Source organism: Seriola aureovittata, chromosome 15 (assembly GCF_021018895.1).
Source record: "Seriola aureovittata isolate HTS-2021-v1 ecotype China chromosome 15, ASM2101889v1, whole genome shotgun sequence".
NCBI classification, from domain to species: domain Eukaryota; kingdom Metazoa; phylum Chordata; class Actinopteri; order Carangiformes; family Carangidae; genus Seriola; species Seriola aureovittata.
The window spans coordinates 13,036,108-13,107,945 of record NC_079378.1 but is presented as its reverse complement, the minus strand read 5'-3'; the positions used below and the strand labels follow the sequence as shown (position 1 = coordinate 13,107,945).

Below are 71,838 nucleotides of genomic sequence, written 5' to 3'. Positions count from 1 at the left end.
AAATCATAATCAGTAGGCTTCATCCTCCGGGGAACATTAAAGTTTGTACAAAATTGAATGGCAATCCATCCAATAGTTGCAGAGATATTTCAGTCTGGACCAAAGTGGTGTACTAGGACTAGTGGAGTAGGGTCAAGTAGAGCAGAGAGAGTTAGTGAACCAGAGTAGATTGAAGTGGAGCTGAGAAGTCTACTTCATGCTCTACAGTAGGCTACACTACAGCAGAGGCCTTCCCATGCTTAGAGACTGTATCAGAGCGTCCAGCTGACTGCGCTGTGGATCCACCTGTTCCTTGTGCTCAGAGCTGCTTCCTGGTCCGGATGTGGGAACATGAGAATATGGATGACTCCACAAGCAAAACAAGTGAAGTTTTTTTTAAATCGGAAGAGGTCGGTCTTATTATCCTCCGGATGGGTTTTGTAGTGGAATGTGGCAGAGCTGAAATTTTGAAAAAGTTTTGATCTGCCTCAAATATCCCGGAACAAGGGACGTGCTCACTTCTTGTGTTTTTGTTGGCTTCTTTTTCTTGTGTTTTGCTGTTAAATGTGGTTTCAGGTTTAGAGCTTGGTGGGTGAAAAAAACCCAAAAAAACAGAGACAGAGAAACATTCAACAAACAATTCCTTTCCTCTGCTGCTGCACAACTGTAAGTGCTTTGGTCTGTTAATATTACAGTAACAGTAACATCTCTTTTTCCAGTAATTCTGCTCAGTCATTGTTTTAACAGCAGACAACACAAACACAGGCGGGCTGCTTCATTTGACTTGTTTCTGTTGCATGAAGAGCTACAGTGAAACTTTCCAATGATAATTTCCTATTCGCATAGATCTAGGGGATCTGTAATGGCACTGAGATACATTATGCAATTTTATGGCATTATAACCTGGGAACATTTTAAACACATTGAATTACATTGTGTATTGTTAGATTATTTGTGTATTTATAGGTGAACAATGCACATTAATCAACACTGATATTTAACGTCAGCAGTGTGCTGGGGTTAGCTCAACAGCTAATCCGCGCCCATAGTCCCAACACTGACATTAGAAACTGATAAATGATAATAAAAACAGCATTTGTCGGAGCAATGAAAACAGGGGAGGAAAAAACTTAGTTAATCTATAAGAAATCAGATCATTCATGAGAACATGCTGCATGTAGTGCAGCTCTGTATTTCCTTTGCTCTGTGTAGATTTACCTTTTCTCAAAGGATAATTCTAGTTCCATCAGAGCTCAGGTCTGATCTGGGAAACACCATCTCTAAAAAGACGTCTGATGGGGTAAAAAAAAGAAGAGCAGTCAGACAGTGAAACAGGTTGTAAATAAAACCCCGGGTTAGTTCAACTTTCTGTCTGATACAAACGTCCATGACAGTTTGCAAATCGACTTCCTGGTCCAACTTCGACCGTACAACCACCAAGATTTAGTTGTGCCTTCAGACAGTTTACCTGTGCAATATTGCAGACATTTCAGGTGTACTCACTTTTGCTTATCAGCAAATAAAGTGGTTTAGATGATCCATATAAACTGTTGGCTTCTTTACAACCAGTGTAATTATTGTTGTCCGTTCAGATGTTCCCAAATCTCAGTAATTACTTTGGTGAGTACAGTGTTATCGCAACTGATAGAAATGATGGGCAAAGAAAATAAGAACCGTGCTTTAAAGGACTACACAGTTCTGCATGTCAAGTATGTGTCAGGCCAGATGTTGCAGCGCCTTCAGACTGAGGGACAAAGAGGGACGGACAGATAAAGAGGGAGCGAGAGAGACAGAGAGAGAGAGAGAGAGGGATGGACTGGTGTTAGTTTTTTCTACACTGGGGTTGGGGGGTGGGGGGAACAGATTATGCAGAAAGCCACTTCCAGAGGAAGTGTGTTTTAATGCTGACAGGGTTCCTGCGGAGGCTGTTATGCTAATCTGCCCCCCTTGTTAAACACTGCAGAACGTCCGCGGTGGAAGAGGGGAAATGCACCATGAAAACCTATGAGTCCGGTGAGGGAGAGAGGGAGAGAGAGAAAGAGAGGGAGAGAGAGAGAGAGAGAGAGAAAGAGAGAGGGAGAGAGAGAGAGAGAAAGAGAGAGGGAGAGAGAGGATACAGTGCAGGGGAAGCACACAGGAAGCAAACACGGCAGGTTTTTTATCCCTCCAATGCCAACGCTGCTGCACTCTTACCCTGCTCTGACCCATCTGAGAGGGTAGGGGGGTGGGGGTGGGGGGGACGAGGGGGGGGGGGGTGACATCTTGTTTTGAGAGTGGACTGCATCCGCCCCCACAACCCCCACACCACCTCCACACACACACACACACACACACACACACACACACACACACACACAAACACATACACACTTCACCACCCCACCAGATTTTACAGCTGGATGAAGAGCATCAATGGGAGCAGTGAGCGAGCGGCCAGACAATGGACACGGCGTCCAGGCCCGCACGCCAACCCAGGATTTCCTGGCTTACACCACAAAAAAAAAAAAAAGTTAGACCCTTCCGGCTGCACAATAAAGAATGAAACTCTTGTATGTACCACAGAAAACAGCATGTTGGGTAATCTCACAATTCAGACAAGTGGTGTTGGTATCAGTTTGCGGGTTGAAACGGGCAGTTAGTGGGCAGATATCAGGTCGTTTGTTTTTTGACTGCCACTGTGAATTTACTGGAAGGCTCTGGCCGCCGCAGCGCCGGGCAGCTCGGCCAGTCTGACACAACAGGGCTTAAAAAAGCAAACAGAGGCGAAATAAGCGGTGCCTTCAAACACGGGTGCCACCCCGACATCAAACACTCTGAATCTAACCCGATCCTCCCTTTCACTGTCGCATGAGCCTGCATGGAAGCTGTCAGGCCTCGTTAAGGGAGAGACGCCCACCGCCAGCTTGTCTGCCGTCCCAACTGTCGGCTGGTCTGTGCAGCTTTCTGTCTGACATCTCAACCCCTTCCGTCTGACTGTCTGTCGCCGGCTTTCTGTTTGTCTGCCCCTCGACACACAACCTGTCCCCGAGGTTTTTTTTTCGGAAGAGTGGGGTGAAGGGAGCGTGAAGGTCAGCACAACAGTGAGAGCCGAAGGGCAGAATGTAGGGGTGAGAGGAAGTGGGGAGGATGGAGGGGAACTACGTAACCAACACAAGGTTAAAGGTGCTGCCTGAAGTTTTTTTCAGTTTGTAGAAATACAGTACATCAAGCTTGATCTGGGACGGCTGTTGGTGCAACCGTTAATCAACAATATCTATATTAGATTTTGAATTTGCAACATGCAAATGTCTGGGTTCATCGGTTCTTGAAGAATTAGCTACAGCCTCACTGTAGTTTGCTTTATTGCATCAGGATGATTTCGCACTCATCTTGAACATCTGAACAAGACTTAAACTGGGCAGACGCTGTTCGGATTAAATCTGATTGGTCACCACCAGATCAGTTCTGCCAGATCAGTTGGTGTTGGACAAGCAGTTTGAGGAGGAGATACCTGCCTTGATGATACCAGAGTCCAACTTCTCTCACGGTTCCTGCCAAAAGATCCACCTCCACTTCACTTGCAGGAGAGACAAACCATATTGTCTGCATCTTCCAACCATTTGCAGCTCCATATTCTTCTTTTTTTTCTTCTTCTTTCTTTCCTTTCATAGTGTAATTACACAAGTTACGCTTGTTTTATTTTTGTTTTTTTGTTTTTGTTTGAGTAAGATTTATTAGAAATGTCACAACCAACCGTACGTTCGAAAAGAAGTGACGTGCTAACATGTTGATCTTAGCCAGGTATCACGTTTACCATATAAGCATTCAAAAAAAAAATGCTAATTAGCAGTAGACACAAAGTGCAGCTGAGGCTGATGGGAAAGTCGTTCATTTTGCAAAGGGAAGGTCAAATATAAATCTTGACCTGACGATGGCGCTAAATGAAAAGCCTGAGGATCAATATATATATTAATACATCCAAATGTCATGACAATCCATCCAATAGTAGATAGAGATATTTCAGCTTGGAACAACGTGGCGGAGCGACCGACTGACAAAACAACATTGCCATCCATAGAGCCATGCTGCTAGCATGGCCAATAAAAACATATTTCTTTGTAAGAGGGGTTTGTGCACATTTCTCTGCGTTCTGAACGTCAGCACAACCCATTCAAATATTGCTCTCTCAGCGTGGCTCCGTGACGTATAGCCTCGTACAAAAACTCACTTAAGTGGGAGTCACTGTTCCACTCACCTTTGATTTCCTGTAAACCCATTCGGAGTCCTGTGATCTCCTGAGGAGCAGAGCATCAGGGTTTCCCTCATCCTTCCTGCCCTCCCTTCCTCTCTCCATCCCCTCATCCTTCACTTCCTCCTCCTCTTTGCAGGGGGACATAAGCCTCTTATCGACAGGCTTCAGGGAAGCTGAGTGGCTCACAAACTGTTTAAAATGTATTGCTTTCACACATCTGGCTTTGAAGGGAGGGGGCTGCTTTTTGGTTCCGTACACAAGATTAATTTGGATGCGAATTTACATCTGGTGTGTGGAAACTTCAAAATCCAGAATTCTATCCCCAAAATTTGGAGCCATAAAAATCCAAACAGGTATTATTTAAGATCAGTGATAAAGAAACAGAGCAGTTTCTTCCTCCTGGAGCATAAACCCAGCCTTACAGGTGGCTCAGTCTCACCCCAGGGCGGTGAAACCTCTCCCTCGGATGGTAATGGAGGCAGACAGAGGAGGTTTTTGTGCTGAAGGGAAATGAGAGAAGCTGCCGATTATCAGCACCAAAAGCCAAGAGATCCCTTCATTCTTAAAACCCCCGAGCAAGTCTCTGAAGCCTAACATGCTCTTTTATCCCTCCTGATTTGAAACACAAAAGCTCCTCATGAGCGTGACACTGAAGGAGAGGCCGAGATGTGGAGTAAGTTGTGAAAAAAAAATCTCTCCTTTAATTAGTCAGAGTACAAAAAAAATACACGAAAGCAGTGCCAACAATACAAGACGTCATTCTTTGTGAAAGACGAGCAAGTTAGAGACATTTTGGGGTGAACGTGAAGAAAGCACGATGCAAAACACATTCCTCGTTTCCTACGTTCAGAGAAACTTGCTTTTGAGGAAATGTCAAGACCAAAAACAAGATGAATACAAAAACACAAAATGAGTTCTTATTCTGGTTTTGATAAACTTAGGACATGTTCACATGGAGCATAAACGGATGATAAAATGTTATGACTGAAAAAAGTCTGTCTGCAGACTCCTCTCAGAATCAGCTGTATGTGTGAGCAGTGAAATGTGATTATTGGAAACAAACTTTCAGGCCATCTGAGGTGAAAGAAGAAAGAATCCTCTTCAATTTGTACCAGTGTTATGTTGAAGTCTGTTTCCCCATCGATTGCATTTCCCTTGAAACGCTGAGCCCAACTTATCCATAACACTGTTTTAGTTTTAGGCTTTATGTTTAATCCAAACTCAGCCCTATCTTAACCTCAGCCATGTATCTATAGAACAGCTCAGCATAACAGCTGTAACCCCAGCCGTGGTCAGCAATATGAAAAACACCCAGTGAAGGAAGGGAATGGAAACACAGTTTGAGGCGGAAACAGACATGGACAAAAATGTATTCTTACAGATGTGAAAGAAGATCAATGGAAATGTCAGCACTACTTCTTCTACTGTCCCACGGCTGCATACTTCACCCACCTACCAAACACAGAACCTTTATAATAGCCTAAAGCTGAAACATCCTGCTTTGTAACAGACAGTAAAAGTGCAATAGTAAACTGAGCCAAAGCATCAAAAGGTTCTCAAAATGTCAGGTTATGAGCAGCCCCAAGTTACAGGCGGAAAAGGGCAACGTGTGGCTGGAAGAGACCGGAGACCACCAGCAGGCTCCCGAGTAAGCAAATTGCAAATTATTGGTGCTGGGTAAAACCCACATGTGACTTCACATTTTCAGGAACCAAGAAAAACATCCTGTCTTATTTGGGCTTACTGTGCTTTTATTGAATAATTGTCATCAAAATGGTTTTGAAACTATTTTATGACCCTACACTTAGTCTCAACCCATGGAGAAATATGTCATCCTTCCATATACTTAAAAGCATGAACAATGCCCCAAATTAGATTAAACATGGTTTTCCAATGACCAACTTTAAAGTCTGGTATTTTGTTTGTCTTTTTTTTCCACTTACCAGGTTTTGAAAAAAGCAGGATTTTCTTTAACCTAATAATAAACCTGGATGTTTTGTTTCCTCAGTGTTTTCTCCAGGTATTTGGTAAACTGTGTAATCCTTCTTCCTGTATCCTTGTACCCTCCCACCCTCAGGTGAAGGAGAGATGCCCAGCACAGCGAGCGGACATCCGCAGACTATCATCCTGCGAGGGGGGAGGGCGGTGACCCGTTTCTCCTTAAACGCCCAGAGGTCAGCCAAAACAGAGGTGTTGGATTTAGATGGGGGTTCATTTCAACACGGTGTTTTCAGGGCTCCACTGAGCTCTGACCTGCAGCCTCCTGAAAGGAAGCCATTGTACTGGAGGACTCTGGAAATCTCCCTGTCTGTCTCACTGTTTTCACTTTCATTTGAGGCTACTTGTCTTCTGAGGAAAAGAAATTAAAAAAGCTGCAGAGCTGCCTCTTGCAGATCAGTCGGTGTCCCTCCAAGTAATTAAAGAAAACTGTGAAACTACATTCCTGCTGCAAATACTATTATCTGTTTAATTCTGGAATTTCATATTATTGATTTTATAATTTTTACACAGGTTTTGAGACATTAAAATGGACCCCTGCTTAAAAGCCGTGGGCAGACAGTTTTAAAACGTAAGGAACCGTTTTTATTCTGTTTGATGCACTGCAGGTGACTTTAGCTAATTAGCTATCGATCCTGCAAACTGACATTAACAGTGCAGTTTTTTTTCCAGTGAATGTTAGTTTGGTCGCTCATTTGGTAACCAAGTCTATACAGGACAACACGTTTCCATGTTTGAAAGTGGACTTCAAGTAAAGGTAGCAAAATACTCCATTACAAGTAAAAATGTTGAACCAAAATTAAGAGTACTCACTGTGCAGAGTGTTATAATATTATATACAGTGTAATTAGACTATTGGATTATCATTTGTAAGCAGCTTTTTAATGTAGCCGATTAAGTGGAGCTCATTTCAACTAACTCTGTTGGCAGTTTTTTGGGTTCAAAACCAACACAGTCTAATCTAATAGTCCTGCAATTAATCCTCTTCCATGAAGATTATAATGTTCAGAGAGAGGCTGAATCAACATCATGTTCATTTTGGAGACTGCAGTTTGTGCTGCCATCGAATTGTATTGCGTTGTATGGACTGGTGTTTTCTATTATTTTGCGCACCCATTTATATCAATGAGGGTAGGCTAAATAACAGAAAGACCTCCTCCGTTACCTACCCTTATTGATGTAATCACAGTAGTTGAGTAAATGTAATTAGCTTGTTTCCACCACTGCTCACTTAACTGTTTTTATTGACTATTTTCTATTGAATTGTGGCGTATACTAAAAAAAAAAAAAAAAACAGTCAGCAACAGAGACCTCAAAATAAAATTATAAACAATAAATGAAAACTAGCTGCATGACTAGGTATCCTGAGGAAAAGGGGAAAGTAAGAAAAATCTTTTTTTATTATTTGGGTGAACTGACCCTTTAAAATTAAACACATGTTGATTAAGCTGGCACTTCCACTCACTCTCAAACTTCCACAGATAGCTTCACATATCTCTCCTGTGAGCCACGCCAGTCGTATTAACTGCCGTCCAGCCTCGCCTGAGATCTGCTTCACATTGAGAGGATCAAAGCCTGGAGGGGCGAGCTATAAGGCAGTAATGTGTTTCCACAGGGGAGTCCTCTCCCTGGGAAAGTGCAATAGGTTAGAATATCAATGAGACGTGCCTGAGAGCGTAACCGCTCACCTGTTGTCTGACTGCGGCTTTGGCACTGCTTCTCTGCGGTCAGGAGGCCGCCTCTTGCTTCCCCTGAACTCCGTCTGTCCCGTGTTTCCCAGCAAACATTTTGACACTGAATAAATCATGAAAACGACCTGCACCAACACTAAAGACCAGAGTACAGAGTTCATCTGCCTGTCTGGGGGTCTCCAATGAAGCTCTGACATATTACCATGTTCCACTAAACAGTGACTGCATACAGACTCCACTAAACAGCTCACAAACTAGAGAGATTACAACATTTGGTTCAGAAAATACTGACTGGAGTCTGGCCAATAGTGGATGTTTTAAGCTGACATGGATAATTGAGAATCAAAAAATGGGCTGTAGGGCTGTAACATCTAGTCCATTAAAAGGAGTTTTCTTTTCCATATGTGACAGTAAACTGAATACCTTTGGGTTTGGACTGTTAGTCAGACAAAACAAGCAACTTGAAGATGTGACCGTGTTGTTTAGGGAACGTTGATGGGTATTTATCAGTATTTTCTGACATTTTGTTGACAAAACCATTAGTCATTTAATTGAGCATACCATCACCACATTAAATGATCATGAAAATAATTAGTGGTAGCCCTGGTAGTCTCATTTACATAAACATATGACATAAACAAATTTGTGAAGACATTTTTGAAATGGCCTTTTAAATTGAAATTGTTTTAAATAATAACAGCAAATCAAAACACTTTAAACAAAAGGAAATTAAACTTGTCAAATACACAAAAGCACTACCAACAAGGTCTGCTACTACACCTTATTTTCAGTATCAGTTAATCTGTTGATTATTTTCTTGATTAATGGGTTAATCGTTTGGTCTATAAAATGTCACACAAAGATATTCACTATATAATACAAGGCTTAGAAAAACCAGAAAATAAAAACAATTTGAGAGGCATGAACAAGAGAATTTAGTGTTTATTTTGTTTTTAAAAAAATACCCAATGTAACTATCAATTATCAAAATGGTGGCCAATTAATATTGTGTCCATTTTCCAGTTCATTGATTACTTGTTGCATCTCTAAATTCATTTCTGCAGTTTGTTGTTCTGAAATTTCCATTGGTTTATCTGCCAACACCAAAACCTGATGATATTTGTTGTACAATGATTTGTTGGGCTGTGGACAGTGGATATGGCCACGATGGACAGACAGACAACCTGGCTTCATATAAATGTCCACTGATTGAACTGTGCCTTATGTTTAAGAATTTAAATCTGTTTGTACATATTCAGTTACTTAAGTTTCCTTTTTTGATTGTAAGGGTTTCAGTGAAAATCTAAAGCCTCAACATCTGGGGAAAAAATGAAACAATCACAGCATGTCAGTGTTAATCATTAACCGCTTTGAGGTGGACAAAAGTTAAAATGTTTCTGATTTACCCCTTTAAGACTCTGGTCGCTGCTAAAAACAGTCCTGACAAATCTGAGACAGGAAACAGAAAACGGAAACATTCAGTTGATCCAGCTGTTTTCTCCCTTTCTCCCCTTCCTCCTCTATCTGTTTCTGTCTCATTCCCTTCTCCCCTCTCACCCCCTCTCACTCTTTCCCTCTCCCACATATCAGGTTTCTGGGGGAGAAAAGAGAGAGGAGGAGGAGGAGGAGGAGGAGGGGGTTCAAACAGGTGTCTGCTGAGTGTCCCAGCAGCCTGTTGGATACAGGTTTTACCTCGTGCTCCCAGCTGCTCTCTCATGCACACACACACACACACACACACACACACACACACACACACACACACACACACACACACACACACACACACACACACACACACACACACACACACACACACACACACACACACACACACACACACACACACACACACACACACACACACACACACACACACCTCTCCTTCCATGACATCTGAAAATTCCTATGGATTAGGGTTAGGACAAATGGTGGTGGTGGTGGTGGTGGTGGTGGTGGTGGTGGTGGTGTGTGTGTGTGTGTGTGTGTGTGTGTGTGTGTGTGTGTGTGTGTGTGTGTGTGTGTACTTTCACTGGGGTTGTAACCCGACCACCCAGCCACCTGCAGCAGACGGCTGAGAAACCCAGGGAAAAAGAGGACGCGCGCTCTCTCCCACTTTCTTTCTATGTCTCTCGCCCTCGCTCTCTCTACGTTATTGACACGCCTGCCAAAGCAATGTACAGAATGTGCAGGGGATAGTCAAAATAATGTAAACACCTCATGGGAAAAGACATCCGCCGGCATACCTTCTTTACAGTCTCAAACACTGACACAAATGTGAGTCGTGGGAAGTTAAAGGGCCGTTATCTGTCAGCTTTAACACAGAGACCAGCAGGTTGATTCGTAAGAGATACGTGTGTTTAATCTGAGTTATGAAAGAAATGTAAAAGCACTCTTTGCAACTTTGTCTACTTTTTCTGCAGCTGCCAAACACTTGTCTTCCCTTCTTCTTTTTCTTATTGTCCATTCCAAGTTCAGCTTGGCTCATTCATGAAAATTGTGGTCCAAATATTTGTCCTACAGCTGCACAGTCGCGGTTATTATTAGTCCTGTAATATCTGAAAACAGACAGGCTTACTGTGCCTGCAGCCTTTTCACAAAGAGCATCTATAGCCGTTTTATTGCTCCCTCATGTTTTATTGTTCTTTCAGTAAGAAATACATTTGAATTTTCTATTGGTGTTATTTCAACCAGTCACACTCTGTGATGCCCTGATGATGTAGTTACTGTGAAAGACAACTCATCTTCATATGGACACCTAACAAAACCCAGACACAAAGTTGGGGTTTGACAACTTGTCTTCAGACACCATGTTTTTGTCATTCCTGCCTCTGCAGAGTCTGAGCAATGGCTGAATGAAGTATAATAAAAAACAGTGCACAAACTCCCTGTGCACAGACGACAGCGAATATGTTATGTAATTACACAGACCTCAAACTGACGAGCTAGGCTACACAGTGGAAGGAGCCTCACCACAGCTCCGCTCACCTGTCACACAAGTCCCAGATGGCACCGCATCTGAGGCTGGATCCAGTCCAGGCGGTAGCCCTGTAAGCAAGCACATGCTGGTAAATGTACTAAACTGTCAAACTGAGGTCATTTCATATACTACACAATAAATGACTGATGTTTCTCATCTGAATGATTAACTGAAGGACTTGAGGTTGTTGTCTTTAAGACAGACATTGGTCATGCTGACAGGTAGTCTTAACTATTTGTTGCTATTTTCAGTACAAAGAGACATTGAACTCATAATGATGAGATGATTTAGCTTAAATAACTGAGTGCCACCAAATTATATACAAGACTCACCCATCACAATATTTCTGGCTAAGCCACATAACAGCTCAGCTATGATGGGTTAGCTTCATTTTGCAATTACCACAAGGAGCATAACAGCAAAACAAACAAACCTCAACTCTTAGAAACACACATTCTTACACATGCACACACACACACACACACACACACACACACACACACACACACACACACACACACACACACACCACAGAGACAAAATATCAACACACACACACACACAGGAAAACCCACACCCACCGACATGAGTGATGAGACAAAGTGATGAAATTATCAATGAACAGACAAAATACACACACACTAACCGAGCGCTGCCTCTCTTCACCTAGTACACACCTGCAGCCATCAGGGAGCACAGGAGGCAGATGTTGGTGTTTCCTACCTGGCCAAGTGTCAGTAACAGAGTGGCTTGCTGACTGATGGTTGATGGGAAATGGGCCTGCTGAATGCTGGGGAATGAGCTGATGACAGCCTCATCCTCCTGCCTGCTTTGATTGGCTGATTCTGCTGCAGGCGGCTTTGTTAGAGCCCTGTTCACTGACAATGTTATAGAATAAAATGAAAAACTGAGTTTTCAGTAAGTAATAATAATTGGCAAAGATTTTGTTACAAAAGCTTGTAGAAAGCATTTGGCTTTATTTGCTAATTTGCTAAACACTTCATCAACATCAAGATGAAGGAAAATCTTATTACTGTGTTGATCAAAGCAATATTAGTTGATTTATTCAGTCATCTGGGGTCAGTGGAACAAGCTGTAAACACAACAGTGACATATATCATTTTGGCAAATGTGTATTTACACATCCAGGAGACATCTTTCATTTGGATTTGCTCTGTTTTGCTCTACACCAACTCCTGAAGGAATTATCTGGCTCTTACACTGCTAATGCTCCATTATGTTCGCCATTTATCTCCTACACTGTGTGGGAGACAGTCAGTGAGGGAGAGAGCTCAGGAAATCAGCTGTGCACTTCACTTTAAAGGAGCTATTTTTGTTGTGCAATTGCTACATGGTTAATGTTAGAAATTAAAAGGTTTTTACTTTCCACTCTTACCAACAGCTTACAATACGAGAGGTTACAATATGCCCTCTGAGCAGTGCAACTTCTTCAGGGCAGACTAGATTCTACAGTGACTCGGTATCGGGAAGTGATGAGACGGTCCAGCCCAACCAGAGCTAGCTGGTTAGCATGCTAACTTCTGTAGAAGAAGAGTTAACATCGACGTTGCTTTGCACATCTGGAGACAGCTCTTGGTGAGTAAAGGAATTAAGTTTGATGCTGAACTTGCAACATTTCTTCTAGACTGAAAAAAAAAAACAGCTGTTAATGCTAACATTGTTTATGTAGTTACAGCAAAACTTAGAAATAGCTCCTTTAACAGCAGTGTGGAAGTAACCAAGACGTACTGCCAAAGCAACCAGTTGTCACCTGTGCAGCTTTTTGTCCTATAAAACTCAAACATGTTTTGATAATTTAATGATTAAGTCAATTCATTAATTAATGATTCCTGACTAATTTCTTAAGAATTTAACCGATTAAAAATGCTTCAACCAACAATGTTTTGTGTGCTATTTCTGTGGAGCTCAAGATCTATTAGGCTTTATACCACTAGAGGGCGGACTTCGAGCTACTGGCACAACACAGAAAGAGATGGCCCCCTTTTTTGGTTGAAAACAGCTGAAAAAAGTCTGAAGAGAGAGCCAAAACAGAATCAGAACAAGTTAAAAGTCGCTCCCTAAAGATCGGAGGGGAAGTGTTTGTGATAATTCTCTGTGAGATTGTCACTAAGGTGATTACATCACCGTACAAACTGGAAAAATAGATGTGTCAGGGTTTAATTTAATCAACTTCCTGCATGTAGAATCAGATTTGTCTTACCATTCAATTCATTGCAGTGTTGGATAAAACCAAAAACATACTCAGAGCCTTCGCTGTTAGTGGGGTATTAAATATAAAGTTTGTTCCAAGGATAGTGCATGAGGAGAGACCATGCAGCCATGAAATTCATTAGGGTTCATCACTCCGGGAGCATGAAAATTGTGGTCTGCAAAGTGTTTGGTTAATGACCATTATTCTTTGCAGTGTGCAGCTCAGCCACCTGTGCCTCCATGTAAGGAGAGGAGGAGAGGTCTGGACGGTAGCAGGGGGAGGGGGAGGGGAGGAGGAGGAGGAGGAGGAGGTGGTAGGGAGATTGTTTTGTTCCTTGCTCAAATACAGCGATGCCTTGGCCTCAGGATGTCTCCATTTCAAGACAATGATCTCCCCCGAAAGCTGTGTCAGACTGAAAGCCTAAAACACCATGCATGGTCTCTCTCAGTCTATCATTATCTGTGTTCATCATTCATTCTGTTCATCTTTTCTTCCCTTACCTTATTCATTTTCACATTCTCTCTCGTTTCGTTTCCCTGATCTCCACATACCAACAGAAATTTAAGGAATATCTTCAGATTTAAATCAAGTGAAAATAAACCCCTGCATATTACAACAGCAAACATTTTTACAGGAAACTCTCATGCCTCCCTCCTCACTTTCGCAGCGTGCAAACAGTAGAGTACATGCAAAATATGCAACGTGACACCTCCCCACATCATACAAACAGTCATCAGCTGAGGGTTTAAGTCACAGAGACAGAAGCCTGATACAGAGAAAAATAAAAGTGAAACATGTTTGCACAGGTTTGATGTGATAGGACACTGCAGGCTAAAAGTGGTTAGTTAAATGAATTTTTAATGATCTCTTAGAGGAAATTAGGTAATTTAATTAAAGCAAATGATGTGAGGAAGAAAACTGCACTGTGCTGCCTCCTAAAATACTCCACAGTAAAGCTGGATACAAAGCAGCTGCACTTATTAATTTTCCAACATAACTCTTTCAAAAAAAAAAAAAGGAACCTGTTTCAAATGTCCTCAGTTGCATCAGGCATTTGCAGTGTTTTGTTCTGTGCGATTAAATAAAGCTGAGTCAGACACTGTGATGTTTTCTTTTAGATCTAAGATGTGAGTCAGAAATCCTTTTTTTTCTTTTTTTTTATCTGCAGACAGATGAAGCAAAGATCAGATGCCATAAAACCTTCAGCAGCTTCATGGGATTGATCTTTTTGATCCTTTGAACACATGGGCTACACAGTACAGGAAGTGGAACAAGACACCAAAGTCAAGAAAAGCTGTGGACTTTTCTGTGTTTCCTGTGAAGTTGTTCTTAACTGGATGTTTTAGGGGAAATTATATGGCTTCAAAAGGACAGTGCTCGACTGCCCACTGTACTGTACTGTATTTGTAGTTGTGTACAACTGGAAGCTGAAACTATTTTTTTAATGAATCAACAACTAGCGCTGTGGGTCACCAACGCAGTGTTTATATCCTGCTGGAAAGTGACTGGAGGCTGCTGTTTGAGCATCTTAAAAACATATGGTTTGCTTTGGAAAGTGTTCAGCGGCAAATTAAAGTTAAAGTGAGTCTATGTCACTTTTGCTATATTTATTGCCTGTGTTGTAATGACTTACTATCATTTCCCCAGTTGCTCTCATCATGTCTCCAGCAGCCAGACGAACAGCAAGTGGGAACAGGATCAAAGGTTAGTAACAAATGTGTCTTCTGGAGAGGTACAACATGTTTACCTTCTGTTATTCCTCTTATAAAACAGTGAGGTGTTTATCTGCAGCTACATGCTAACCCTGCATCAGATAAAGCGTCTCCACGTGGCACCTTTGTAGCCATAGCCCCGATCATATAGTTGCATTTTTGAGGAGCCCAACGAAGCCATGGAGTAGCTTCATGCGTAAGTTACGTAGGTAAGCTGTAAGCCCTCAACACACAACTATAAACCTGTCTTTATTTTATCATGAGGAGAGGAAGAGCCGACTTATCGGAATGTAGTTTAATAATTTTGTGGGAAAACCCTGAACGGTGCAAAACCCCGCTCAATGAAATAAAAAGCACGACTGTTCGGAAAACTGCGCAATCCGGCAAAAGTGATGGTATTAAATCAACTAGTTCTACCAAACGAAGGTATAAACATTTGAAAATTGTCTCTGGTGCTACACTAGCTTGTGCACATGAAAAGTGGCAGAAGTAGTTGTGTGAAGAATGAAAAAAGAAAGATGTTCAAACTAATCGTTTTCACACTCTTGCACATCTGGCCAATCGTCACACGAAGTGGACGAGCTTGCTGGATTGTTGGTTTTGAAAAAGGTGTGGGTGGAGGGATCCAACACGCGCTTCATTTGAAGCGTACTGATGCTTTTACCAACTGAATCATAGAATGCGTCTGTTTTCCTCTGAGGACAAGGAAAGCAGAAAAGAACATCTGGATACAATGGATCTTCTGTATTTATGACACATATCATTATAAAACAGCTGTAGGTTTACACACAGACAATAAGAAATATAGAGATCCGTGAGCTTCTCAGCAGTTTCTCACAAACACTGTCTGGCAACCAAAGCATTTTTCAAGGAGAGTAGGCAAATTTAACTGACAATAAAAGACAATTTATTCAGGCTCATCCGTTAGAGGACACTGGAAGATGATACTGTTTGTGCATAAACCCAGACTGGGAGCATTTTAATGCTGACATTCCTCTTTTAATTGAATTACAATAACGGTGAAGCCCATTCAACCTGTAGGGGACCAAGACAAATTGTCTTGTCTGGCTGCTCTTACAGACTATCCTGATGTCACCCTGTGTGCCCCACATACTACAGGCCTACACAACTGCACACACTGGATATACACACAGCTGCAATGCTACACTGTGAATGTCTTTTTGAGCAGGACGCTGGAGTTTCCAAAATGGACTCATTACGGATCATTTACTGTTAAAGTACTAAATGGTGAATGTTTTGTGCTTAGTTTGGAAGGCACTGACTTTGAATTTTTTTTAAATAGTATTTCTATTAAATGCTATTCTATTATTACCTTTAATTTAGTTTAATTTTCATTTCTTCACCCCTGCAAGTTTTGTTAAAGCTTTACAATTCGGATGTTGTCTTTTTTTATTTTGCATTTTAAAATCCCAAATCTGTCTCAAAAAACTATTAAAAATTCCAAGTTTGAAAATTGGTTTTCCCTCAAATTCAAGGACAGGAACATACCTGTGCACACACACACATGAACATACTTGTGCACACACAACTTTTATTTATGCCAAACTGGGCTCACTGACCTCCACTTCGGGGCCAGGAGAAAGATAAAGAGGGAACAAGCTGTCTTTGTGTCTGACAAACTACTTTCTGCACATTACACACACACACACACACACACACACACACACACACACACACACACACACACACACACACACACACACACACACACACACACACACACACACACACACACTGAAGTATTCACTGTGCATTCAGGAGTGTGTTCAAAATATAAGCATAAGCATCAATCCTGAGATGTAACCTGGACGTTTTAAGGCTGTCTGGGAGTTCGGGGGGTGGTGGGGGGTCAACGGCATTGAAACCTCAGCCAGGAAATTCACAGCGACTGACTCGACACCGTGTCGACTTTAGAACAGTCTGTGTGTGTTTCATATGCATTCATCTTTGTATTAGCTGTGGATAAACACTCAAGCCGCTCACACTGAACACCGTTCTGTGTGTTTCAGATGAAGTGCTTGCCTGATTGTCGAATGTCTGAAACCCAGACCTCCACATCCTGAAAACACATTCAGCTTCTGACTAAAAGCAACAGAATGCTTATAGACAATGTTTCTGCCTGAACACAAAATCTGCTGTAGGAGAAACGGTTTCAGTTGTTTCGCATTGGGAGATTTGTGTATTTGACTTTTTGTCTTTTCTGTTTTCACTGGTTTTCTGTGGACTGGCCTCAGCTGAAGAAGGTGATGTTATTTTTGCACCACTCAGGATTTAGCAACACTTAAATTGAAGTCTGACAGCAGTTGGGGGTTGTTTGCTTGATTTTCTAATGTTAATAAAGAAATATTTAATATTTGAGGCTAAGATATTACGGGCTCTAAGACATCACTGTTTCTGAAGAGACAATTTGAAGTTTGAGGTTTTGTCCATCCATTTTTCCTCTAGTTCTTCTATTTTCTTAAGTGTCATTTTCTCAAAAGTCAAGTGGATTTAGAGTGTAATGATTATTCTAGAGGCCAGGATGCACACTGAAGAAGAAATAGTGTGATTACTGAATCGGGATACATCTAGAAAATTGTACACTAAAGGCGGATATGAGGTTGAATGAGCAAGTGGAAACCAAATGGGATAAACCGGCACCAGTCAGTCAAGGCAAACTCGGCCTCAAGCATACCTCACTGTAAGCTTTGACATCTCCATACTGGACATCCAGAGGGTTTTCCATTCCACAGGTATTTTCAGGATTCACCTAGAAAAAATAATCAAAATGCATCAGCAGAAAATCAGTTAGAAGAGGTCGAAGTTCCACCCACACGTTGTGTTTGTCTAACAGGCGATGGAAAGTGCAGTGAAGATAGATGGAGATTCAGTAAAAAAAAAAAAAAAAAAAAAAAAAAAAAAAGGAAAGAAAATGGATTGGTTTGTCTTTGTGCTGAACTCACTGTTGACAGGTCGTGTGAGGAAAATGCCACTTGAGCTTAAACAAGCCTTTGTCATGAGCTGATCCGGCACTAGCAAAGAGTAAGTGCTCCACCATGTGGACTCAAAGATATCAGCCCGCATGAAGCTCACAGGGATGATTGAGGCTAATTTTCTCTCAAACTGAGGTTTGAAAGTTTGACAAATGTTCCTTTTGCATTTGTATTGTCCTTTTGTGGTCAGAGCTCAAGCTTTGTCTTGTTAATGTGCAATTTCACTCTGGTCTGTGGTCAGACAGTAATGTCACTTTCTTCCTTGTTTTTTACTTTTTCTAACCAAAGTTGAGACATATTTCCCCCATGTGTGATGACTGAACATTTCATTCCAAAACTATGGCCATTAATCTGCTGCTACAACAGCTTTAACAATGCTGGGAAGGATTTCAACATGATTTTGGACCGTTTGGTGAGTTCAGCCAGTGATGTCTGGTCATTAGGCCTGACTCACAGTTGGCATTGCACTTGATACCAGAGGTCAGCAATGGAGTTAAGGTCTGTGCAGTTCTACACCAGACTAGGAAAAACATTTCTTTAAGGGCCTGGCTTCATGCATGGAGGCATTGTCATATTGAATCGGGAGAGGCTCTTGCCCAAACTCAAAGTTGGAAACACAACTATCGTCTTAACCAGACCAGACCAAAACCGTGGAAAAGGCAGGTGACGATCTTATAGCAAAACCCAGATTCATCGACCTGACAGCAGCTGGATTCATCACTCCAAGCAACACCCTTCCACTGCTCCAGATTCTAACGGTGGTGTGCTTTACTCCAACAGGCACCTGTCAATGAGAAGGGTGATGGTGAGTACAGCTGGTGTACTTGCACAGAAACATGACTAAACTGACTTACTGGAACGACAGCACTCAGCCTTTTGGAGCACTGCTCAAGAGTATAGCCTAGCCCTGAAATTAAAAAAATATATCTCCCAATATTAATTTATTTTAAATAGACACAATTTGTACCAATGGGACTTTTTTAGAGTTGAAAAATAATGTCGTCTGTGCTATCTAGTGGGCAAACATTGTAAAGTTTGTCACTTTCTAAACAACCTCAGACGCACTGTTGGTGTTTCTGCACATTGATTTCTTTTTGCTTATCAGCTGATATATTCATTGATAATGATCTATATCTGTAATACGCTACTATCAATCAATTAATCAGCTCTTCTCAGGAGAGCCCTTCTTTTTACACTGGAAAACATGTTTACAGTCTTGAAACAATAAGCCAGGGTCCAGACAATATCTTCTGTTAAAGAAAAAACAAATAAACAAAACAAGCTCTCTTAAAACATTTCTTTACTTAACGCACATCTTCACTTCATGTTTTTCCCTCAAGTATACATAACTTATATTGAAAGTAAATCTTAATCACAAAAACACCTAACACACAAAGACCGAGGATGAAAAACAAAAAGGCCATTTGTCTTGTATACACCATGTACTATACAGTATGTATGAGCCCTCTTCGTATAAATTACATCCAAAAAAATTGTTTTTTTTCGTTAGCCAGAAAGTTGAAGACATTCAATACTAAAATAGTCAACCAATCATCTCTTATGAGGACAAATGGACTAAAAAATGTTTTTTGTTATTCTAATACTGACATCACTTTCTATTTTGACATCACTCTTGAAAATCTCTGCAGTAAATATTGTAATCTCTGCTATGGACAGTAATTACATCAGTCTCCCTATGGAGTTTATAAAGCCCCATTTTGGACCTCTCAAATGGAAAGTATTTAAAAATCTTTCACCCTTCAGTAAACCAAGAATATAACTTAAAAGTAGAAAAAAGCTTATATTTTCATGAGCCCACAGCTGTAATACATCCACTACGTTTGAAATGTGAGGACAGTATTAGTGTTTTCCATTATAATCCCTTTCCTCTCCATCCTGTAACTGAAACTGTCCTGACTCCTGAAAAATTAAAAGAATTTCTTTTTATAAAAATGACATCAACCTCTACAAAATACTTAGTGTTGACAATGATTAACAGCAGCGGTTTCTGGTACTTTTTGAAGAAGCAGAGGATGTAATTTAGGCTCTGAACATCTGGATATTTCATCAATTAATGATGAGCATCTGATAAAGATGTGCCCTGTCACAATGTTATTTAAGTGTCCTATAATAAAAATATTTTATTCCTTTCTTATGCATCCTATGAAAATAAAATGAACAGGAACAGGAAAAAACAACACATGGTTAAATAATTAGAAAAGATTGCTCGTAAATCCTTTGAGTTTTACCAAGCTTTAGGTTGTCTTCTTATAGTGAAAAATCACTGTGCTTAAGAATAAGCAAATAAGAAACTGTTGAACTCAGAGGAATTCTGTACCACCACAAGTATCATCTTGTCCAGATTACCACATTAAAAAAAATCTAATGAATTCACCATCTGGACTCTGATTTACACAGAACAAGCAAATATTTCCATGAAAAACAACAACAAACAACTTCGAGATATTTCAGCTTTAAATAAAAATAAAAAAGGAGGAAAAGAAAAACTGTAAAAGCAACTTCTCTAAAAATTCAACTAACAACAGATTTATCTGGGCAGAAAGCCTTAGACTGTTTTTTTTTTGTTTTAAATCTGTATAGGCAGCAAAGATATTATCAAAACTGGCTACAGTGACTGATCTGGCTCTGCTAAGGTTCGACTTCACGTCTTTTCCTATGTCTGCATCTTCAACATCACATTTAGAAATAATCAAACATGGGTAAAGTAGAGAAATGAGGTGAGGACATGTTTAAAATACATTCACTGGAGATGCAAACTAACTATATTCAGATGAATGGCGGAACAAGAGGTGTGAAGTGGAGAGCAGCTTAGCTTTGAATTGTCCTTGGTTATATGTGACTGGTACTAGATGTTAGTACTGGTTAGATGTTAGTAGAGGTTAAACAATTAAATTGGCTTACTGTATGTGACTGATGCATTAAACCAGACTTTAAATAATGATTAATATGCTTTAGACTTTCTATTAGAATGGTTTTCAGTCAGTAAACAAATATGTAACGGAAGTAGCAGGCAGTTGAACCCTCACAGACATTCTTGATTGTGACTGTAGGTAAAGCTGCATCACCGCTGAACCTATGATCACACGTTGAAGGGTATAACTGCTGACCATCATTTCATCTCTCACGCACACGTGCGTGCGCACACACACACACACACACACACACACACACACACACACGGAGAAAAACAAAACTTTTTTTCCATTAGAGGAGAAAAAACATTCTTTAGCCGTTTCAGCTGGGAACCCAAAATGACAAACTAACGCGTTGGGGTTCAAACCTGTGGTTTAGATGATTCTGTTCCGGGGGAACACCTACTGACGAGAGACTCTGACAGGAGCTGAAGGTCCATGGAGGTTGATGGTTTGTTAATGTGTTAAAGGGGCTGGTTGTTGTGTGTCATTCCAAGTCCTGACTGAAACCTCTGCAGTCCCTCCCTGTCCAGCCTCAAGTATACTGGTACTCCTCTGAGTACTCTGTGTCCTCGGGAGTGTACTGGTTTTCTCCGGCTGTGTACTGGTCGTCCCCAGGGGCGTACTGGTCATCTGCAGCTGTGTACTGGTTGTCTTCGCTGGTGCACTGGTTGTCACTCCCGTATGATTGTTCTGCTGCTTGTTGGTTCTCTGTAGTGTTCATGCCTGATTTCTTCATTCTTAAGAGAAAAATAAAGACACATTTTGTTGCTAGTAATAAGATGGGACACATTGACACAAAGCATTTCTTTTTAAGTTTAGAATATTCACTCCTTTATTTAGTTTTTTCAAGTGAGATCAAACTGACAGAACTGTGGCGAGTGTTAAAGAAAGCAACACTAGAACATGTGTCAGAGATGGGTATCGGATGACATCTGACATCATAAATATCACAAAGAACAAAGTGGCTGCGGCAGCCATCTACGGAAACCATCAGTATACACATTCTTTGTTTTTGGTTGTGTTAGAAATTCAAGCAGCACTGTTTGAATTTAAACACACAGATTCATGAACTTAAAACATCACCAGCAGGGGGCTCCAATGGGGAGCATTCCTAAAAGGCACTGATAGCTGACTTTGTGAAATGCAACTGTTTTGTCACATTTGGTTATCTCTGATGTGCCAGCGGAGGCACAGCAAATAAACAGAACACGGTCAGGACAGGAGTTCGCCTTCGTCAGATGCACTCTGTTCAGGCAAGCAGCCCCCCCTCCTCCTACGCTGCTTGTGTTACTTTGCCATGTAGTTACATCACATCTCCTTGTTGCATGGGTTGCTATAAGCACACTTGTCATCCACTGCTCCTAGTGACCAACACTGCAGCTTCCACTTCACCTGAAGATTAGGTTAGTGCAGCGCATACCTGACTAGCTTCTGATTTTGAGGTCAAAACTAAATAAAATAGCCGCCATCCCAAACAGAAAAAGACTAATGTGAACACAGTGTTGGGCTGAATAATGAAGTGAAACAATACAGCAATTCAGTGTAATTATCAGGTTGACAAAATCTATTCTTCTCCTTAAAAAAAAAAAGGAGATGCTTGTACTTACTGGTTCTTATGTTTGGCACCACTGATATGCGACTGGTACTGCTCCACAGAGTTTAGTTCAATGTTGCAGACAGTACATGGGTAGCCCTTAAGTGTAGATGCTGTAGACACATACAAAAGGAGAGAAGTTAGACTTTTTGAAGTCTGTAACATTAAATTCTTAAAGTAGAGTGATTAAAATGGCAGTTCTCCACATACAATACGAGAATTCCCAATTCTGTGGCCTGACCTGGTGCTGTGGAGGGACCGTACGTCTCCATCAGTTTGAGCTTGGTCATCTGTTTTCTATGCTTCTTGCCAACGTAGTGCTGCTGGGCCATGAGCGGGTTGTTGAAGGAGGCCTGGCAGATGGAGCAGAAACGGTCTGGGTTGTTGTTGTTGTTGTTGTTGTTGTTGTTGCCCATTACTGGCACACTGCTCAAATCATCTGCAGGTTTCTTCTTCGGCTGAACTGTTGGTGCCGTTTGGCAGGCTACCGCTGAAGAGGAGATACAATGAAAGCAAATGTTATTCAATGTAATTTGTACAGTGCTTAAGAAAAAAATCAGGTTTGACCAAAACTAAGACACAAATTGAAAAAATGTAAATCATACACTCATTCCGGAAAATAGGATAAAAGCAATAGCCAAAATTCAATAAAGATAATGGAAGGTAAAAAGCTGCAGGTTCTGAATACAGTCCAACAATACCTGGGGTCTGGGGACCGGCCGTCTTCAGTCTCAGGTTCTTGGCGTGAACTTTTCCCTGGTAGTGAGACTCGGCCACCACAGGAGAGGAGAAGGTCATGTTACATACATGACACACCTTAGACCGGTCAGTGTCTCCATTGTTACAGTCCTGCAGAAAAGGACACACGCAGGAACATAGATCACTTGTCCGTTAAAAAAAAAGGGCTTAACAGTATGTGATTCCTAAAACTGAATGAAAATGGCTTTTCTCTGACATTTGAGATGTTAACCAGGGCATTAATTATGTGCTGAAACAATAGGCCTTTCTCAATAAAGACTATGCAACATTCAAACACTCCTAGAAGTTGACAGCAGAAACAAACTCCACAGAACAAGACATCTCAGTATGCTCAATTTTCACTTAACAATTTTTACTTTTTCGAAGTACTGTTGTTTTTGATTCAAGCGTGGCAAATGAAAAGTGACAGAGCATTTGGCATCACACAGAGTACAGTTTTTAAGTTGATGAAATAAAAAGTAATAGAGCATTCACATTTGAAGACACGCTCATTCTTTAATATGTCACTTCAAAAATCAACAAAATATGTAACTTGCCCACGTATGCCCAAACCTTTGCATTGAACTGGAACTTTTATTCATGCTGGTTTTGGGTGATTTATGCTGTTCAGGTTCAGATTACATTAACTGAGTGCTTTTTACTCACACTGTCAGATGATGATGATGATGTCTTTAACTTTTTGAACGCTGGCTCCTTCTCATTTTGGATGGAAATATATCGCCGCACTTTGTTGGCATGTTTCTTGCTCTGAAAGGAGAAGCACAAAATGTTAATCACAAAGTGAACAACCAATATCAACACAGTCCCTCTACATTAAACACATTTTCAAGAAGCAGCTTGTGCATTTTCATGGCTGGTGTGTTTCTTCTAAATGACTGAGTTGAATGAGTGAACAATCATTTTTGCATTTAGTCCTGAAAAAAAAAACTCATCTTAATTATGGCTGCAAAGTTTCATGTATAGACTCTTCTGGTAAAATTATGAATCTATTAAATTTAACCTGACCATTTCAGTAATCTATCAATAGTTTCTGTCATCTGTCTACTACTAATATACTACTATATCTACTATAAATGTTAAATGTGTTTTACTTACAACTACAATGTAAAGATTTGCTGCTTTTCTTTGTTTCATATCACTACAAATGATAAAATAAATGTATAAAATAAATGATAAAATAACTTTCTTGACTATTGTTCAGACCCAAAGTTTTAGGAATCATGTTGGCCTCTTCTAACTTGTGGTCAGCACTTAACCTTAGCTGCTGAAATTTCATAGAGAAAAAAGTATAAAGAAAGAAAATAAATACAATAAAGTAAAAGCCCTAGTACTCATTTAGAACAACATAACATTTAGACTTTGTCTTCGCTTATCTAAGTCGTTAACTGTTTACCTGTGAAAACAACATTTTGTCAACACTAGTTTCCAGGAAATGCCTGAACTATAGGAAAACAGATACATTTCTTCTTCGTCATCCTCTTTTCAGTCTGCAAACTACATAAAATGTGGATCGCAGCCAACATCTGGTGAGCAGTGGGGCCGCAACTCTCCTTACTCTACTGAATCTCAGCTGGTTAAACTTCTGCTCTGTCCCCTTCTGCTCTCTGTGATCCTCTATGATGTGATTTAATACAACCAAACTCAGATTCCTGACTTTTCTAATGTCACATAGGATTCAGTTTAATACCTATGTCACAATCAAACCGACCAAAGTGTGAAAATATCAATGACAACCAGTAAGGATGATGAGGCCTAGAATTATTTGCAAAGTGCCAACTTCCTAATATGATTAATTAATCATCAAACATGACCTGGACCTGGATAAGCAGCAGGATATGGATGGATAAATGGATTTATCTAAGGTCCACATATGAGTTTTACATAAGGTGTGGAACAATAGCACTGGGGATTTTCTAGACAGTGTTCACGAAAAATCACATACAAAAATATTTTTTCAATAAATTTACTGCCAATGGCAGGAGAGGGAAAATATCCAAGACCACTGTAAATGAAATTTAAGGCTGAAATTCAAGTTTTAATACCTTCAAGATTTGCAGATACCACACAGTTGTTCTCATTTACATAATTTTCTGTTGTACTTATTATAAAGAAGTTATTTGATGAAGATTCATAAATACTTCCCACAAAACCAGCTTAATGTGGATATACTCCTATATCAATTATAAAGCCATTTATACGCTGTTAAGTACATTCAATAATTACACCTTGTAGCTAATAATTATGCACCTTTCCCCATATCACTGAGCATAGTAGCACAGTCAAAAAAACTGTCCCTTGACATGAACACAGCCGCAGCAGACTGTGGGCTCACTGACCTGATAATGAGTCAACTTCTGAGACTCAGAAATTAGGACAGCACTGCAGACTTTACACTGGGAGTCAGAAAACAGGTCACTGTGCTCCTTTATCATCTTATTTACTGCAGGAAGGGTAAGAAAAACAGGAGATTTCAAATCAGGTTACATCTTCTGGGAATATGTAACTATAACACATTGTGAAAAAAAAAAACCTATCCATGGCGAGAGTTCAAAAAAGAATTCAGCTCAATAACTACTCAACATGCTCTTTCATTTATCAAGGGCATGAGACCGTAGTGTCCAATTCCTGCCTGGTAAATGTGAGACGCTTACCTTGTGCACGTTAATGCCTATGCAGACATCTGTGAGCAACATACTCACAGACACAGAAGCATGTTTTAGGCCCAACTATGAGTCTGAGTCATTATTCTTGGCTCATACAATCTGGAAAATTAATTTATCTTAATGCGTCAAATACATACACCAAAAATAACTGGTGATATATTACACAGATATGATTAGGCCAAGGAGAATATATTGGTTAGATAGGACATTGTTGGAGTAAGACAAGTCATAATGTCTTTTATAGAAACTCCATAACATAACTGAGCCTCCACCATGTTTCACAGTTCTATTTTTGAAAGCTTCTTTTTTTTCTTCTTCTTTGAACACAGAGCTGATGCAACTCTAAAACTCTAATTTCATTGCATCTGCCCAAAGGACACTATCCCAGCAGCTTTTCAACATGCATTTTAGCAACTGTTGTCACAGGCACATCAAGCTGTTTGGTGATTTTGTAACCTTTACCTAGACTATGCTTGGCAATTATAGTCATCCTTGTCTCCTCAGACAGTTCTACCCTTTTCTTTCCCTTGTGCATGTTCAATAAATAATAAAAAGCTTGATGAGCACATTTCACCATTTAAATAAACTGAATAACTGATTAGAAGACTGACACCTATGATCCTAACTGAGGACAATCTGCTTGGAATAGGAGTGCAATCTACTTATTTACCAACACATGTTAGGGGCACCAATAATTTTGTCCAGGCCATTTTATAAGGTCTTTAAAAAATAAACATGAATTTGGCTCTTTTAGCAGCTTCTTTATTTTGCTTTATGGCAATAATACTTTATTTCTGTAGCTGTATTGTAGCCTCTACATCAGGGAGGGAAAACATCTTTATACTGCGATAATCCAGAATTCAAGTTAATACTACTTTATCAAATCATCTCAAACCACAGACCCTTTATTAGCTGCTGAGACTGCATTTCTTACTGATGTGCTTTTTGTTTTGGCATCACTGTCACCATCGCATCAGTAGTACGCCATGGAAGATACATAAATAAACGATAGTAGCAACGGTGGTCAACGCAAACAGAGCTGACAGCACTACTGTGAGGAGCAACAATCAGTACACGTGTCAGATATTAGACACGTTTGCATTTACAAATTACATTCAGACAACTCATACAAAGTTTAGCTCCTGTGGTGTCCATTCAAAAGTTCAGGAGTAATAACTAACGCTAAGTACAAGAGCAAACCTGGATTATAGTGCAACCCGCATTTGACCTCAACCATGCATGTCTGTGGGAACCAAACGTAAAAACGCCTCCCTCAGTCTCCACTGGTCCGCAGGCAGACGCACAGTCACTCTGAAGCTGTATCGGATGCAGACTTGCTCTCATCGACCTTGGGAGCTGAAACGGCTACAGCTAGCTCAGTTTAGCTCAGTTTAGCACAGTGAAGCAAACCCGCTCCGCTCAACCTGCACTGGCGGCTAATGTTAGCTTCCAGTCAACACTGGTATTTTAAGACAGATTCGTCTCGACTGTGACCGGGTGCACTGACATGGGGCTCTGTTGCAATAAAGGTCAAATTAGTAAAGAAACAGGTCATACCCTCCGCCGGCCCCGAAGGTAAGTAAGGAAAGTCTTCCGTCTGCATCACGACAGCCATAATATTTCTACTTACAACCAGCGGCGTCGTAATACGCATGCGCAGCAGATGGACGCAGCTTCTTCTTCTTCCTCCTTCTGTCCCGCACAATAGGTATGGTTTAGTACACTGCTGCCCCTCAATGGTGTGGTAACGTCATTGATACTTTTGCCTCTGAGACCTATATTTGTGGTTCTGAGGAAGTGTACTATTTCCCTAGTTGTATTGAAACACCCCATCGCTCAGTAGTACTGTAAGGAAACATTTTAATTTCCAGTTTGCCTAATTCCATGAACAAAATCCTCCTTTACCAGCACAGAGTAAGCAATACATCGAGACATGTTGTACTGACTCCAGGAGTCCTCAGTATTCACAATTGCCATCTCTGTGCTTCCCCGCCAGCACCAACCCACTTGCTTGTCTGCAATATTCCAGCCCTAGCCTTGTCAATTTGATCTCATCTTTCAAAGTCATGTTCACTCTGTTGCCAGGTTTAACTCATGGTTGGATGTTGTATATCTTTGTCCCTATCTGCATCCCACTGTTGCTGCCATTGATGATTCAGTCTCTCACTGATGATGCTGCGACACTCCATCCTGCCAAATGCTGCGGTACTCCATCCTGCCATCTACACTATCCCTGCCTAAACTTGCCCTAGCTAACCTATTCACCACCTCATTGTCCACAACCTCAACATGTGCTGGCACCCATAGAAAATCCACACTACATGCCTGCCTCTCCAGTGTCAAAACATACGGACCCCACCTTTATTCTACCAAATCCCAGTTCCTCTGAGAATTTTCTTGCAGAGCTGCCCCTACCCCTCTCCAACTCCCAACACTTCACTAGCATATAGATTGATGGAAGAGCTTGTTAGATCATTTTTATTGTACTTGTTGTTGACATTATTAACTGTATTTAATGAGTTTGATTTTGAATATTATTGTACCCTGTTCATATAAAATGCTTCAGAGGTTTATAATGTGTCAAGTGTTAGAAATCAATATTGACTGTTTTGTCAGTAGTGTGATGATGAATTGGTAACTGTACTTACCATAAAGGCTATTTGGCCCATGGAAGCATTCTGGGTGTTAAGATACAATCCAGGGGAGGTGAATGCACATATAAACAATGATTGGTCAATTTCTTTCAAGTAAAAGAGGAGTGTCATGATGTGCCCCTATAAGAAGAATGCAGAATTGGACTGAGGCAATACAAGTGAATGGGAATATAGATTGTGAGAGCACAGATGAACTTATGAAGTTGGATGGAAAAGAGACAACATGGCAAATAAACATTTTTATAGCAGTATATCCTTTAACTGAAGCGTACAGCACAAGGCACAACTGAAGGCAATGCCAGTCAAGGTGGTGTGTCTCTTGACTGGGCTCCTAGCAGCAGTGCTGGTGTGGCACTTTCTGAGGCTGCTGTGCTGCAATCCAGCACCTCCCTGTGTGCTGATGCTGCATTGTCTGACATTGAACAAAAATATCTTAATGGGATGCAGAGTGCTGTTCAGAAAAATGCAGAGGACAAATATGAAGGCTTTTATATCCAGACTTTCTTAGACAATAAGTGAAATCATTGACTTAACTTACAGTAACAAAGTTAGCAGTGCACCTTTAAAAGGTGTTGTGTTGCAGCCAGGCACCTCTCTGCCTGCTGATTCTGCTATTTCAGAGAGAGAGAGAGAGGCAGAGCTGTGACAAGGCACATACACAGGGACAATGTGAGGACATGACTGGCCCAAAATCTGTTTACCTTGGATTTAAAGATGCAGCAGCTTCTCCGCTTTGTCCTACAGAACCCAGTTTCACTCTGGCTACATTGCATCAACATAGTTCCACAGGCATGTCAGTTATTTACTCCATCACATCCAATACTAAGTGAGAGGACACATCGTAAAGTCCCATATACTATAAATGCCTTGTCTCTCTGCTGCTTCTGAAGTTGCTTGCATATACTAAAGCCAGCCAGACACTTGCTGATCCTAGGAGATTTGTGTGACATTACTGAGTATTTGGCAGATAGGGTGGTGAAAGATGGTTTTGGCGCTGACACCTTCGCAAGCAGCAGTTTGGCTCTGCAAAGGCCCTGCAGGCTGCAATGCTGGTAGCACATTATCAACCTTTTGACAACGCCATTGTCCAGGCCTTGAAACATCACCTAATTCGCCCCACTGCTTTTAACGGTGTCACCATGGATGTATTATAACACATCCATAGGTGTCAGCCACCAACATATTTCTTTTTGTAAACTGTCATTATTTTTTCTTTTTCTCTTTTTACATTTAATTTAAACTTAATTTAGACCTTTATTTCATATCGACAATTTCCTAAAGTCGGTAAAAATTGTACCGTTTACGAACTATCAATAGTATATATATTATATGATCTGCATTTCGATACTATGAGTTTCCGTAGTGTAGTGGTTATCACGTTCGCCTAACACGCGAAAGGTCCCCGGTTCGAAACCGGGCGGAAACATTCTTTTCTTCCATAACAGACATTGAATCAAGCGACACAGTAAATACTGTACAATTGAGATATTTAACGTAAGCATGCATAATACGATGGTTAAATAATTATATTTTCACGTTAATAAATTTAATGTTACATCTATTTTATAGATGAATATAAATGTAATGTAATCATTCCTCAGAGGAATTTGTAGTTATTCTTGATTAAGTATTTTAAGTACAGTGTTTAAAATATAGATATTTTAAATATCAAATATATGTGTGCACAATAATTGCTCTGCTTGTATTCAAACAGCATTAATCAACCGAAGAACAATCTGTTGAAGTTGTTAAAACAACTGTTCAGTGGTCCACTTACCGTAATGTCATACCATTACAGCCAAGGGTAGGTCAGGTCTGCATGAGTAAACCGGACTTGTTGTAAACTACATATGGCTGCAGAGATGGACATAGGTTGGGCGCTAAAACAAGACTTAGCTGGATTAATAGTAGTTGGAATGTATCGTGTAAAAGTTTTCCGGTACTTTGGCAGTCATGTCAACCTAAAGGTAAATATAGTTTTTGTAACTTAATGTAAAGCTCTGAGGGTTGCTCGATAGTAAGGTGTTGTGGTAGTTAATTTTAACGTTAGCTAGTTTGTGTGCTTGGTTGAGAACAATGTTGTTGTGCTTAACTTTAGTGTAAGCTTAGCTACTCCACTGCAAGTCTATCATTGCTGCTCGTGATAATAATTAGCAGAGGCTAATTAAATAACCGATATAACAATTAGGGGGGCTAATTATTATGACTGACTGTTGTGGATGCTGAAATTTTGTCAAACTATATAAACTGTAAATTAGCATTTGGGACAGCTTCAACACTAGCTATCAGCATTGCTGTTACTGTGGCTGTGTTATGGCAATAGTTGTAACGTTAGCTTACTGTGACTGTTATGAATAACGAGGCTGTGACACATAAGCGTTAGTTAGGATTTAATATGTTAAGTATATTGATTTAATCCTATTTTAGATGTTGTAAACAGTAGCGAGCCAATATTAAAATTAGCTATAGCATCTACAGTTATGCATCCGCTGGCTTTGACCATTGCATCAACGCAAAAATTTGAAAGAGGGAAAAGAACGCCTCCCCGTCGGGGAATCGAACCCCGGTCTCCCGCGTGACAGGCGGGGATACTCACCACTATACTAACGAGGATTGGCCCTGCACATACATGCAATGACCGTCTTTAACCACTATGTGGCGTGATTTGAATCTGTATTGCTGTTTGGATTTTTTTGGCGAAGGGGGAATGAAAATATATGAAAATATGGGGGTACTAAGTTTTACATTTAAGCCTTCAACTCCCTGGTATACGTAAGTGTATAGGGTCGAATGCATTTTTTTCATATGATGCTGTGTGGAAGTTATTGGGGGTAATTTAGTTGATGGCACCTGGGCTACAGGTTCAGTGCAGAACAGCATTTTCTTTGATATTGGAGGCTTTTGATATAGCAGATGGGCTACTCTGATCCTCTTTGGACCCCATGGAAGTGAACCACTGAAAACATGTTACCTGGTTGATGTTTACTCACTGCGGTTTGATCAATAACTGTATATAAACTGGTGGTTTAATATAAACTGGGTATGTGCTCCTGGGTTCGTATAAAAGCACACCCACTTCTCTAGATTCAACAGTTTTATATTTCTTGCAGGGATCTTGCAGCTGACCTCCTCCTCTCTTCTTTGAACAACTGAAATGGCTTTAAATGGTCGCAGTAGTGACTGGGGCAGCGCTGGGAATAGGAAAAGCAATAACAGAGATACTTCTTCAAAATGGTGCCAAGGTAAAGTTTTGACTCAGTTATTCATCATAGCCTGACATGTTGAGAGTATGTGTGTGTGTATGTTTATTGTGCATTGCTGCAGCGTTAGGGTGTAATAAACAAGCAAAGAGCCAACAGTTTTGTAATGAATGTGTCTGAAGCTGCACTGAAGCAAAGTCCAGCCAGCAAAGTCAATAAATGCAGACCGGACAGTCCGGTATTTTTGCCCATTTCTGGTAACAGTCGAAAACTGCAGTCATGAAAAGCATGAAAATCTTCTAGCTCCCTGACAGACCTTCACCTCTACAGGTAGTCGTCCTGGATGTGAATGAAACCCCAGGCAAGAGTTTAAAGGAAGACCTTGACAAACAGTATGGACAAGAGCGAACTCTGTTCCTGAACTGTGATGTTGAGTCACAGGAGCAGATCAAAGGTAACACAAGAACAAACACTTTGAAAACACAGGTGCAGTCTCATCTACTTACCCTGTTGCAAAACCACAGATTATGTTTAATGCCAGGATTTTTTTTCCAAAGGTTAGGGAAATGTGGTAATGGCAAATAAACTAGTTTAAGTGTAGCTAGGTCTGGGCCACTTGTTAAGGTTAGTGAAAGATCATGATTTATCAGTTTCCCTCACTGAGATCAGGATTTCTCATACAAGAGAGACCTGAGCATAGCAGAGAGAACAGAGATAGGACACAACTAAATACAACCAGTCACACACAAACACATACACACAGCATCAGAAAGACTCAGACATCTTTTTAAAAAAAAAAAAAAAAAAAAAGGCCCAAAAGGCTTTTACGTTTTAATGTCCTTAAATTCACAAATTACAATTCATTTTTATGGTGCAAAGTACTGGAAGGCAGTCTTCCCAAGTTTAATATTTACTTGTGGGGTATTGCGAGTTAGCCATTCCTTGGATCTTGTCTGATGCACAGTAGTTATATATTTGAGAAGAGATGTGAGAAACTGAGACAGCTTTAGAAGGATACATTTCAAAATAACAATAGTAGTGTGTCCAGTCAACTTCAACATACAGTATATCACACAGTGATCAGTATGATATTTATTTCCAGTAATGAAATACAGGGCACACTGTGAGTAAACTGTATCAAGGTGGAATGAGTAGAATTACAGAAAGTTTTAAATCAGTGCATGTATTTGCCACAATAACAAAACAAAAAGAAAAGTTCTGTTGCTGTCTAAATGGTCTACTGAGCTGAACAAGTTGGTTGCAAAATGAAAAGTTAACATCTAACCGATATTTTCTGCTCTAAAGCTGCCCTTCAGAAAACTGTAGAAACCTTCGGAGGAATAGACATCTTGAATGAGAGCGAGTGGAAGAAAACTGTCTCCGTAAACCTGGTAAGAATTTACAGATTTCCTCCAGGTTGCTATTTATTATCTCTAAAAATCTTCTTGGACTAACACCTCCTTACCTGGGAAAACTCCTCAGTCCTCAGATCACCCCATATGCACTTATAACAAGGAATGCATGCTGTCTCATTACTATCACTTATCTATTGAGGACAGAAACAATCAAAATAACTCTCTGATGTAGACTGGTGTAATGAAGGTAGCCTACTTGGCCCTGGAGCACATGAACAAGTTGACTGGAGGTCGGGGAGGTGTCATTGTCAACACAGCATCCATTGCAGGTATGGCCCACAATGCATTGTGTTATGGTTTATTTCAAAAAACAGAAATGGCAAGGAATACTTTCCTTCTATCTCCTCAAGCACTCAGCACAGAGACAGAAGGATTTTTATATGTGTATGGATTTGTGTATTTGTTTTCACTGCATCTATGATTGAACATTTTTTAATAAACTCAAGGAGCCCAAACATTATACACTAAATCATAATGACATTAACATTTAGAAATATAAAGGAAAGTGTAATAAAGAAAACTCTCAGCCAAAGTACATAACATCAATGTGTTTGGACAAAGCTATCTGCAGTGGGTGAGATCTGTCATCTCTCTGTTCCACCTCAGATACGAAGTGTAAAGGCTTATACTGTATATTGTTATTACTCTCCAAAAAATGTAATAGTTCTTCAACAATACCCTGAGGTAGTAGTTATTAGGACAAACACCCACAAGCTTTTCATTTGCAATAAGAAAGGTGGTGAAAATGAAATCTCACAGTCAAAGCCACAGATGGGAGATTTAACAAATGCGATTGCGTTTTTACATTATAATATTAAAAGGGAAATTGCTGCATAAGGATGAGAGAAAATCTAGACAGGGGTTTTGTTCATCCCTACTACTTAGGAATTTGAAAATGTCTGAGAAATGTTTAACCCTGATGTGGACCGATATAACCCACATCTTACAGGTCTTGCCCCAGTACTGTGCTGTCCTGTCTATACAGCCACCAAGCACGAAGTGATTGGCTTCACTCGAGCCATGGCGGTAAGGAAGGTTATCTTATGATAAAGAAACGAAAACATCATCTTTACTTTCTTTTCATTTTATTTCTTATGGTTTCCACTGTGCCTCCAAGCAGCTGAAGTCTAATTGTGTGTATTTGTGTATCTTTTACTAGGCTGTTTCTGCTGCCTCAGGCTATGGTATACGGTTCAACGCCATTTGCCCAGGTTTGGTCCAAACTGACCTCTTCTCCACCATTTTAGACAGATTGAGACAATTCTCCCACTTGGCTGATGAAATCAAAAAATATGCAGACATGGGGGTGTTAAAGTAAGTCTTCTTTGTGAAAGTTATAGTCCTTAAGAATTTCATGAAAGTAGTGTTATATCCTGCATTTTTTACATTCAGTAATTATCTATATATCTGTATAGTAGTTTTTATTCCGAGTGGCAAAGTCTGCCATTCCCTGACTTGATTCAGATTGCTTACCTAAGCACAAGGGACTCACAGGAAAACAGGGCTGGACTGGGGTTTGAACCCATTCTGGTTGGGATCTGGCTATTTGACAGTTAAGCTACATTTAGATAATAGTTGCCTAAACCTGTTGCGATTTCATTATTATTTTTATCATCACTTCTGAAACTATTTTATAGTTATTAAGCTATTTAAGTCATCTTCAGTGGCAGTGGATGGGAGTTCGAAGATGTTCTTCAAAAGTTGTTCTCAAAAACCCAAGCCTGAAGTCTTTGACCCACAGACATCACCAGATGTGATGCATCTTACCTGTTGATGCTCTCCGCTTCTTATGCAGCCACCTTCAGCTCTTGATGTTGTTGGGTCTCTCTGCCTTTATTCTGATCTTTAGCAAGTGGAATACAGCTCCGTCAGACTGAGATCATATAATTATCTTGGCATAATAAAGATGGTTTTTTTTTTTTAATTCTTTTTTTTTTTTTTTTTACAAAATCCTGATATTTAAACACTACACAAAATGGACTCAATGTTTTGTAGCTGCTCTGTAACTTACTGTTGTTGACCAAAATGTCTTGAGGGCAACACAAAAGATACTAGGCTTGGAAGCAGGTACACCATGATCCAAGCCCCTGATTTAACTCTAAACCAAATGCACACTGAATTAGTGTTTGTAAGTTTTGATCAGGATCAGCTCCAGTCTTGGACCACAAGAGTCATGGTGTCTGTGTCTGCCCTGAAACCTTTCTCTAATACACTTAAAACCTAAAAGACAAAAATCAAAATTCATGTTGTAAGGTCTTTTTTCATATTATTGTTATACACTGTGTAAAGAAACATCAGAACCAACAACATGTATGTGTATGTATGTGTATATTTATTATATACAAACTACAACTTCATGACATTATATGCAGAATGACGTGATCATGAAATAAAATGACCAGGAATTAGTTAAGAAAAACTGTGTCATCTGGATTTAACAGACCCTTAAAGATGGACACGTTTTCCAGTGAAACAGCGACACCCGGTGGTCATCACACAAAATTACATTCTACATTTTCTGGATTTCAAATGTATATCTCATATATTTCAATAAATGTTGACATGCTTGAGGAAACACACAATTATGGTAGGTAAGACATGCAATGATTATAATTTATCATTAGTTAAACTACAAGCAAAATTAATGGAAACCAGGACAAGGTGCAAATTATTGATGCTCAATATAACATTGGGAAAAGCCGACAGTTTAGACCTTTCTATGTATAATGTATTGACTATTTCTATTTCCTTATCTGCTGTACACAAAGTACTTATGTGATATTTTTTGTACATTAAAATACAGAGAAACATTGCAACTTTGATGACACGTTCCAGTCAAGGCCGGTTGGTACTGTTTGATGTGGTTTGTCACTGCCAAAAGCTACTAGACTGAAGGAAACGTTGCGTATTTCTTAACTTTTGGAATGACCAGGAGAGCCTCTCCGTTCTTTGTCTCATCTGTTACCAGCTCAAGGAAGCACTCAGCTACCTCAGACACACTGAAACAAAAATGTACAGTGACATCAATGAATATACATGGACATGGTATCATACAGGATCATGATAATGTACCTTAACATGTATAACATGATGTCACAGAAAAAGCAGTGGAAATTATTTAATGGAGCAGAGAACAGAGTGTAGATTTTGTTAGGCTTTGTACCAACTTTAATAAAGGGACATAATCAAAGACTCACCTTAACATCCCAAGCTTTTCTACTAATTGTTCGGTTTTATCAACCAGGTGGGAGAATCGTCCCATTTTGGATGTGATGGTGGAGAGGAGCTCAGTTTGGACGAAACTTGGGCAAAGAGCGTTAACCCGTATACCATAGCCTGATGCGGTAGAGGCAGCCTTGGAAAAGACACACACACAATTACGCTTCAGCTGTTCGTGTATGTGTAATACAAGCACTAAAAGAAAAAAGTGACACTATTATTTTCTTTTGTCTGTTCATTTGTAACCTTCACACATTCATGATACCTTAAATCTGCATTAATTGTTTCTTTATGGCTTTTTGGGGGCAGAAGAACTCATTAACAAACTGACTGTGATTATGGCTGAAATACAGTTCCTAAAGTTCATTTTACATTGGTCAAAAAACCATCTAAGAGCCGCTGACATCTGTTTTTGCCAGCAGTGGGAAAGAGTACAATCTGCATTCACTTGAGGGTCAAATGACTCAGCAGTAGACACGGATACTTATCAGTTCCAGCTCTGATTGGCAGTGATGCAAACACAACACAATACATTTTTGCCTGTTTTCTTTTCTGTGACATTTTTCAGAGCACAAACACTGTGCACAGACTGTTACTGGCCCAGCACGGTGCTGTTAAACCACACTGTGGCTACACTGCACTCAGGGATGAAAGAGTGAGCACAGCCCAGAAATAAGTTTCAAAAACACACAATCACCGATCAAAGTGCGTCTCACAGAGGCTCTGTCACTTACAGGAGCTCCAACCCGGGGATGCGACATGACAGATCCATTTTACAAGTCTGCACAGCAGCTACCAGCTCACTCTCTCTCCCTGGCGTTTGTATCTGTGTGTGAACTAACTGCATGTTGTCAGTTGTGTGTGTTTCTTCAGTCCGAACAGAAAGGTAGACTTAGCTGGCAGTGTGGAAGAGTCAAAAATTTACTTGTTTACCTGCATTTAAAAATTTTTTGGTGTCAAAGGTTATTATTTACACATTCAACAGACACATAGAAACGTTCTCTCCACATTCTAGTAATTTTTGTGTCCACTTGATGTTTACTTTTTTGTTACATTTTTGTTCTTCACCATCTCCTGCTCTTTAGTTGTTAAATGTTCCACTTTCTTCACCAGCTAGTCGATAATTTTTTTAATTTTGTTCCTGGGCAGGTTGTGTCCAGTGGGTTTAGCAGAGCTTGTCTGCTGAAAACAGCTGCCTCCTGCTGCAGGACACAGGGCGGGCCACTGAGAGCACTGAGCAGTGGTGGCGAGTAGCCACACTACTGGTTTAACTACATTTACAAGTAGCACCCTGGTAAATAACCATAGCGCTGTAAACAGCTACATCCCATCATACAAATGATTAATTCAATAATATTGATATTAAAAAGTGATTTAACAAATTTGACTGAGAGAGAGCATACAGATAAGAGAAATTAAACAAAAACCTGTCTGTGTTCCTTTTTGGCACATTACAACAAATGACAGTTGAGCTTGTCTTTGACACAAATGTTACATAATTGTGCAAAAACCCAATAAAAAAGGCATAAAAAATTAATGTGAAGAAAATCTTCTTTACCGCCATGGCGCGAGTGAAGCCAACCACTCCATTCTTAGTGGCTGTATAGACAGGACAGCTCAGTAAGGGACTGATACCTGTAGGACAGGGGTTATATCAGTCAATATTAGGGTTAAAAAATGTAGGTTGTTGAAATCCTGATTCACCGGGCTGCACAAAATTCCTGTTAATGTTCTCTCTTATTTACATGCAACAAGTTGCTGTTAAAGAAAATAACATCGAGACCTGATGGCATTTTTAAATTTACCATCTGTGTGCTGTGACTGTGACTATTCAAGGCCAACGCAATACTGTAATAATATTATAATAATACATAACCAATATTCCAATATTTGCCTCATGTCATCATCTTATTTATATTTAGACATTTTTTTTTATTCTGACCTGTTAGAAGTATATTAATTCATTTTATCAGCTTTGTGCAGATAAAAATAAGTTAACAGAGACAGAAACATCAAGCAACTGTGAAGACTGGATATAAAGTAATTATGTCATGATTATGTCACAAGTGAGAGGTGGAGTTCTGATAGGCAGGTCTACAAATCTGTGATTAAATAAGTGTCAAGTTGCTGTTTAAAACTTGAGTTACAAGTACAGTTACAAGTACAGCATACAGTTACAGTACCTAACTGTTCCAGCTAGGCTCATTAAACAACAGGTGTATTCAAAACCATGTACTCTACTCACAATATGGAAAAAAATATATAAAATCATGGTTAGACTGCTAATTTTTAGAAACACAAAAATAAGATGAAAGAATTTCTGCCTTTTTACCAAAAAAAAAGAAAGTGTTTTCTTTGGTTGAAAACGTGCTTTACCTGCCATAGATGCTGTGTTGATGATGACCCCTCCCCGACCTCCATTCAACTTGCTCATGTACTCCAGAGCCTGGTAAGTGCCCCTGATAACACCCATCTACAATGCAGAAATTATTTTGGTGTCTGTTCATTAATACATGGTGCTTTGTGTACCAAATGTTGTGAAATTAAACAGAGGAAGCATGAAGCCATGTAAAATTTGCTTAATTTAACTCAAGTTGCAAAATAGTTTCTTCACACTCCTTTATTTAAAAGAAGGAAATGTCAATGTTCCTGTTTGCTGCAGTCAGACAACAATTTGTGAAACACTGAACAGTGAATAACGTGTTATGGTGTAATTTCCCCTGTGGGAGTAGTGCAGCTGAGTACAAGTGAGTAAATGACGCAAAATCAAAACCAGATGAAGGATGTTGCTCTGTCTGCTTCTTACAAGGTTTATGGAGACAGCTTGCTCCCACGCACTCTCATTCATGATGCCAGCATTGTTGCACAGGATGTCCATTCCTCCGAAGGTTTCTGTGGTTTTCTGAAAGGCAGCTTGGAGAGAAGAAGAAGAAAAAAAAAACAGTTTGCAGTGAACTTCTCATTTCACAATCAAGCAACCAACAAAGCAAAAAACAAATTTCTCTTTTTGTGGTTTATTGGAATTTATATGGGAACTTATTTTAAAACATGTTATAGACCAAATAATCAATAGATGTAAATAATGTGAAAATAATCAATGGGCATGTTGATAATGTTAGTTGCAGCCCTAATTCACTGACATTAAATTATGAGTTAGTTATTTGAGACTAGGGCTGGATGACATGGTGGAAAATATTGCCACAGCATTTCTCTCATATTGATCAATATTGATAATTATCAATATAGGGAATATAAGGAAGGAAAACATGTTCAACATGTTAAACAGTTTGAGACTAGATAGATAGATGCCATTTTCACCTATCAAGCTCAAATTTATTGTCACATACAGTAACAGGATGTTCAACGAAAAGCTTGTGCTCTGGTAATGCTCTGATTACACATAAAAAAACTTAAATTCATTGTAAGCACATTAAGGCCTTGGGGTGTTTGTCATCTCTATTGTGAATGTGAATGATTTCCTCAATTGAACTATAATTAAAGTAACTGTGCACCACAAATGAATCCGGGGTGTGGTTCTGGAACTGCAATTTAAATACCACGTCTAAGCGTAATTCAATACAAAATGTCCCTGAGTTTGTGAGTTTCCTGGTATCTGTACAGACAACCATCTACTGATGTTACTTTTTGGTTCCAAAGAAAATTAGCCATTCTTATTACAGTAAATGCGAGTCCAGCTGTCTTCCTCTATCCAGTACTTCCTTCTCTTCCAAACTTTGTTTTTCAAGTGTGTGTGTGCATGTGTGCGTGTGTGTAATACCTTTGATCTGCTCCTCTGATTCAACGTTACATTTCAGGAACAAAGTTCTCTCTTGTCCATATTGTTTATTGAGAGCTTCCATTAAACTCTCTGCTGCAGTTTCATTCACATCCAAGAGAGCTACCTGTACAGGTGAGGGACCATGATATTTACACTGGTTTATTAGGTCATCTTATATAAAGCTATCATAGTCTAATCTAACCAGACCTACAATAAAGGTTATAATATTCAGTTTTGCTTGAAAATCTTTCGATTCAACTATATGATCACTTTGGAGACTGTAGTTTGTGGTGCTGGTGAATGTGTTAAACTGAAAGGTATAACTAATATTTGATCTACCTTCAACACCATTTAATGTACCCTACTCTACACGTCAAGAAGAAAGTAACACAGTAGGAAAATCCTTAAATTGTCTAGCAAATCCACAAAAGAGATACTCTCATATACTCATTTTTGTATTGCACTTCCATATCAATTTTTTCACATGCAACAACACCCCGCTATGGGTGCAGATGGGCCTGTGTTTATTCAAAACTAAGTCTTTGCACACTAACAAGGCTGAGAGCCATCCTGCAATTGGAATAATACGGCCTATCCTTATGTGGTAAAAAGATTCCTCATCAGGGCGAGAAATATTTCAAACATAATGATTACAACATTGTACTCAACATAGAAAATACATCTGTGTGTCATCTTTTAAAGATGAAACATTTTCTCAAAACGGATGGCTGGGTGTTTTGTTGCAGTTGGTCAAGGTGGAGTTGTGTTGAGCACTTAAATCTGGAAAACATTTAATCCTGTGAGTATATTTCTACTTATAACTGGGTTCTTAAAACCTTTTTTTTTAATTATTATTATTAAATTAATGTTCTAAAACGGAATAATTCAGGTTGAACAGGTTGAAGCAGGTTTTTTTCACTTATTATTAATATAATTATTATATGTTGATGTTTACAACTGACTTCTGCTTTAAAGTGAACAACTGAGACAAAACTTTACCTTGGCACCGTTCTGCAGAAGTATCTCCGTTATTGCTTTTCCTATTCCCATTGCTGCTCCGGTCACTACTGCGATTTTACCATTTAAATCCATTTTAGATGTTAGGTCTAAAAGAGCATGAGATCAACTGTAGGACCCTTGCGGGAAATATGAACGTGTTGAGTTGAGTCAGTTTCTTTTAAAACGGAGTCCGCCCATAAGAGAGAAAGCGTAACGTGTCAAAACATGCTGGTAAGGAGGGCGCAAAATACCGGTAAAGGCTATCAAACGGCGTCACCGCAGGACACACTTGTGAAGGAAAGTTAAAAGCAAACCAAGTAGGACCCGGATGAATAGTGTTGAAAATGATTTTAAATGCGTTTTGAGCAATGTCGACTGTGGAATAATCTTGTGCTAAGAGAAACCACGTGTCTGTGGCGATACTGGTCAACCCATTGTTTGATCCCGCAGGACCAGTTCTCACGTGATTTTGGCATTTCGTTTACAGAGATTAAAGCGCCGCGTAACAACTCACAAACTTTGTGACTAACGTTCACACTGGACCAGAGACAGTGGTGAAACCGAGGGTTTATTTCTGATTATTTCCATCTTTGTCACATGGGTGTCTCCACCTCCCCGCCCCTTTAGGAGACCAATGGCAGGTCTGAGTGTATTCATTCTTAGGGAGAAGTGAACGAGATCACAAATTATGACAGATTCTTTCGCTCCATAGTCACTGAAAGTCACATGCCACGTGTCTTAGGAACACTCTGACATCAAAATTATATTTTTCAGATCAAAAGATCAGGAGAAAATTAACTTTATTGGAGACCTGCCTCTGTCTCAGCACCATACTCTCGCGAGATTTGGCAACTGACATTGTTTGCCAAACGATAACTGGGTGTTTAAATGGACCAGTTATGTTTGGATTGACTTACTTATACGTGAAACCATTGATAAGACTTTAAAACTTAAATAAAACTTCTTTCATTGCTTAACAATTGGTATGTCGTCATTATTTAAGTATCTGGAAGGAAAAAAGAGAGTATTAGCCTCTTAAACTGGTCAACCCAGTAAGTCATATGACTTACTGGGTTGATCAGATGTGGTTAGTTGATAAAAACAGCGGAAAAAGGCGCAAATTTGTCAGTTCCTGTTAAAAACGCCCAAGCTTTGTGCAGCAATTGGCTGTAATAACAATTCAAACGTATCTGTTTTTTCTTTCCCTAATGATGCTGAGTCTAAACAGGGATATATTTAAATATTAGCTACTGTCACATGTCATGTCAGTTGCCTTTACTTGAGGAAGGGGTTGGGGGACAACGCCCACTTAGGAGATGGGAACTGTATCCCATTTCATACCATTGGTGCTGCCTGTAATGCGGTGTCTTTAGACATCGCGTGAAGGTGAATGAAGTAAAATGACCAACTAGCTTTTCCGTTTCGCTAAGACACCCTCTTCAATTCTGCATACGCACCTTTAGACAAGTAATGGGTTTTTGTTTTGTTTTTTTTTAAAAGAAAAAGACATTGAATTACGTCTTTTACTTCCTAATACCCAAGCTAAGCAGTAAAAAAAAGTTGAATATTTAGTGTTTAAAAGCAATTGTTGGTTAATTATATGAATGCAATTTTGTCAACTTTTTAGTTATTATTTAAATTGTATCGATACAATTTAAACTGACACATTTTCAATGGAGTTTGGAGTGACTGTTTCCTAGAGTCCAAACACGTTCTACATTCATATATATGGTCACTAGATGGAGGTAGAGGGCTGTGTAACCTGATAGCTCATATTCATCAACCTCTCATCAATCTCTCCTCATCCGTAGGACAATGCAAAAAAGAAAAAAAAAAGTAATATAAGTGGGGGACTTCATATGTTAAAGCAGCACAGAGGCTAAGACACAAAGGATAAAAGTACGATTTCAATGACATAAATGAAAATACAAGAAGAAATTAAGGAAATTAGAGAGGCGACAATAAAATTATATGTCTCCAGTATATACATTTCAATACCTTTAGACTATATTAACTACACCTATAATTACACCTGTGTTGTAGGTATATAGGTGTAAGCTTGGATGATAAATATAGTACATGCATAGGGTATACAGTATTGTATATATATGGCTGTATAACACCTAAGCCAAAGGAAGTGGCTCATGAACTGGACTAAACTAAACTATTCTGGTTTATTATTTATTATTAACTATTATTATTATTGATAATAATACTACTGGACACTTTAATTTCCCCAATGGGATAAATAAATTATCTATCTATCTATCTATCTATCTATCTATCTATCTAGTGTTGTAAGTATTATAAAATATAATACAATTTCACAATACTGTGAAATATATATAATATAATCAGAAAATAATAGCATGATAAAGAACATAATGCAATATTGAAAACACAATAATAATAATAATAATACAGTTGAAATATTGTGTTATAACTATTTCCATAGTTATGATAAATATTGTAATATATAAAGGAGCACACAGTGCAGTCACTTCCTGTGTCTTTCAGGCTTCATTTGTTCAAATACTTTAAACCAGTTCTTCCCATCCCAGGACTTCCTCAAGGGGTCCCAAGATAAATCTAAAGGGTTACGAGATGATTCTGAGGAATAAGAAACAAACTTGTTCTGCCACTTAAAAAGGAGTTCTTTTCCTTTGAAGTTCAATATGAGGGAAAATAACTCTGTGATAGAAGTACTTACTCATACAACTCATACACAAATACACATTATGATGGGGTGTCACAAGAAAACATTTTTACTTTATGACAACTAACAATCTAAGTTGTCAAAAGGTAAAAATGTTAGGAACCACTACTAACTACAAACTGAATACTTTTACTTTTGTGTACTTTTTAGTACACAAATGTACTCCTCCTGTAGCTCTATGTCAGACACACAGCTACTGAACTGTGCCTGAAATATAAACTGTCACATGATTGTTATTTTCACAAATAAGCATAGAAACATTTTCTGATCTGTTTGATTTAGTGCTAATCAGGAAGAGCAGGATCATCTGTGTTCCCTCAGTGCTTCCTGCAGCATTTTATGTTAGTGCACATACAATAAGTTATATCCACAATGCATGTACAGTAGGCCTATATGTGTCACTGTTTTAGGGGGAGAGTTGTGTATAAAAGGTTTACAGGTGTGTGTGTGTGTGTGCGTGTGTGTGTGTGTGTGTGTGTGTGTGTGTGAGAGTGTGTGTGTGTGTGTGTGTGTGTGCGTGTGCGTGTGTGTGTGTGTGTGTGTGTGTGTGTGTGTGTGTGTGTGTGAGAGTGTGTGTGTGTGTTCAGAACGCCTGTTGCTTAAAGGGTTTTGATGAGCATTCTTTGCATGACTGTGCATGCTGCTGTAACTCTAGAGCTCACTGAAGGAAATACAGTGTGGGACTCTGCTCAGAGGTCTGTTACAACCACTAGAAATATGCCCAAAACTGTTGCAACAGAAGTGACAACATTAGTTGACACATGATGATGATGCCGAATATTCAGATTATTGTCTCTTTTTGTTCAGCCTGTTCAAGGCCAGAGGTCAGCACACTGTGATGCACCTCTGTAAATGTATGTAATGTTTGTTTGATGTAACAAGGACCACAACTGTAAATGCATTTTTTCGTGGGAAGTTGGGGCCTTCAACCTGGAACATAAAAACACACAAACTTCATTGTAGCTGTGGCAGGATGGGAACCTCCTCCCGTCATAAATATGAGGTGATTTGACTTTTAAAGAGACTTATGACCATGTCTGAACAGTGGCTCACTAGAAAGATTTTGCATGGACATCCTTATTTTTTCTTTTCTTTCTTTATAACTTGAGTTTTTATTTATTTAAACAATGTGACATTATATAATAATACACATGACATGCTATAGAAACAAAAAATAACACTGGCACTCCATTATTCCTTTTTATTCTGTTAACACATACCCTCTCTAAGATGTTGCACACCTCATGTGTCTCAGGAAATTGTAACAGTTTGCTTGTTTTGCTTTAAACATTATTTACCCTGGAAATCCGCTTTTCAAAAGGAGTCTCCGTCATGAGTTTAGTTCACTCTATACACTCAACATCCTTATTTTATTTATTTATTTTAACCCCGATTAGCTCTGGGGTCCATGCAAAATTAAAAAAAAAAAAAAAACAATAAAAACAACAATTAGAAATCACACATTATCAATAAAACAAGTAAAGGCAAACATAAAGCTCAGGAGATAAATGAATAACTTTAAATTTGAAAAGGTAGATGATAGAAACTTACACTGAAAACAAGAACTTGTCAAAATAAATAATAACAAAATAAATAAAAAACCTAAAGGTTCCAAAACAGCAATAACTAAAAGTAACATCTGTGTGAAATTCATTGGCTTTTGTTTTAGTGACTTTTTGAAAGAAAATCTAAAAACAAGTATTCATTAGTTTTCCACGAAAGAAGCATGGTATATTATTCAAAGTGACACTTTGCTATTTGCTTTGCTATGAAGCAGCTGAAAACAATAGCTGCTCCGTTTTATTTATTGCTTTTACTGACTTATTTGCTCGTCTGTGTTCAGAACGTCTGCACTTGTTTATGTGTCTCTGTCCTTAGTAAGTTGTTGTTGCTGTGGTTTTTCTCATCAGCCCTGTGCTGTTTGTTGTCATTGCTATATTTAGTAATGTTTTAATAGTGGCTTTTTCTCAGCACTTTGTGATTTTGCATCTGTGAAATGTGCTATACAAATGAACTTACTTATTTGCATGAATAACAGGAGATCAGCTCTTAATGCAACCTCCTCTGTTAGCCATGATGATTGTTTGTGCATCACACACACATTAACAGGAGAACAATGAAAAACGTACCTCGATTAGTGAGTGGAACCTTTATTTTGAATAATTAGTCTATTTTTTTAAAGCAAGTTATAGGGTGATATTCACTCAGTACAAAGTGTTCTGATGTAAAAGGAAAGATGTTCTGTTGATGGCCCTCATTTTTCATGAGTTCCTCTGGATGGAGGATTATAATAAACTTTATTTGCCAGGCTCTGGATAGAGGACAGCCATTTGTTTGCCATGTGATTTTGAAGAGGAAGTTGATCATGACCATGATGATCATGTCTTACATGTTTCACTACCATGGTGGATGTTTTGGTGTCTTGGTGTCTAGTCCATTTTAATTTGGAAAGTGCATGCCACAGTAACCCTAACTAAGTGTGGGAAATTATTCCTTTACTACAGTTGCCTTCACCATAAGTAGATGAAAACAAATTACTATAATATAGTATATGTTTTTTTTATATTGCTGTGGAGACGTGTACAGAGCTGTGAGTCCTAAACTGCTATTAGGTGGAGTGTAGAGTTGCCACAGGATGATTTATTGCCTGTTCGACTGTGTCTGTTACGTCATAGTTTCTCAGATGCAACGAGTTTAAACACATGGATGCAGAAAGAGGAGAGTTCATTTTCATCATGTCGCCTTCAACCTTTGTAACAGAAGCTGTAATCAGTTTATCTTTGTCAGAGTAGTTTTGGTTTTTCTTTTTGGAAGGACATACTTTGCCCACCCTTTCATGTTTGTCACGCTGTTGCCTCCATGTTGTACCCAGTGGTGATGTCGTTCTGAAGGGAAAACTATTAGCAATAATCACTACGAAAACAGGAACCAATGTGAAGAAAACATACCATTTTGCCTTTTTTTGGAAACAAAACAAAAAGAAATTGCAGTATTACAGCAGCCATGTCATTTAAATCACCAAAACAACTGAGGAAGGTAGTTTCCAACCAATTCCAGCGTAAAACTGTGACTCATATCTTGATTTGAATTATTTCAGTTTGGCAGATAGTCAGCTCATGTCTAATCGTTTTGATTGAAATCTGTTTTTTTTTTTTTTTTACCTGTCAGAGATTTTAGATCCATCTTAAACCAAGTCTGAAATTAACTACAAATTTTAAGTTTTTGTCATTAGAACATATATAATTCAGAGGACTGTTTTTGGACAAGTTATGACTCTAAACGATATAAAATGGTTATGAAAAAATTCACTCCTTCCAACTCTGTGCGCTCACGAACTGGGTCCACAAAGGCCCCCCGAGCTTGTCCTGCTTACGGGGCAGATCTACCATTTAACGGCTTTCAACTGTGATTTGCTGACCAGCTGCTGACTTGTGTTTTCATCCCGGTGGCCCATTGCCATTTCACTGGTGATTACACTGCTAAAGAGCTCCAGAGAGCTGGACAATGCCAGAGAGCTTTACATGTCACCAGTGTCATCGGCTGCAAAGAATAGGACGTCGCCATTGAACAAAATATCTGCCTGTTTACAGTGAGGGGCCACCATGGGCAAGCAAGGGGAGGGTGTGTGTGTGTGTGTGTGTGTGTGTGTGTGTGTGTGTGAGGGTGTGTGTCTGTGCCTAATGTCAATACTTACAGGAGACTGTGACTGTGAATGTAAAGGTTTTCGTGTGTGTATGTGCAGATATTATGTGGTCTGAGGGTGTGTGACAGGCACTACAACTTAGACAGATTGTGTGTCCGTAAGAGAAAGAGTTTCACTCAGTTATACAAAAGTGAACTCTGCTGTGTTTGCAATGAACAACCTATAAGACTACTAGTGAAGTCACACACTCACAACAAACCACATTTGGTTTGTCATCAAACCAAAACCACAATTGTACTATTTCAGTGCTTCTGCTGCAGACACACACTGGTAATGACAGTTCAAATGTGTCTCTTAAGTCTTGATTGATGAATGATGATCTTTCACTTTGGAATGAGAGATGAAAGCAATAAACAACAAAATCACATCATGCTTTTCACAACTTCATTATTTGTCACATAGCTTATAAATGTAATGCTAGACTCTCAAATCTCAGAGCCTCCTAAAAACTTTTAAAAACATGTTTTCAAAAATTGTCCCAAACACATCACAGTGTGTCTGGAACATAACTTTTGAAAATTTCCAACATATTGTTCACCCAAAAAGAGAGCACTGTCTTTGAATCTTCCAAAAGGACACTTTACATTTACACGCTCCAATTTACTGAACCAGGAAAAATATGTTTTTAACAAGTCACTGAGCACCCGAGGAGCCAGGTTCTTTGGGTTTTTCTGGATAAGTGTCATTTTAGCCTAACAGCACCTCTGAACCTCAGGAGTAAATCAGAGAAACAACCAGAGAATATGATCTTTATGGGCAAAAATCCTCAGTAAACCTCAAAATGAATCAGGAGACTACAGAAATCATATATTGGTGTTTTTCATCCTCCTGAACACAGAAACATCTTGATCTTGATTCCTCAGTGAGGAAACTGATTCAGCGTGAAATCGCCCCAACACAGACTGCCTCCCATTGTGTGCTGTATGTGTGCATGTCTTGTCAGCTGTGTGTTATGGTGAGGTTGTTATGAACAGGGCCAAACAGTAGCATGGCAGGGACAAGTCACAAGAGAGAGACATGCAGGACAGAGGGATTAGAAGGGTAGTATGGTATGGACACTGATGTGTCATGACTTTTGTTTTGCGTATATTTTCCATACAAGATGCAACAAGTGCTTCATGACAAAACACATTTTCTGTATTTCACTGTCGAAATCTGACTGTTAAAATTGGAAATAATAATAACAGAATGGTAGGACGGTAACCATCTTTTTACAAACGCATTACAGTTTCAGATATTTCACACACTCATCCCCAGTTGTCTTTCCAAATTTAAGACAGGCACCTGTTCATTGTGTAAAATGGTGGTCACTGACTCTTGTCTGGTTTTAAATTACAACAATATTGTAAAGATGCATAGTGTGAAAAAAAATCCCATTTCCTCTTTTTCACCCTATCCGAACTCATCATTATGTCTACAGAGCTTCTTTGCTTTGAGTTGTACCTCACGGGTCGATCGTTCATAGTGGCATAGCAAGAAGTGTTCAAGTGTCTTTCCAGTGACGTACCATAAGGATGTGTGCTTGGTCCCCTTCTCTTCTGAGTAAACATCACCTCCTTGGGTCCGATTTACTGCTCACATCCTTTTGTATTTCCACTGCTATGCTGATGATGCACAGCTCTATCTACAGAGCTCAGGCGACCACACTGATATCTCAAAATGGATGATGGAACACCGGCTTTAAGTCGGTCTCTCATAGACCCCAGACAGTCCTTCAACACAACATTGTTCCTCCTCAATCTTTCCAGATAAGTCTGCAAGAAATCTGGCTATCATGACTGATGATTAACAAATGCCCCATTACACATGATTTTTGGCTGTTCCAGATAAATATTTACAATCATGAGAGAAAACACTAAGACAGGCTGTGTATTTATAGATTTACCTCTAACTTAACTTTGAAAAATCAGCATTTAAAATGACTCTCTGCTCCCTGGCTGAAACGAGCTTCACAATTTCCTCCTCCTCTTCTTTTGGGGTTTTAGTGCTAGCACTGAAACCAAAGCGTGTTTAAAATGTTCTGCTTTTTCAAAACATGAGATCTGCTTATATTTTACTATTTACATCGTAGCACTACAGTTCACCAGGTATTCATTTCACCATCTGACGGGCCTCAATTGATATCATACAGTCTGATACAGACTGAGATCAGGATTTTATTAAACCCACCATGTGCAGTGTGGCACACAATGAACTTTGAGATTGTTGTTATTGCATTGTGTAAATAGCACAAGTTTCACAAGTTAAACCTGTTACTTTGTCTTGTAGTTTTACACTGTTTAAAGGAACTATAATCAACATTTATATAATAATGTATCAAATGATTGATTTGAAAACAATGTGAGTGTGTAGAAGTTGTTGCTCATAGTTGTGAACTTAGAGAATTCTCACCTGTATCTGCAGCTCACCTCAACTTCACAGAGCTTTATAATGAGTTTCAGCTCATTGTTTAGCTATCTGGCAGCAACTTCACTGTTCTTTTTCATTCTCATCGCTTTTAAAGTGGCATTTTCAGCCATAGCATGCAGCTATTTTCAGTCAAAAAAATCTCCAAGAACTCACTGTGTACTACCTGCTGAGCACCAAACAGCAGACAGTCACAGTTAGCGACTATAGCTGGTGAATCTAGTGCAGCAGTTAGAAGCTAAAGAGCTACATATTTCCCTCAGGAGATGGTAGAGACCAAAAACAGAGTTAAAAGAGAATGAATAATATATTTAGATTCATCAGGTTGACAGAAACATGACATGACCAGTTTTTTTTTTTTAAACAACCTTTTCAGAAAGAGGTGAAAATAAAAATATCTGCTGTTGAGCTTTTGTATGAAATGGGGGTGTTTAGAGAACAGAATATTTTATAGATGAACCTTTCTTTGTTTTTACTTTGTTATTTTTAGCATGCATATGAATTTAATCAGAATATATTGCAACTAACAAGCATTCATGCTTCTGTTAAGAATTTAAAAACTCAATGACCTTACCAGCTTTTATCAGGCACTGATTTCCACACCCGAACACTCGTCTTTCGTTACATTGTGTTCAGGCAGGGATATGACATTTGAATGTTTGCCTTTCTCACCCAGAGGACTGAATGTCTGGTGGTCATGTGACTAAAATTTGAGTAACAGCCAGAGTATTTACAGCAGCCAGAAGAGTGTGGCCGGTCCGGTCTTGTCCACCACACCCCATTCAGTCGGGGGATTATGGTCGTTGTCTGTGGGTTTTGGGGGGGGGGGGGGGGGGGGGGGGGGGGGGGCTTTGGTGCAACCACAGGAGGTACCATCTTGTGTTTTGTTATTTTCTAATTTTATGGGGTTTCATGTCTGAACCACTGCCTAGTAGATTGACTCAAAGTTCTCATGCGTACTAACTTTTAGGGAGAATTTTGATGATTTTCAGATAAAAGAAACATGTCTTGGTTAAAACTGAACTAAATTGAAATACAAATGTGTTTTGTTTCTTTAATATTGAACAAATTTAAACATGGTTTTCTCTGATGACAAGGCCATTGGGTCAGTTTAATTATAGTCTGTCATTTTTATAGACATTCATATACAATGAAACCACTTCTACAGCAGAGTGACATTAAAGAGGGATAGCTTTATTTCTTGTTGGACTCATTAGACAGCACCACCCATCACAGTAGCACAGGTATAATGATGGATGTGAATCCATGTGAGCAATGTCATTTTAATGTTTAATGTTAAACTCTTTCTTTGTGTCTTTTTTTCTCTCTTGATCTCCAGCTTCTTCTTTTAATTACAACAATGTTTGCTCCTGCACACCCACTGACACGCCCATCATTCAAACACTGAGGAATAGCAGCCACTGCTGCACCTTTCATAATAATGCAGCCACAGTACTGTGCTGTGAGAAAAAACATACGGTATGTATCATGATCAGGACTGACTGATAGCATATTTAAGGTTTTAGTTGTAAACACACAAGGAATCCTGCAGCAACTGAAGTTATTTTTAACTTTTTAACACTTCAAGTGTATTTTTATATTTTTCATAAGTAAGATAAAAAGTTTTTTTTAAATAGTGTTAATGTTAGTTTTACATTGGAGATTCAACTTTATTAACTATTTTATTACTACATGTATTTACACTATTCCTTATTGTGGTTGTATTACTCAGTTGAAAAACACTTTGCTGTGCATTGAATTTGTCTTGATATTCATCGGTACATTGGTTGTGAAAACCTTGTGCTCGACTGTTTGTACTCTTTACAGAGATGTTTACACATTGTGTTATTGCTGCTTTTAATTGAATGTAGGATCTGAAATCCACATGATTTGATGTAGTAATTCTGCATGAACTGGTGATGGCTGCTAAATCAGGCTGTCTTCTCTTGTTTCTCTGAGGAAAACTGAGTCTGTTACTACACCAATGTGAATAAAAGCAGAAGTGGCTGTAGAGTCACATTATCTCATGTGAAGCCTAATTTTTTTCCCTTATTCAAAGTGTAGTCTCTTTCACCCTTCCCCATACTCTCTTTCACTCTGTCACACACACACACACACACACACACACACACACACACACACACACACTATCAAATAGCACACGTTAATCCCGACTTGAACTCCTATTGCTATTATATAATCAACCACACAATTAAAAAAAAAAAAAGGTTCTTTAAGGTTGAGCTACACGTTGGATGTCACCACAGACACGACACACAGGCTCCCACACAGTAGATATGGACAGAACACGGAAACAAACTCAAACTCCTGGTGTGTTGTGGTGAAATTATAAGGCTTCAGGGGAAAAAAAGCTAAAATAAAAAGGAAAACTGGACTCAGAGCGTGAGCGCACACGTGCAGCTCCGGTATGGACACGTGTGTAGAGTGTAGGGACGGTGTAGAGCGGTTTAGGTGAATTTCCCCGCCTTCTTATACATATATTGGAGAACAGAATAGTATAAAATACATGGCAGACAGATAAACAAATGTCACATCCTATCCACCGGTATTTACAGTAAACGTGTTTTGTGACAGACATTTAATGAGTTAACGGTGACTTGCGGACGCCTCCGGAGGGCGAGACCGACGTCATCCAGGGCTCCGTGCTGCGTTCATATTTGTCGGAATACAATTGTTAGCTGAAGAAATACGTTAATCCTTGTGTACTGCTAACATTTGCCGTACTGTGTTTAAAAATAAATAATAATAATTTCAAAATCAACAATCTTCCTTTAGAAAAACATGATAACCAATTGATTTTGGTTATCCAACAAGCATATGACCTTTTTTTCTCTTTTCTTTTCTTCTGACTTCATTAAAACCCAACATATAGAGAAGTATTGAAGTAGTAACCATTCTCTGTTGCAGTCTCTTCAACAAACGGTGAACACATTTGACAAATGAAGGTGACAAAATACAGAAATGATTGTACAGGATTATTATTGCACCACAAAAGAAAAATAATTCATATATATTCAGTTTATATTCTATATATGTTACTCATGCACAAATATTTACTGATCCTGTTTTCCAAGAAGTCATTTAGGCTACAGACAATCATGTTTGAGGCCAGTGAGACCCCTGGGAGTTCTAACAGGAAGTTAGACTTTTTATGATCAAGCTGTCATAAAACTTCAATAATAAAAATCTAAGTAGATGAATAAACTCTGAAGTCATTTTCGATTCAAACATGTCATCTTTTTAAAATCATGTTCATAAGCAGTTCTCATAAAAGTAGGAAAAGTCATTAAGTTTCAAGCTGATAAAACGAAGAAATCACAGTCATAAAAGTGACCGTGATACTATTTTGTCAAATGTGTCTCACTGTTCAATTTATTTGTTTTTAGTGTTGTATGTCAGTAGTGTGGAAATCATTTTACATGGGTCACTTGTAATACTTCTTACTTACAAATGGGACAAATGTGTAACTACTGTAGATCTTAAAGTTTTCATACTGTGACAGATAACAAATTATCTCCTTGTCGTGTGTAACAAGATAATGATCATTTTATGTAGGCCTATTTGTGCTTCTAACTGGCTAACTGGCTAATTCCTCATCAAGGAAAAGGGAAGCTTGTTTTCTAATTAGGGTTTCAATAACTATTACTTTTATTATTTATCATTGTACACACTATTTTCCCAAACAATCTGATCAATCTGAAAATATTCATGTGTGAAGGTGGAACAAGTAACTTTTTAGCCATTTTGGCTTAAAAATTACTTTCAAATATTAATCAGTTTTCAAAATTGTTGGTGTTTTTTTTATTATCAAATATCCGATTAATCAATTCATTGATGGTCTAAATCTAATGAAATCAAACATTAAAGATGTGGTGAAGTTGCACTGACAACTTTATTTGATTTTTTCTCCTGTTGCAGCACCAAATTGGATTATTCGGATTCTTAATTTTTCTTTTTGGCACTAAATCAAACTAGTTTAAACAGATAACTTAGTCCAAATACAGTCGATCTATGATCTATTTCGTTACTAAAAGCACTTGAGTGCGCCCAACACAGTGGCACTTTATGACTTCCGAAATTGAGAGGTTTTACAACGACTTGAAAGCAGCATCTCATCATGACCCAAAAGCGCGTTCCCGATTTTACGTGGCTACTCCCCCTCTACACCGTACGTGCGCGCACCCCTGTATCGCGTGGTGGGGATCATCCATATTGCTGCTGGTGGTGGAGATAAGGTTGTAATCCTGAGAGGCCCTCGGACACGTTTCTTTATTTTTATATATGTTTTAATCCAACGCTGACTGCTCTGCGTCTTAGACTGAAGCTCTTTTGGTCTAGGAGCGACAGAGGAGCGGCAGACTCCGCGGAACAACTTCACATTTCCTTGAAATTGAAGGCGAATTCGGGCCGGGGGGAGGACTGGTAATCCTGAGGGGGGAAGAAAGACGGTGGTGGGAAATGGCCACTCAGGTGGAGGCTCTCCTGCCCGGCAACCCGCTAGCCAAAGCGGAGGAGCACGGCAAAGTTATCCGAGGTGAGCCGGAGGAAGACGAGGGCGGACGGGGCGACGGGGCCAAGCGGCAGACGGGTGTCGCCGACCAGGGCAGCAGCGGCAGCAGCAGCCCCGGACAGGGAGGGACCCCCAGTACGGAGGAGCAGACCTCCAAACAGGCGACGGAGGATAGCAAAGAGGGCTGTGACAGCGAAGACAAACAAAACGAGGAGGGTGTTAAAAGCAGCAGCAGAAAGGAGTTTACTGAAGCTCCCCCGCCCAAGGTGAACCCGTGGACTAGGAAAATGAATGCGGTTACCGTGGTCAGCGTGAATGGACAAGCACACCACGGTTTGTACCCTCCCTACATGTTGATTTTCTGACCGTCAGTGTTGTGTTCGTGTCTGTCCGTCCAGGTGTGGTACCACCGGAGGACTGTCACGGGGGGGTTAGATAGCACTTATTGAACAAAAAGAGCCAAGGGGGTGCATAAACAAGCCCTGTCTGTGGTCGCCCTCTTGTTGCTCCCTCTGCAAGCTGGTTATATTTGGAGTGAAAGCGCCCCCCCCCCCCTCTTGGTGAAGACTATTCCTGGAGTTCATGGTGGCAGAGTGGACCCCATGGGTGGCTGATTGCACAAGGGATCACACCCTTAAAAATGCTCCAAAAGTTGGTCCAGCTTTTTAAAATGTAATGGGCTCTTACTTGTTATAGTTGAATCAGGACTCAGTCAGCATCGAGCCCCTTTAATCGCAAGATAAGTGATAGTAATTGTTACTTTTGGTCTGTTTAAGAGGAAATCATGTGTACTCTGTTTCTCTTTAATCGTGATCTGCAGACTTTAAGGTGCAGTTGAGGGATTATGTTCCCAAATAGATCAAATTTATACATTTTTAGCAGTGTCACCGTGCATATTTGCTACTGTGACTTTAAACTTTCAAGGTAGGAAAAGACAGAGGAGTCGGACTTAAAATGAGCTCAAATGTCCCCATGTTTAGCCTTCTTCATCACCATGTTCTCCCTCCCCCGTGTCCAACCTACTGCCACCCAGTCAGTCAAACCTGAGCTGACACACTCCCTGTACTAGCCCAATGTTTAAACCGGTGTTTATTGGTGTTTACATGTATGTTTTGAGGCAGGTTTCGACACAGTCAAGCCAGATATTAATGAGATATCCACCCATGTCAAGCATTGCAGCATTTGGCAGAAAAGCCACGAGCTTGGTCGGTTGTGTGTGTGTGTGGATGCTAAGCCAGCTAACAATAGCGCACACACACTCACACACACACACACACACACACACACACACACACACACACACACACACACACACACACACTCTGGCCTAGTGCGTCGTCAAGCCCTTCACACTCAGTTGTTAGCTTAGCTTCCAGGTTGCTACTGCTCACCTCCCGTCACCCTATGTAAAACATGTCAGCTTTTTAATTCTTTCGAAGATCGATTGTCGGCACTGAAACGCGACTAAACATGAAACATCTGCTCGTTTAATCTCTTAAAAAGGAGCAGGTTTGTTATGAGACATCACGTGTTCACTCCACGTGTTCCCCGAGAGAAAGGCATGGGCGCTGCTAGCTAGCTAGCTATTGCACCGTATCAGTGCAAACGCAGAAACCAGATATCATTGAGGTTGTCCTAGGTGAGGCTGTCTGGCTGTTTGGTGGCTAATAAAACGGTTGTCATGTCGTGTATCCGTTGTCAGCTCTTGCCTGCTTGTCCACCCATACTAGCCATCGTTAGCATGGGAGCTAGCAGGCAGAGTCATCATGGCTTCTGCATGATCTGACTGATCCGGCCAAAACCCATTACAACTAATTATATCTTGTCATTTAACTACACATAAGGGCTATCTCATACTAAGGGCACATTAATCGATTATTTGGACTGATTATTGATGATGCCCATGGAGCAGCTCTCCTCCTCCTGCTGTGTCAAGGCAACGTGGTTTCATGTCTCTGAGCCATGTGTGTTTTTTACTGCAGACAAGCAGTTTTGTAGTTACAGTCTGGTCATCCTGGTTCTGACTGCATCCTGTCAGCTATTCATGTTGTCTTTTTTGTTTGGCAGCTGGTTTGTTTACAGTGCTAAAGCATGTGTAACTAATGTAGACTTCAGGGTACAGTCTGTACCCTGAATCTGGACCAGTCTGGGTGGATTGGATGGATATGCACCAAAAGCTGTCACATCAGCAAGTAAACCTGGCTGGGAGCCAGAGGTTGAGATAACCAGGCAGTAGTGCTCCCCCTCCTTTTTTATGTTGCATTCAAAGACCAAAAATTGTTCAAATGCAAGTTGTGAGCAGATTGTCGTCTGTGTGTGTTTAGAGCAGTGGTTGCCTTTTTTCTACTTCTTGTGACTCCTTAATACAAAGCCATGTCTACTTGGAGTTGCCGCCACAGGTTGTGTTTATGACTCTTTAGCAGTTCAGTCATCCGGCAAATTACTCTTCTCAAATTGTTGGGTTGAAGGTGCGACTGTACAGTACTTTAACAGGAGGGGGGGGGAAAAAAATCACAGTTCAGAGTAAATAAACATAAATTTGAGTCAAAGTTTTTTTTTTTTATCAGCTTTGAGTCAAAGTTTTTTTCGTTGGACAGGGTGGGTTTCTTAGATTTGCTGTTCATGCAATGACTTTGGAGAAATGTGAGCATATTATGTTTGAAACAATCATTTTTGTTCTTGATTAACCTGACAATTATTTTTATCATTCAAAAGTGTGCACACACGGTAAAAAATTACCATCATCGTGTTCTTGAGCCCAATGTAATATCTTTTTATTGTTTGTTTATTGACAAACAATCAAATATCCACAGATATTCATTTACCTATCCTAGATGATAAAGAAAATGAATCACAAATGAGAAGCTGAAACTATTTGACATATTTGCTGGAATGTGTTAAATGATTCAGTGCTTGTCAAAAAAGGTTGCTGATAATTTTCTACCAATCAGCTAATCACATAATTGGCTAATTGTTTCACCTCTAGACTTAATCATGAGCAAATCTGCTTGATACTGTAGTGAGTGTGGACTGAAGTATCGCAATCCTCAGTCTTCTTTTTAGTTAGACAGAGTGTTCACGCACAACAGTGTAAATTATTAGTCTTTTTAAGAGGTAGAATCTTCTGTAATCAGTCATGTGTACTCAGTTTGTCCTTGAACAAGATCCTGGACTCCTGCCCTGGATAAAAACACCAGCTGAAAGAATGAAAATGTATTTCCACGGCCCAGACAGCTTTGTTTAGGATCATAGTAGGAGTGTGTTACCAAATGTGACTTAAATTTGTGGCAAGACAAGGGTGGATCTGGATTAGGTCTGCAAATAACAGTTGATTTCGTAATGAATTAGCCCTTCCATTATTTCTTTTGATGAATTACCTAGTCCATAAAATGGAGAAAAAATCCCCAGAGCTCAAGATTTTCCATGTGTCTCTTTTTTTTTCAGTTCAACCAAAAGTCCAAAACAGAGAGAGTCAACAAATCATTTTAAAAACCAGTACCAAATAGTACACGACAATTTATCACAACCATGTCTTTATAAATTACTATTAAAATTGTTGCTGATCATTTTTCTGCCAATCAACCAGTGAATTAATCATCTTATCATTTCAGCTCTAATCTGTGTTCACAGACACAGACAGTGCATTTTAATAATAACTGGCTGGGTTTTTTATTAATTATTGGGGAAACAAGCATGTCATTAGTTTGCCTCTCTTTGTCATTGTAGAATTGGGTTCAAATACTAGAATTGAAAAGCTGAACTTCTACCTATTTTAACTTATTTTTTTATTAAGAGAAATGTGTCTCATAACCAAGGGAAACTTTAATAAACACAGACTTGAACATGAAACATAATAAAATACATAAAACATACAATATTTATATTGGTATGATTTTCTGAAACCTATCATATAAAGTGAAAACACGACATAAAACCTGTAGTACATCGAGCAATGAATGAAAAACATCTTTACCTTAACTGCCCACTTGTTATATGGAAGACTGATCATGAGCTGACTCACAAAGAGCATTTATCAGTTTGATGGCATGGGAGACAAAATATTTCTTTCACCTTGTTAGATATGCCCTTTAATACTTCGAATTTTTGTCCGGACAGGAGAAACTCAAGCTCTCCACATAGAGGTCAGAGAGGCCATTATTGTCGGAAATAATTTGAGCTCTGGAAATTGCTCTCTTGGTGAAAGTGTGAGACAGCTGAGGTAGTTCAAAACCAATGAGTTCACAGACTGCCGCTTTCGTCACTTGTCAAGAGATTATCAAACCAAGCAATAGTTAGATGGAATCGTGGTTTGGCTGGCCACCTTCAGAGAGTAGACCTACCAGTGTTTGGTTGCTAATATTAGTAGTAAAGATGACTGGCTTGTCTCCAGGTTGTGTGGCCGCATTCTTTATATTTTCACCCAAAACCACCACGGTGACTCCCTTACCATGCAGCAACAGCTTTTCTGTAACAAGTGCTGGACACAGGCCTAAAGGTGTCCTGTGGAGTTTTTATGTAAACAAGCAAAAGTTCTGTTTACATTCAGTGATTCTCACTCAAACACATAACACGTGTATCCTTGAGGCTTAACAAATGCGTTACATGGTTGTCCTTCCTCATTATTTTTTGAATATTTATTGTGCAGAGTTTACATCCTTGCTTGCTTGGTACTAGTCATTGTCTCCACCGCCTTTGTTGTCACATTGTTGTGTGTCACCAACACCAACTGTACCATGAAATGGCCAGTGGGGATTTGCATCTTGTTGCCTGCGTCCTCCTGTGAATGCCCGACTTGCTGGTAAAAACATTTCTCCAGAGTGCAACTAGTGGTCAAAAACTCCACAGCTGCATTTAGCTTCTCATTCATTTCTATAAGGAGCAGGGGCAAGATGTATTAGCTTCTGATTGTGAGCTGACCCTGCCTCAGTAACTTCATGCAAAGTTTAGTCTGATTGAACTTTGGCAAGTGAAATAACATCTGCAATGTCCAGCCAGTTTGAGAGAGGGGGTGAACTTTACCCAGAGGTTACTGAGAGTAAAGTGTCTTAATAAGAAGGAGTATAATTTCCAGCTTTTTGGACTGTTGTTACAAGACGCAAGTACATTTTGCCAGGCTAAATCCTGTCTGACCGCACCGTTACTGGCCCAGCTTTGACTGTAGTGTTGAAGCTGGTGTGACATTTACATTTTTGTCATTTAGCGGAATCACTGCACAGTCTTGCGTTCACTGGATCTACAGTTTGTTGTTTTGTATGTTGGAATTGTTGCAGAGATGCCACTGAAAAAGTGGAGCAGTTGAACAAAAACAGATGGATATAAGTTAGTAAGGCAAATACAACATAAGTTCGACCATTTATTCTTGTGACTGTCCTGGTCATGAGTTTAAGTCAAACTAAACGGGTGTATTTTAAACATGTATGGTCCAGAAAAGTATTTTTCCAGAAAAGTTGGCTGAGTTCCCCTGAACACTTTAATGTCTTGTTTCATAAATGCATTTTGGCCCCTGAGGGAGTTCATGGTGCTTCTGATGGGTCACCACAAAACAAGAGTAGCAGTGTGTTTTGTAAAAGCAGGCCATCTCTGCTTAAAGTTTACTGCAAGTTCTTAAACACTATTTCATCCAAACACCGGTTCTCAGCTGATACTGGGATTTGGAGCAAATGAGAACATGCTGAGTGAGACATGATATGAGTGATGAGACAGTCCAGTGCATGGAATTAACTCTAACTGCCAGCAAAACGCAGCCACTTTGGCTAAGCATGTTAGTTTCCTGTCCTGCTGTGCCACCTGTTGCAGCTAACTTAGCAGCAACAGGTGGTGTAAGGGGCAGTGGTCGGGTATTGCTACAGGTACTGGTGAGAAGATGAAACATGAACCAAGAAGTCCAGTTTGAGGGCTTTACAGATACCAAGACACTGTACAGCCTTTTACACTGCAGGATCTTGGGTTATCATGGGTGAAGTAATTTGCTAATCTGCCTCAACGCCTGTAATGTTAAAAGTAGAATTATTGAAATAGTTTTGAACTGAGTTGTGACCAAATGAGAGCCAGGATCGGCTTGTTTTTTCAGACAAACTTGCATTTTTGTTTTTCTTTCTTCTGACTCATCAGCAGCAGCATCTCACTGGATCAACACACGTGTCTTGTATTGTAAAATGAAGGAATGCAAATAGGGAGCATTTTTATGTTGTACTTGTGAAATGTACGGTGAATTCTGAGCTGAAATTTTGTTAAGATCCTTTTTTTGTCCGGCAATAATTGTTTCAAATGGGCTATCATTTTGTTGCAACTGGTTTAAAAGTTATGCACAATTATGACACTCAGTGGCACAACTATTAATTATGGACATAAGAAGATGTTCATTCATTTTAGAGGTTTGCATGGCGCTAAAACTGACACCCCAAACTGGTCTTGTACCCATGGTGCTGCAGAATTGGCTTTCCCTCTTACCTTTACTTACAACACATTACACTAATGAGGCCCTTTTTAAGGAGATCCTCCTGCATTGCTGTTATAATAAGACCCCTCATTATGCAGCTTTTGCTTGTTTACTCTAAACCAAACAAAGCTGGTAAATTGCTGCCCCAGTGTGTGGTTTTTAGATCGCATCCGGGTGTTCAGGAATTAAATTTGTGACGTGTAACAGGAAAGCGTCGCCGTCTGTCCTGCGATGCCGGCTCTCCCTTTTACACAGACATTGATCCGGCTCTGTGACTGCCTCCTCTGCCTGCTTATTGCCAGAACATCACCATCTCCTCTCCGTTCTGTGTTTGTTTCTTTTAACCAGAACAGAGAGATGGAGTAAAGGTGCAGCATTCTCATCTTGAACAGGCTTAGAGTATTTGCAAAGGCAGAGAGAGAAACAGATAAATGTCTAAACTGGAACTGGACCCCAGCCCAGCTGTTTGTCTGGACCTGTCAGGTTCACGTAGCCTCTTCTGAATTTCGACAATAATATGCTCTATGTGTTTACTTGATTTTTACATTTACTGTTTCACTTGAGGTGACACTACGGCAGTCATCATCTTATAGCGAAGCCTGCAGATGCATCAGACAATCCTTCCTTCATGTGACTGTTATGTAATTGACACCTACTTAATAACTTACTAACTTAAAAGTATAGCCTGCAGCTTGCTCATATTAGTATTTGAATTTAAGCATCAGATATGTCTGTCATCTTTTTTACACAAACATGTAACAAACATTTTTAACAAGCATCACTTAACTTTTATAAGAAATGTTACATTTTATAGTAGGACAATAAACCTGTGAGTGCCCCCCGGTTCAATTATGACATGGAGACATTCTCGTTTTTTTATTGGTTGACATTGATACTGATATAGCAAGATACAGCAAGTAATATCAAAGTATTTAGGAAAAAATATATTATTGGTATCTATAAAACATGTAGGGTTAACAGTCTGTATTTTGGCTTTGTTTTGGCTGCTATTTGGCTTTAGTAAAACATTTGTGAGAAATTTTGAGTGATTCTTGTATGGAAGGGATATGGGGGTGGGTGTGGGTGTGGGGGGCAGCTGTGTATGGTCCTATTCCACTGAGATAAGGACATGGCATCTTCAAAAGGGAGAGATAATGTACTCATGAACACTGTGTTCCATTTGAGGTATCAGAAGTGATACCCAATCCAATTCCAGCCTTATTTAAAGTCTGTTCTGTTTTTTCTGTTGTGAACAATGCAGGCTGACATGTTGCTATCCTGTAGCTGAGGTATGACCCTTGCTCAACAAATCAGGAATGACTGGCAGGTCTGCCAAATGAATAAATGTGGGTTCGGCTTGATGCTTTAGCATTTCTTAACCGTGCGCAGGAACCTTAATTGACCCATGCAAATACCGCTCTCTGTTTGAAACTGTAGGTAGAAAGGGACTGTTGAGTGAAACCCCCATTCTCTTTACACCTTTCATAACATGTCTTAAAGCCAGTGTTCATATTAAAACCGCAGCTTTTGTTCTGTGAAAAGTTGTCTTAAACCTCAGGTAGGGAGTTGAGCATTTTTTTACACCGCACCTACAATATTGTGGTAACATTATATACTATAATGTAGGTGTGTGTGTGTGTGTGTGTGTGTGTGTGTGTATAATACACACACACACACACACACACACACACACACACACATCTGAGGAGTTACAGTTGTTGACAGATATATTAATAACATTTAAAGTTTATATTTACATGATAGTGTGTTATATACTATATACTACTATACTATAAAATAAACAGAGGGGGTTAAAGTGTTACCATGGTTTCCTTTTTTTTCCTGGCTTCCCGGCTTTCTTGACAGCTCTAAATTAAGTTTGAAGTTCTCTGAGGTGTGATGCTTTGAAGCAGCTTGGCATTCTTGCAGCAGCCGCTTCTACCAGGAGCTGTTTCAGAATTAGCAGACGCCTCACTTGTCTCCCACATTTGTCCCTGTCCTGTGAATATGGTCTTTGTTGGGGCCGTGAAGAAGCAGACCCCCGCCCTCAGTCATCAGACCCCTCAAGGCCGTTTGTAGCTGGGTTTTATGAGATGTCAGGACCTGTCAAAGGTCATGAACCTCGAAGGAGTGCTGATGTGTGAAGAGGTGAAGTGGAACTACTGTTGCAGACCAGACTGCTACTGCGGCAACTTCCAAATGGGTGTTAATTGTGTGTATGTGAGCTCAGCTGACTGGTCAGCCTGTGGAAGTGAGGTTGTGTCTTCATGTTTGGACGGTAAGGTGAATGTTAATACCTTAAGTGCAATGGCTTTCTTTATTGTTAATGCTCCTGAGCTGTTAAATTCCAAATATTTCATGTTGGGTTTTTTTTCCAACTCATATTTACCTCCACGAAGGAGATTATGTTTTCACCATTGTCTTTGTTTGTTTGTTTGTGTGTCAGCAGGATTACACAAAATGTACTGAACCAATTTGCACCAAAGCTGGTGGTGGTGGTGGTGGGGGGGGCATTACATTACATATCCAATTAAAAGGGCACATCTGGGAACTTTCGTTAACATTGCTAGATGTAGAGATGGGGCATTTTTTGACCATGACTTCTCAGGAAATGATATATGGAGCTTGATGTAAAAATCAGACAAGATAATGGCGCTGAGATCTGTGTAGGATCTTGTGCAGGTTAATGTGTAATGCTCTTGTCAACAAATGGTTTGCAGTTGCAATGGAAAACAGAAATTGTGCTGTCATATTTTTGTCAGTTTTGTGTTACCTTTTATCTTGGAATCATTTTTCTTTAGCCTATGTTTTTACTACTTGTACGAACAGTTTGAACAAATATTTCCAATGGTTTTCGCACATCTCGAGCATCAGTAAAACGACACCCAGATGGAACAATCAGTTGATTAATAGATGCGTCTATCAGCTGAAAATGTATTTGAAAACTACTTGAATTAATTTTAATCAATTAATCATTTATCAAGTAAAAATGCCAGTTGTTCTGTTTTCGGCTTCTTAAATTTGAGGATTAGCTGCTTCTTGTTCTATATCATTTTAAATTGACCCTCTTAAAGTTTTAGACTGTGGGTCAGACAAAACAAAATGTAAAGCTGCTCACTCTGTCAGATATCAAAGGTCAGAACCTCAGAGCAGATTAACCCAGAGTGGAAATGCTAAGATAAGTAGCAGCCTAGTGTCTATTCTACTCACTCTACTCCACCTCACACACCCACTCATCTCACACATACACACATACACACACACACACACACACACACACACACACACACACACACACACACACACACTCTCTGTCAGCTGTTTCAGATGAGCCCATGTCTTAGGTCGTCCAGCTGAAGTTGCTTTATCTGTCTCAGGGTTGTGTCTGGACTGGACGATAGTCACATCTCTCAGCCTCGGCAGCGCAGGCGTTCACTCAGGGTGTGGATTGTTTGCTGCATCAAGGATGTGTCTAGTCAGTGGTGCATAAAAACTGTGACAACCTAAAGGCCTCAATTTATTAGTCCATCTTTGAGGAAAGAAGTAAAAAAGTACTTCTCTTCTTTCACAAAGGAGGAAGATACCGGACGGTGGAGTGAGTTTAGGTTTCTAGGAACTCTAAAAAAGCGTGTCACATGGAGAAAAGAATGCCAGACAGGAAATGATAGCAACTGTTATTACACGGTTAGACTTCATGTTCAGCTTCCAGGTGGGACACAAGCGTATGCATTCACTCCAGAACAGCTGCTCCCGCTGTAACAAGATATTTTTAATCAGTGAGAACAGCAAAAAGCTGCAGTGTCAACTTTTGCCATTTTTCTACGCTTTCGATTTAGCTCGCTCCTATCACACTCTGGCTCTACTGGGGCCTCACAGCTGTGGATAAAGCTGCCAGTACTGTATGCTTCTTCAGAAGCCACATTGTCCAGTAGCTTCAGATTGGATTGGAAATTGGGGGAGGGGGGATGTATTCCTGTAACTTCCCAAACTATCAATCCAACATTCAGTGAGTGGCCGGGTGTGCGGAGATGAGGAAGTAAACAGGGTTTGAACGTCTCTCCCTGGCTCCTTTTTTTTTTTTTTTTTTTTTTTTTTTTTTTCATTCATCGTTCCTGTGTATGACTGGGTGAAACAATAGATAAATGTTTCCCAAGAGAGTGTTTCAGACTGCATACCGTCATCCCCGTAGTTAAAGATTAATATCAATGTCCCTCTCTATGACGGCCAGCTTTTCACACTGCCTTCAGGTGTAGCCATTTGGAACAACTATGAACATGACTGACATCTTAGGAGGTCGGAAAACACAATTAGCAAACTGCTGCTTTTCTACCCGACCCTAACTGCATCAACCTGCACTGTTGTGGTTCTGCTTGGTAGCTAGTTTGACTGTGGCTAACCTGCGATGGTCTCCTCCCTCGTACCAACGTGTGGATGTGCTGGTGTTGTTTTTAAGAATTTCTATCAGTACTTGATGTAGATTGTAACTGAATCTCTGTGGTTCTGCTTTTATTGTAAAGCCCCTACAGGAAATGCAGTGTATTTGTTAGCGATGCTCTTCTTCAGTAACACAATATTTGGTCAGTGCTATTATATCAGTGTTAGATGCAGCTCTGAAGTCGACAGGTTGTTTCTTTTCGCTTGTGAGAACAACTCCAACATCTCAAGGTCAGCAACGTTGTTTACCTCACTGTGGTGTCAGCAGCGACTCAGCCCGGTGTGAATATCCCCACCCGGCTCAAAGATTAGCATTTTTCAGAAATGTCATAAATTACACGTGGTATAATTTTTTTATCATGAGAAAATTTACTATTTTTCCCAAGCTGTTCCATCAGTTAAGTTCACATCAGAAGTTAAAATCATGAGTCATTAACATCACACAGTTGTCATAATGTTTTAGCTCACAGCAGGACTAGAAGCAGCTGTTCAGTCACAACTCTCAGCCACACACTATAGCTGAAAAGTGTTTTAATCGATTTCAAAAAGAAAAAGCTTCCCAGAATAGATTTGAGGATTCATCCAGGAATTTGGATGCAGAGGGATGTCAGGTGAGGTGTGTTGAACCCAGTTACTCTCTTTGTTACATGACCTCGGCTTAATGTGTGTGTGTGTGTGTGTGTGTGTGTGTGTGTGTGTGTGTGTGTGTGTGTGTGTGTGTATGTATGTATGTGTTTTTTGTTACTGCTGCTGTGTTGTTGCTGCTACTCGGCATACACAGGGAGACCCCTCCCAGCCCTCTACTGTCTGAGCTTTTGACTCTGCAAGAGGTGATGTCACCACACTGATCATGTGACGCCGGGGAGAGTATTTGATGTATGTGTGTGTGTGTGGCAGGGAGGCAGGCGATCTGTGGCATACGCTCTGACTGTCGTTTCCTCCATATTTGGTTCTTGCAGACAGGCTTCCCTCCTCTGTCGTCACTCTGCTCTGCCCTGCTCTGCTCTGCATGGACCGTCAGACTGCAAGCAGCTAGTAGATAAAACCGAGATTAAGTTTCACTTAGATAAAAAGTTACTTGAGAAATGACAAACCATTAATAAGGTTATTTCAGTGTGATTGTCACACTCCTCATCTAGTTGCTGTTTCTCTGTAATGAGCCAAAATGAAACGGCTGTCTTCAGTGCCTTTTAGGGAACATACCGAGCACTTGCCAGGATTTACACATTGGATGTCTAAATCCTGGCGGTGTTTCTCATTTCTTTCATCCAGAGAGACACTGAAAAGCATTTAGAAATGTAAATGCATGTGTTTATAATGAGGGTTTTTGGCTATTAGACCATGGCCTGTGGGGATGTCTTGTTGAAAATCGTCATGTGAGGAAAATGTCAGACTGCTGCCTTTTCTCCCTTTGACTTGCCGCAGTAACTGGGGAATCCCAGCATCCAACACATAACCTTAATAAGTAAATCTTTCAAATATGATACAACTTCAGAATCATGTGACAATACATGTGGGAAAATGAAAAAACCTACTCGCCAAAGCCAACAAAAAGTCCCAGCATCTGGTGGAGGACCGGGCTGGTTTCCCAACACAACCACTGTGTTTATCTAAGACTGCAGAGCCGACGTGGCACAAGGTTTATTTATAGGCTCCACCAGCAATATACCCTGTGGGCTTTGGAGCAGGTATTGTCACTGGTGCGTGCTGTAGTACCCTTGGGAATTTGTCTTTGGACTCCATCTGAGCTGCGTGCTGCGAGTTTCTGAGAAGAGGAGGGAGGGACTTTGTGTTGGGAGTGGTGAGATTTGAGATTATAGTAAGTGGATAGAAGAAGGAAATCTGACAGAGCATTTGAACAACAATACAACGTTAAGGTCATGCAAGTTGAGGTTAATTACCATTAATATCCCTTCAGCTGTTTTGTCTTAGTTTAAATGTAACATGTCAGTAAAGCATTTTGCATGTGTAAAATGATCAGATATGGAGCCCACAAAGCTGAGTGAATTGAACTGACGGTATTACGAGACAGAGGGGGAGATGGTGGTTAATGTGAACAGGCGGGGGTTGGTGGTGGCTAATGTTAATGGTTGCCTCTGGCTGTCTGCCGTGCACAGCAGGCTAGAACAACTGGCCCTGAGTGCTGTGAAGAAAGACGAAGGGAATTAAAAACAGCAGAGAGAAGGAGGACAGTGAAATTAGAAGAGGGGAGGAACTGCCAGAAAGGAGAGGGTGATGATGGACTTGAGTGAGGAGAGTCTCTAATGCTAATGTGTGCTGGGTAAACTGATGATTAGAGAGAAGCCGTTAAAGGACGACGGCATTGTTTTTTATCTGGTAGCTTAAGCTCCTTCAAATTGCCATAACTTTGACAGCACGTTTTAAATATTACTTTTCATGTCAGAATAAGCTCTGATTTTTACATGAGTCAGGGCAGCAGTTTCATCAGGTCAGATCTGGTAACATCTAACACAGCACTGAAAATCTGAAAGGAAATGATTTTTCTCACTGTAGCGCAGAGAAAAAGAAGGTCAAAAAAGCTTTCACAAAACCACAGCAATCATCAGATTTGCAGCCCCCCTCTCTATTAGATATAATTTGTTTTATTATTTCTGCCAACTGCATTGTTGAAAATTTAAATACAGCACTCAAGGAAATGGGAATAAAAGAGTCAGGTTGGTCATGTTAACTACACACACACTTTCAGTGACTGACTGCCTTAAGTTTTATATATATATATATATATATATATATATATATATATATAAAAAATTTTGTTTGAAATTCTGACACAAAGTTGGTTTGAAGTTACACTTCTGTGGCCTGAGCAGGTTCCGCAGTGTGCATTGCTCTCGTGTCCGTGTGTCATGGGTCATATTTCAGTTACATCTGATCCATCTCAATCCTACCATTGTTTTTTTTTTTTGTTGTTGTTTGTTTATTCAAAATTGCACTGGAGTGATGAAGTCAAACAAGCTGGTCACATTTGTCAATGACTGGTAAACTTGTGTGGGCAGGTTATGTATATTGTCTTTTTAATTTTATATTTTGAACGCTACATCGAAATAGTGTTTCATTTAGCGCTGTATGATTCTACACAATTAGAACATGTTTTGTGTCAGACCTGAGACTAAGATTATCTATTTTGTAATTTAAATGTTGGATATAGATGTTGTCAAGCACCAGGGATTTTTCTAATAGTTTCATTGGCCTTTGCCATTTTGTACGTTGTTTTGAAATTTCAGGTGGTTGCATACATTCCTGAGTTACCCTGCAGAGCTGCAAATACAGAAGAGCTTTTTGTTTTCATATAATCTCATCTTTTTGTGAGGAGGATTAATGTATTTCCTTGTCTTCCTCCTTGATTCTGACTCATTTTGTTCCTATTTTGAAGCTGTTTTCTCCTTCAACTCTGGATAAATTAGGAGGACTTGGTTTGATGAAAGCGATCTCCCTGTTAATGCAAATATAGCAGAATCATCACTCAAACACACGCACGCGCGTGCTCGCACACACACACACCTGACCTGTCCTTGAGTTTTAGTGAATGTAGCACTCTTATCATGGTTCTTGTACTGTTGAGCACATAACACTTAGATAACACCCAGCCCTCCCTCCTACCTTTTGTGTCAGGTTGTTCTCAAGGTGCTTTCACACTTGGAGCTCTGTTTTGAGCGAATAATTTCAAAGTTAAAAATCCACGACTAGAAGTTCATTTATACCATTTTTTAGTGTATCTGAAGCATCGCGAAAATTAGATAAATTACACAGATAACAGACTAAAAAGCAAAAATTTACTGATGTGATTGTGAAACAGGATTTCCCTTTTTTCGCTTTTACTTTTGGACATAATTATGATGAAATAAATTTCAGTCTACTGCTTGCAGACTTGTTTGATTGTGGATAAAATGAGAATAACTCGACCCTTCACCTTGTTTTTTTTTTTTTTTTTTTAAATAGAAGTTGGAGGTTAGCTACATAAGAGTCAAAATTTGAGTTTTACCAATCAGTTCCCCAATATTTTGTGGTTGTGGCAGCAGGAAGTACCAAATCTAGAATAGGTTACTGTTGAAGTTCCTGTATACCTTTTTTTATTTATAAAGCTATATATTTTTTTAACAGCAACGGTAGCAAATTTCACCAGCACTTTGCGGTTGGACATTAAGGCTGTTTTAATGTATAGTCCTTTTGGACCGAACCAAACTCGGTCATCTTACTCAAGCGGTGTCTTTTTTTTTTTTCCAACAAAAAGGTTGGCCATGCGACGATGATGACTTTTTTTGCCATTTAGAACTTATTTTTTTATTGATTTATTATAATGTTATTCATACTGTTCACAATGCTAATACTGTATATGCAGTTTAGAGTAGTTTAAAGTATGTATAGTAAAGTATGACTCATTAAATAAATAGTTGGGGGGGGGGGGGGGGGGGGGGGGTGAGCATCAAGCCCTGCTGAGGGGCAGCAGCTTATAGTTTGGCAGATATCCTGGGCCTGGGAGGCTCTGCTCTGACCTGAAACTATCATCTGATATCATCTGATAACATGGGGAACGCTGAGCAGCCCCGTGAGGGACCGTGAGTGATGCCTTACATGCCCTCACTGGAGGAATCATGGCAGATTGCTCAGCTGATCAGTAGAACATGGCTGAGCTTGACAAACCTGCTGTTTATCATTGAACAATCATTGATTGTCCGCTGGTCGCAGTGGTAGCTGAACTACAAGATTCAATTAGCAGTCACATACAGTTTTACGAACACAAACCAGCCTGGCTCCGTGCTTGGCTCATGGCCGGTGGTGTTCTGTGTTAGTTTCCCAGATGCCTGAAGTGGTTTTGAAAGGATCTGTTAATTATTTGATTGTGTGAACCTTGAAATGAGAGGAGCTTAGCTTCATGTTTGTCTCTGACATCAAAAAGCACAATATATGACCTCCTTTTTAATGAGTATGTAGAAAGTGGTGTAGGAGGAAAAAAATTTTTGGAGTACAGCAGTATGACAAACAGTTTCAGGTTAGAGATTTGGTGTCTTCACTTTGCGAAACACCTGAAATACAAATGTATGTGTTGTGAAGGAAATTAAGAAAAAATCTTTTTACGTTATTACTTTATGGGGAAAAGATAAAGACAGTGTTTTCCTGTGGCATTTACTCTTAGGCTGTGTTTGAAAGTCCCCTTTCACGATGACTAGGCTGAAAGACGAAATCCTGACGAGGTGTTTCATCATTCGTCCCACTTCCTGTGATTAGGCATTCAAGAAAAAAGCTCCTGAGGAAACCAGTGCAGAAAAAAACAACAATAAAGTCGGAACATTTCAACACTGTGCAGGAAAGATCTGGTGGTCACACTGTAAATCTGTGACCCAGTTGTGTTGTGTTGATACTTGTTAAACATACTCTGTCATGCAGTGTGACTTCTAAAAATTTCAGACTACTGTTGTTCACACTTTCTGCTCTAACTAAGCAGATAAGAGGGGATGAATAAGAGAGGAATTTATGTTGATTCATTGACTCAATTTAGAACAAAGTTGTTGCCCAGGCCAAAGTTTCTACGTCAAGCTGCTGAGAGGAGATCAGGATTTTTGTCCTTGTTGAATAAAATGTGTGTTGACGTGGCCCAAATGTGGATGTGTGTCCTTGTTAAGACGGTTATAAGACGCCGAAGAAATGCCTGATCAGCTTTGCCCTGTAAGGCTCGGTGATATGTCAGTGCAAGATGAAGTATATTTGAGAAATTATCGGATGATTACCTTTGCCAAAGATGTTATGTTCTGTGTCCTGTTTGTTTGGTTGTGAAGACCTGATCACACCAGAGAGTGACGCAGTGAAATTACTGCATCTTTTAAAATCATTTGGTTCCACGAGCTCAGTGACTCCGTGTGAGGATACTTAGTGAGCTGCTGTCACAAGCTAGCCTGCCAAGTATGACAAATGTATTAGAAAACAGTTGGCTGTTTGCACATTCAGCAGTTACAGAAGAATATTCATATTTATTTGGCCACCTGATGAATAAAAGTCTAATATTCACTCTCTTCGAGCTCTGTTTTTAGTCTCCGCCGCCTCCTGAGGGAAATATTTAGCTGCTAAATGCTCCACTTTGTTCACCAGCTGGTTGCTAGCTGTGTCTGTCTGCTGCTTTTTTTTTTTTTTTTTTGCTGAAAACAGCTGATGTTGCGGCTGAAAACGACGTCATGAGGGCGGAGAGAGAGAGAACCAAAACAATGAAGTTGTGGGCCGGGCGGCAGAACAATGAGCTGAAACCCTCTATAAAGCTTTGTAAAGAGAGAAGCTGTATATTCAGGTGATAATTGTCTGTAGTTTCATCACTGTCAGCAACCACTTTCACATTGTCACATATTTTTCACATTATCATTCAACATATTGTCATGCCTGATGACTGATTAGATTTTGGTGGTCAAAAGTCAAGGTCATGGTGATATTACAAAATACGCTTTGGGCCATAACACAATAATTCATACGCTAATTGCGACACAAATAATTTGTGCAAATGATCTGCACAGATTTACTTTGCCCACATGAGCAAATCCACTAATCACAATTCGACTGAAATTGATTGATTTTCAATTTTAAACCATTTG

At 39.7% G+C, this 71,838-nt stretch overlaps 4 protein-coding genes and 2 non-coding genes across 13 annotated transcripts in view; 3 read left to right on the top strand and 3 right to left on the bottom strand.

Moving 5' to 3' along the window:
* Nucleotides 1-19,079: 19,079 nt before the first annotated feature.
* Nucleotides 19,080-27,419, bottom strand: znf346 (zinc finger protein 346). Its single transcript, XM_056398270.1, has 7 exons — nt 27,306-27,419; nt 25,422-25,525; nt 23,731-23,832; nt 23,028-23,175; nt 22,568-22,816; nt 22,340-22,439; nt 19,080-21,469 (listed from the first exon to the last, which is right to left on the bottom strand). The coding sequence occupies exons 1-7, from the start codon at nt 27,400-27,402 to the stop codon at nt 21,265-21,267; spliced, it is 1,005 nt and encodes a 334-aa protein (XP_056254245.1). The 5' UTR covers nt 27,403-27,419; the 3' UTR covers nt 19,080-21,264.
* A 2,336-nt stretch (nt 27,420-29,755) lies between these two features.
* trnav-aac (transfer RNA valine (anticodon AAC)) lies at nt 29,756-29,828 on the top strand. Its single transcript has one exon. It is a non-coding gene; the product is annotated as a tRNA-Val (tRNA).
* A 338-nt stretch (nt 29,829-30,166) lies between these two features.
* LOC130183017 (15-hydroxyprostaglandin dehydrogenase [NAD(+)]-like) lies at nt 30,167-37,788 on the top strand. Of its 2 annotated transcripts, XM_056398321.1 has the most exons (8): nt 30,167-30,369; nt 31,513-31,644; nt 31,933-32,056; nt 32,908-32,993; nt 33,190-33,286; nt 33,967-34,043; nt 34,177-34,331; nt 37,386-37,788. In XM_056398321.1, exons 2-8 carry the CDS (start codon nt 31,567-31,569, stop codon nt 37,420-37,422), a joined length of 654 nt encoding a protein of 217 aa, XP_056254296.1. In that variant the 5' UTR covers nt 30,167-30,369; nt 31,513-31,566; the 3' UTR covers nt 37,423-37,788. The 2 variants fall into 2 exon arrangements, with proteins under 2 accessions (XP_056254296.1, XP_056254297.1); XM_056398322.1 differs by lacking the exon at nt 34,177-34,331.
* trnad-guc (transfer RNA aspartic acid (anticodon GUC)) lies at nt 30,944-31,015 on the bottom strand. Its single transcript has one exon. It is a non-coding gene; the product is annotated as a tRNA-Asp (tRNA).
* zgc:56585 (uncharacterized protein LOC393297 homolog) lies at nt 35,329-41,556 on the bottom strand. Its single transcript, XM_056398320.1, has 7 exons — nt 41,014-41,556; nt 40,015-40,138; nt 39,043-39,149; nt 38,613-38,709; nt 37,795-37,871; nt 36,215-36,372; nt 35,329-36,016 (listed from the first exon to the last, which is right to left on the bottom strand). The coding sequence occupies exons 1-7, from the start codon at nt 41,104-41,106 to the stop codon at nt 35,902-35,904; spliced, it is 771 nt and encodes a 256-aa protein (XP_056254295.1). The 5' UTR covers nt 41,107-41,556; the 3' UTR covers nt 35,329-35,901.
* A 12,509-nt stretch (nt 41,557-54,065) lies between these two features.
* larp1 (La ribonucleoprotein 1, translational regulator) overlaps nt 54,066-71,838 on the top strand; it is a 54,864-nt gene continuing 37,091 nt past the window's right edge. For all 7 annotated transcript variants that reach the window (XM_056397221.1, XM_056397220.1, XM_056397219.1 and 4 more), the window contains exon 1: nt 54,066-54,702. In XM_056397221.1, the coding sequence (XP_056253196.1) occupies nt 54,318-54,702 (385 nt within the window). In that variant the 5' untranslated portion in view covers nt 54,066-54,317. The remainder of the gene's footprint in view (nt 54,703-71,838) is intronic.

What these genes read in the sequence shown, in the direction of transcription:
- znf346 (XM_056398270.1), bottom strand. Translation starts at nt 27,402, where the DNA reads ATGCGTATTACGACGCCGCTGGTTGTAAGTAGAAATATTATGGCTGTC. An exon ending in ACCTTCGGGGCCGGCGGAGG is followed by an intron (nt 25,526 to 27,305) that starts GTATGACCTGTT and finishes CCCTTCCTGCAG; the next exon opens with TAAATAAGATGATAAAGGAG. An exon ending in CGGTCCCTCCACAGCACCAG is followed by an intron (nt 22,440 to 22,567) that starts GTCAGGCCACAG and finishes ATGTGTCTACAG; the next exon opens with CATCTACACTTAAGGGCTAC.
- LOC130183017 (XM_056398321.1), top strand. Translation starts at nt 31,567, where the DNA reads ATGGTCGCAGTAGTGACTGGGGCAGCGCTGGGAATAGGAAAAGCAATA. An exon ending in TTCTTCAAAATGGTGCCAAG is followed by an intron (nt 31,645 to 31,932) that starts GTAAAGTTTTGA and finishes TCACCTCTACAG; the next exon opens with GTAGTCGTCCTGGATGTGAA. An exon ending in AAACTGTCTCCGTAAACCTG is followed by an intron (nt 32,994 to 33,189) that starts GTAAGAATTTAC and finishes TCTCTGATGTAG; the next exon opens with ACTGGTGTAATGAAGGTAGC.
- zgc:56585 (XM_056398320.1), bottom strand. Translation starts at nt 41,106, where the DNA reads ATGGATTTAAATGGTAAAATCGCAGTAGTGACCGGAGCAGCAATGGGA. An exon ending in AAGCTGTCTCCATAAACCTT is followed by an intron (nt 38,710 to 39,042) that starts GTAAGAAGCAGA and finishes TCTGCATTGTAG; the next exon opens with ATGGGTGTTATCAGGGGCAC. An exon ending in GCTTCACTCGCGCCATGGCG is followed by an intron (nt 36,373 to 37,794) that starts GTAAAGAAGATT and finishes GTCTTTTCCAAG; the next exon opens with GCTGCCTCTACCGCATCAGG.